The sequence below is a fragment of the Psammomys obesus genome, unplaced genomic scaffold, assembly GCF_907164565.1.
Source record: "Psammomys obesus unplaced genomic scaffold, mPsaObe1.curated_primary_1811, whole genome shotgun sequence".
In the NCBI taxonomy this organism is placed as follows: Eukaryota; Metazoa; Chordata; class Mammalia; order Rodentia; family Muridae; genus Psammomys; species Psammomys obesus.
This window is the reverse complement of record NW_026592403.1, coordinates 2,076,345-2,148,433: the sequence shown is the minus strand read 5'-3', so window position 1 is coordinate 2,148,433 and position 72,089 is coordinate 2,076,345. Positions and strand designations below refer to the sequence as shown.

The 72,089-nt window shown below is 42.8% G+C and overlaps 1 protein-coding gene and 1 pseudogene across 2 annotated transcripts in view; both read right to left on the bottom strand.

The window, feature by feature from the left end:
• The window catches only part of Pfkp (phosphofructokinase, platelet), a 66,096-nt gene extending 53,006 nt beyond the window's left edge, over positions 1 to 13,090 (bottom strand). For both annotated transcript variants that reach the window (XM_055613189.1, XM_055613188.1), the window contains exon 1: positions 12,900 to 13,090. In XM_055613189.1, the coding sequence (XP_055469164.1) occupies positions 12,900 to 13,005 (106 nt within the window). In that variant the 5' untranslated portion in view covers positions 13,006 to 13,090. The remainder of the gene's footprint in view (positions 1 to 12,899) is intronic.
• Positions 13,091 to 45,470: 32,380 nt separating this feature from the next.
• Positions 45,471 to 46,008, bottom strand: LOC129681305 (cyclin-dependent kinase 4-like; annotated as a pseudogene).
• Between the last annotated feature and the right edge of the window lie 26,081 nt (positions 46,009 to 72,089).

The following is a 72,089-nucleotide window of genomic DNA, read 5'->3' as shown; positions in this document are numbered from 1 at the left end:
TGTATAAGGCAACCACCACAGTGTGCCTGTATTCCCAAGAAGCAGAAGACAGGAGGATTGCTGGAACTTGGGGGCTAGCTATTCCCAAGTCAGTGTGCTCCAGATTCAGTAGCAAGCCTTGTCTCAAAAAATAAGGTGGAACAGCCAGGCGGAGTGGCACACACCTGTAACCACAGCACTCAGGGAAGCAGAGGCAGGAGGATCACTGTGAATTCAAGCCACTCTGGTCTACAAAGCAAGTCCAAGACGGCAAGGCTACACAAAGAAACCCTGTCTTGAAAAAAAACAAAACAAACAAACAAACAAAAAAAAAAACAAAACAAATAAAAATAGGAAAGAAATTAAGGAAGGCAGTAGACCTCTGGCCTCCACAGAAATGGGTGCAGGACCACGCAAATATGAGCACATATTTTCACTTCTGCAAATCACTTAGGAAAAACTTTATCATGTAAACTCACAGTCACACTTTTGTTTTCTGTTAAAATCATATTTTAGAAGCTGAAGATACAATTTGAGTAGTCCTCTTTGGTATAATAGCTTAAGAGACCCAGTATGGTTGGTTTTTAGCTCGCAATTACACAGAAGGCAAAAGCCATGAAAGCTCCCACCCCTTAGAACCCTTGGTGCTCAACTGCCGAGTCCTGCAGTCTCATCCATCCTTGTTCTTGGACTCAACAATATGTCTGAAGAGTCTTCTGCCAAGAGAAAGTTGTTTTGGCTGAGGCATACATACATGTGCCAAGCTCCTCCTCTGCAAAGGTACATGGGAAACCCAAGCTAGCATGGAGAAGGGGAGTCTCCTGGCCACACCCTGAGGACTCTCCTGCTATTTGATGATGGTGAGACAACTCTATGACATCTGCGGGACCATAAACATCGTCCCCACCCACACACACCCCCACATACCCTGCACCCCTTCAGCTTCTCCAGGCTCCCTGCTCCCTGGCACACAAAACTGCCTGCCCCTCAGTATTCACAGCTGTGGCCAATGATGCAGGCATCACCATGGGAAAGAAAGGAGGGCTAAGTGTTGGCTCTTACATTCTAGCTGCACGGATAAAAGTAGTACTTGATAGTTCCTGCAGAATGGCTGTCCTTCTGGGGCTTTCTGCTACAGCTGTAATTGCCTAATCGACCACTAGGTTCCTGAACTGTACAATCCCTGGAAAATAGGTGATACAGTGCCCCAGGGAATGACATCCTGGACCCCTTTACTCCTCTAAGATCTCATTCGAACTAGATTTTTTTCAGAGAAACATGATTACCCGGACAACCTTGGGGCCTTGAAAAAATATGTCCAAAAAAGGGGCCCAAAGGGAATGAGATTGCTGAAAACTAGAGGGAGAAGAAAATGGGAGCGGAGTGTGATAAGGAAGGGGACCCCAAATCCTGCTACACTTCAAGGAGGAACAGAAACAGCCGCTTCATGATGGCCTCCAACTCACCAGAAAAAAGGGTGGTTGCACTCCAGCAGCTGCCCCAGGCCCCAGGGAGGCTCCTGAGGGTGGGGCTATAAAGGCTGGAGTCCTCAGGGGCTTCTCTGTTAGAACGTTTCTCCCAGGTTTTCAGCTGTCTCCAGAACCCTTTAGAGGCACAGCCCTAAATCCTGGCCAGTTTCATTCACTTACAAATTAGTCTGGGAGGGATTCCCTCAACCACCTTTAAAGGCAGCTCCAGCCAGGACTGAAACCTCCAATGGAAGCCTGCTGAAGTCCTAGAAAGCTGGAGCTGACTAAAAGAGTCAAATGGGAAGCTGCGATTTACGCTTTCCCTGTGCTTTAACATAAAAGGCTTTGTTTCTGTACTTCACAGTCACAAAAGGCAAGTTTCAGAGAAGAGTGCCTACCAGGGCCCGATTTCTATCTAACTGTTAGGAGATTTTAGGGATTTTAGAGATTTAGATTCTGAAGGAATGCAGTCAGTAGAGCCGAAGGCTGCATCTAGGTGTGTTTCTCTTAGGTGGAAAGCAGAGTGAGAAGAACCCCGGGAAGGTTCTGGAAAGGTGGGCAGGGATCAAAGAGCAAAGAAACAAACCAATGTGTAGACATGAATCCTTACAGTTTGGGTTTTATAGTCACTTGGGTGAACATCTTGTGCTTAGTCATTCGGCTTAGGTCTGTCCTTGTCTTTGGCCACCTGATCATTTGGGACAAAGAGCAGATTCAAGAGTTTCCACTCACACTCAACCTACTGTTTTTTCTCAGAACAGTGACAGTATAGTGTTCATTCACTCATTTGTTTAGGTTTTATAGTCTGTCCGGGGAATCAAAACAACCTTCCTGAGTGGCTTTTGAGCAGGGGTGGGGGTGGGGGGAGAAATGCCATCTTCCTACTAAGCAATAATCTTAGTGTTTGGAAAGAAATATCTCAGCCCAGTCCTCCCAGGAGGTTTCAAACCATCTTGGAAGGAATGAAAATAATCTAAAGAGACACTGGTGTCCCTGCCTTTGTCTATCAGACTGTTGAAACAACGTCTCCACCCCACTCCCCCTCCCTGAATTGGAATTTCCCCTGGAATCTCATGCAGAAGGAAAAAGGCTGGAGCTCAGTGCTAGCCACAGTGGAGCCTTTTCTCAGAAAAGGGATGCACATAGTTTTGCTAAATTGTCAGAACACCTTGCAGGTAGCTGGGTGGTGGTGGCACATGTCTTTAATCCCAGCACTTGGGAAGCAGAGACAGGTAGATCTCTGTGAGTTCAAGACCATCCTGGTTTATAAAACAAGTTCCAGGACAGCCAGGGCAGTTATACAGAAAATTTCCTCTGTGGAAAAAGAGAATTCCTTGCAGGACAGACAGTGGTAAGTCACCGACAGGTATGACTGGATGACCACACTAGACCAGGACGGCTTAGTCATGCATACTTAAACCTAAGCCTGGAAGGTTTCAGGACCTGGAAGATAGACTTGGAGCAGAATGGGGAGGTCTGTGAACGCCTTTGTTTCTCTTCTCAGGTGTGACCAATCTAAATAATTCTAATTTTTCAGCTTTTCTCTATTAGTATGCTTACGTGACATATTGAGGACTGGTGACAGCCTACTCTAACAACTCCAGTAATGGGTACAAACTTCTTATAGAACTACAACTAAATAAACATGGAGACAACAATGGTGCAGTTAGCGGGAAGTGTGTGAATGGAAAGGAGGTGCTCTGGACAGGGCAGACAGTCTCAAACAGCTTCTCCCTAATGGACAGTGGAGGCAAAATAGAGGCAAACTCACTCCTCTCTTGAGGCCAGCTTCTTTCATTCAAAGGCCACACAAAGAAACCTCAGGCAAATCTTTACTTACAGGCTACAGTGAGGTAAGCTTCCCCCACGGCGAAGTCTTGCTTTGAAATCCTGCTCTGATAACACTTTAAAGTGTGAGTCATATGAGAGGTACTGTTTGAGATGAAAGGGCTAATTACCCTCATTTGTCCACTATACATGATCTCCAGGTACCTAGCTACAGTTCCGTGTCCCGTAAAGTAGTACGAATATTAAATGACAACTAATTAGGTTAATTAACGACAAGAAAAACATTCTGTCTAATAAAATCCTATTATAATTTGGGTTCATACTTTCGCTGTATTTGTGATCTGATCTACTTACTTAACTCTTTGAACAGCACATTTCTCTCCTGCAGTACCTACAGTGACTTCAATATTTTTTTCTTTATTATTATTATTATTATTATTATTATTATTAATTATGTGACTTCAATATCTAAAAATTTCTTTTGGAAAAAGAAAAGTCAGGTAGCTCAGGGAGGCTACTAATGTGTCAAATAAATGAATCTGAGGAGCTGGAGAGATGGTACAGTGGTTGAGAACAAGCACTACTTTTCTAGAAGACCTGAGTATGGTTCCCAGAACTCATGTATGGCCCACAACTACCTCCAGCTCTAGGGATCGTACACCCTCTTCTGGCCTCTGCCACAACCCACATCCATGTGGCATTCATCCACGCAGACACACATACACACACTTAAAACAGAAAGGCCTTTTTAAAAGACGAACATAAAACATGCCCTATATTACTCTTGCTACTATAGTTTACTCATTAAGCTCTGTCCCTAAATGGCATTGATATGGAAAGGGTGTGTATAGAGGGACAGAACCCAGGAAAAGCCTGGCTCCCTCATAGTTATCAAACTGCGAGCCACCCTGGCCCCAGGTCCAAGGGTCAACATCAGTTCAGATAAGTCTACAAGGATGTCTTCATTTGTCCAGCCATCACATGCAGCCCTCATAAATGTGGACTGAGAGTCTACTCTTCACCAGGGCTCACTGGGAGACATCACTGACGTAACAGGGGGAGAGCCTGACCCTCTGGAGCTTAGTATAGCCGGGAGAGAACAAAGAGCAGTAGCATAAGCACATCAGTCATGTGCACCAACAGGATCTGGGAATTCAGCTCAGTTGGTACGGGGCTATCTAGAGACTGGATTTGGCCAGCAACAGGAGTAAATATATCACTGAGGGGCTCAGAAGATGGTCTGTTGATACAACAGCTTGCAACTGCAAACCCTTTTTTCATGGGAGAAGGAACCCATGAAAAAAAAAAGGCAGAACACTGGAGCTTGTGGGCCAGTCTACCTGAAACAGTAAGCTCCAGGTTCATGTAAAATAAGAGTATCTTATAATTAACAGAGTGAAGAAGTTATTGGGAAAGATCTCTTATGTCCACTTCTGTCCTCCATAAGTTTCTATACAATCAAGAGAACCCATGCATGCACGCATACACAAACACACACACTTACTTAATGAATAAATAAACTAGGAGTAAACACATTTAGAACTACCACTGAAAAGGTGTAACTGCTAAGGAGAAAAATGACAACTAGAGTGGTACAGGAGACTGGGATCATGGAAGATTCAGGAAGTACTATAGTGGTTAACCAAGAGATTCCCTGAAGAATGGCATTTGAGAGAGAAACTGAGTGGAAGAAGCCAAGCACACAGCTGGAAAATACTCCAGGCCCCGAGGCCAGAGAGTTCAGAGTGTGATACGTCCCAGTATCCACAGCAAACACTGAGACCACTGTCACTGGATCTCCGCTTATACTCAGAGCTCCCAAACAAGCGTGCAGAGTTCTTTTTAAAAGGTTAATATTTTTCAATTTCATATATATATATATATATATATATATTTATTTATTTATTTATTTATATATAAAAGATCCTCCCCATTATACTGTCTTATCCTCTTCCCCTCTCACTAAGTCTTCCCAAGTCTTTCTATATTTATAGATGTGATCGTGCAGAGTCAGAGATCTCTGCACGAACATGGGCGGGTGGGTATTTGCTTGAAGAAGGTCAAAGGGTCAACTGAGGAATCTGATGGCCTCCTCTCCTGTACACTTATTACCTATAACTCCTCTGAGGGAGTTGGGGTCTTATGAGCAACATCTCCACCAATGATGGGATACCGATGGGCCTACCCTTGTGTGGGTCTTGTTCAGTTAGGCCCTGATGCTGTGAGTTCATGTACAACATCCATATCGTGACTGTCAGAGAGCAGTTTACAGCACTCCTTCTCAGCTTCCAGCTTTTTCTCTTTTTCCCTGAGGAACACATGCCCCATTTTAGGTAGAATCCTTTAAATGCAGGGGATAACACACCACGGTGGCTCTCTGGCCATACTGTCTATCAGGGTAGCCTGCTGCAAGTATCTTACCCAAATTTAAATGTGCTATAATGGTACTACATACAGATTCCAGTCTTAATGCGGAAAAGAAAACATCAATAACCAATGCAATAATATTGTAAATTACTGAATTACAGACATAAACACACACACACAATTTCACTTTACCTTTCTGTTACTTACATTAATGTGGCTTTTATACGTATAAAATACAGGCTACCAATTATTTTAATGGACAGAGATGCTCCTGAATCTACTCGTGATTATGTGATGCACTGTACATAGTTTGCCACGGTAACTGGTCCTTATCAAACACTGGTGAATGTTCTGTACCAGCAGCTGAAAGGACCTACTTCCTATGGATAACTTTTCACTGACTTCTTGTTTTTCTTTTTTCTCCCTACTTATTTGTTGCTCTCCTAAGCACCACTGAAAAGAGCATATTCTCATCAGCCTTCTTATACCTATCTTTTCTATATACTGTCTTTATTACTTCATCAGAAGAGCTCTGGTCTATCTTGTGCCCCCACCTATGCAACAATCCTTCTTTTCCTTCCTAGGCCCAATGTCCACAGTAGCATCTTGTCAGTCCCATGCCCCGCCCCACCTCTGTAAGCCTCCACCTGTGACCTGCTCCTGTGTCTGCTGAGTCACTAAACTCCAGTTCTCAGCCTCTCCATTTTACAAAATGACCTTTGTCAGAGGCAGCCAGTAACCTCCGCATGGCTTCCCAGTTCACACAAAGTAAATCCAAAGTCTAACCATGGCCTGTGCTAGCTAGGACCTCACCCAAGACCACTTCCTCCCATCCCCCCCAGAGGGCTCTGGTTCCCGGCCGTGGGTTACTTCCTGCTGGCCCATTCCAGGCACTGAAGGTTCTAATGGCCTCTGTAAAAAAGTACTTTACCCCCCCACCTCCTGATACAGAATCCTTCTTACCCTTTTGATCGATGTCATACATAGCAGTAATATCGAGAGGATTCCATGGTTCTCCCTAAAATTTCACACATTCCATAAACTGTACCTGGGTGGAATGGTCATAAAGAGCATAAACAATCTGAATGATAGTAATCTAGATTTGAAAAAAAATGTGAGACAGAAGGTCTGCTTGGGGCAATTATATACCCACCCTTTTCAATGGTTTCTAAGCAGAAACTGCTAACGGGGTCACACCTTTAGATAAAGGACACTATGTTATGGAATCCTCCCAGTCAAGATGCTGGTCAAGCTTAGAAAATAGTAACATAGGGCAGGCAACTGGGTCGATGTATAAGGGAAGCCTCCTAGGAGTCTGGGTTTGCAATCGCCCTACTGATTTCCGAATGTTGTCCTGTCTGTAACCCACCTGAGGATGGAGGCAATATTGGGGAACTCCCAAGTCTGCCTTTCCACATTTCCAGCTTTTCACACAGCCACCTTATCAGCATATGCATCTTCACGGCATCTTTCAGATGCTATAAACACCCTGAGGATGGACGAGGTAGCAAATGGGCCCTCTTGAGGCAGAAAATCCAGTCTTTCCTCTTTGACTGTATCCTGCTTTTCCCTAAAGATGTTAGATAATAAGGGGCTGGAGGCTAGAGGATGGAGGTGGGAAAGAAAATAGAGAAAGGCAGAGATGGGACATTCTAACCGCTTCACCTTGCAAATGAGAAAAAACCTGATGACATTCAGGTACCTTTGAAGACAAGGCCTATAAATAAGTCTGAGTCAAGGGAGACTGCTCTGCTCTAAAGTTTCATTCATCTAGACAAATACAATTACTGTAATTCCAAACAAAATACAAGGTGGCAGAGTCCAACAAATCTAGAGGTTGTGAGGAGGAATCCAGACTTGGAAACAACTAGATACAAGACCAGTCAAAATTGGTTGAAGAGTGTAACTCAAATAGTGACTCAGCTATTTGCTGAATACAGCCATCTGCTCTTCATCCCAGAGCACTGCTTAACATAATCATGTAGTGACTGTGGTAGTGAATGCCGTTTTGTATCTTGACATCTGTCTTCAACACGTGACAACCTTATGTTCTTCATATCTCTAATTCTGGTGGCTTTTGACAGCAATCAATAGATAAAACTTAAACAGTTCAGGTTCTCTTGAGCAAAAGCTTTTGAGTTCACTGTAACCAGAGGAAAACATGCCTAGGTTTTTATTTACTTACTTATTCTGAAAAAAAAATAATAATAAAACAAAATCTAGCTTCCAAGAATCATAGGAATACATATGTCACATAAAAATACCTACCCTTATAGAAAAGAATGCTCCCAAGCCTTGGGGAGCAACCCAACCTTAGACTACTTGCCTGGCATATGCAAAGTTCTGGGCTTGATCCCAGCATGAGAAAATCAACAAACACTATGCTGTCATACAAAGTCCCTACTCTGTAATGGACTTGCCCTATACTTCTGCTCAAATAATTATATTTTAACATGAAAAGATCCACTCAGAGAGCAGACAGGCAGAATTTTAGGATAGTCAGAACATGTGCTTGTATGCTTTGCACACACGCACACACACACACACACACACACACACACACACACACACACACCCAGAGCTGTGTGCAGTCACATGTCTATTGATCAGAAAGTCCTTTCACAGATACTAGTGTCTCCTACAAGCACGGTTATGAGTAATGAAGAGGCCTAACCAGGGCTCTCAGCTGGGTGTTCAATGAATGCAGATTTGCTTTGATATTCTCTGGGAAAGGTTTTCAGGACCCTGTCAGAAACCAGTTCAAGTTTGAAGTCTGAAGTCCATCTATTAAAATGACAGAAGTTGCTGCGTGTTAATGGTGGTGCACACCTTTAACCCCAGCACTGGAAGACAGAGGCAGAGGCAGGCAGATAGATCTCTGTGAGTTCAAGGCCACACTGGTTTACACAGCAAATACCAAGACAGCCAGGGACACACAAAGAAACCCTGTCTTGAAAAAACAAAACAAATGAGCAAAAATGACAAAGTTTTTATACAACCTTGCACATCCTCCCATACGCTTTAAAGCATCTCTGAATTATTCATCACAGCTAGTGCAGTGCAAATGGCATGCAAATGGTTACTATGCTGTATTCGTTAAGGGGTAATGATAGCGAAACAAGATCATGGATATTTTAGTACATGCTACATTCAGAAATATATACTCAACTCACGTCTGACGGCATTTGAAAATGTGAAATCTACACACATGGAGGGCAGAGTGCATGTATAACATGAGAGACCAGCTCGGCACCTGGGTCAAGTCTGTGGGCACCTTCCGATTCTAACTTCTAATTTCTTTAGATTTATTAGTGGTTGGTACCTATTGCTCAAAGGCTGAAGGAGTAATTTTGAATAGTGAGAATTTGGTTCACATAAGACAATACAAATTTACTCCCTGTCACTTCGCACTGGTGATGACAGGTCTGAGACAGTCAACAAATACCCCAGTGCTTGCTGCCTGCCATGCCGGATGCTGTGAGTACAGCTGTGCTCGGAGCTCTACTGTGACAGCACATTGTATCTGTATCTGTATCCAGTCTACAGCCATACGTTCTGGCCCTGACACTTAGTGAACTTTGGAAACCAGTTCATCTTAAGCTTCACTGGCTCATGGGGTAATTTGGCACCTAGACTATTTCAGCCTATAAGCAATCTTTAATGGGTGGTTATTTCCACAAGCCTGGAAAAGTTCATACAGAATCTAAGCAGGGCAGGTGTTTTGTAAATACTGTATTAATGTCTCCATGAACAATAAGACAATCGAGCTTAGCCAAAGCATGTGCCGTGGATTCTGAGTAACCTGAATGCCACCAGCCAGCAGACCTACAGGACACAATCTAATTTGCTTAGTTATTACATTTGTCTGTTTGTTTGTTTATCCGTGTTGGGGGTGCGTTATGAACACACCAAGTGCATGTGTGGAAGTCAGAGCACAATTTGGAGGAGTCAGTTTTCTCCTTCCACCATGTGAGACTCAGGGATTGAACTCAGGTGACCAGGCTTGGTAATAAACACATTTCCCCTCTGAGCCATCTCAGCAACCACAGTCTATCATTTTTTTCATGGGATGGAATATTGCCCGAAGGAGGGTACTTAGTCATAGTGAACCTGCCTATTTTGCAATGTGGAGTTTTATTCTAGACTACTGTGAAATTACTGGTGAATTTTCAGTTTTATTTTATAATGATACAACATATATTCCTTTGGAAAAAGAAAGCTTTCTGTTGCTTTTGTATTTAGTTAGGCTACATCATGGTTTTAGCCACTGCACTGTTGCTATTACTTTAAAATATATATATATATATATATATATATATATATATATATATATATATATATATATACACACACATACACACTCTGCCAACAAAGCTGCCCAAAGATCCTCTGAATGTATAATTTTAGGAAACCTGGGCTCCACTCACTTTGAGCAATAACTTAACTCAGACGCAGTCTTACAGAGAGAAATCCCATGAAAAACATAGCTCAGTTAAGAGAATTTGGGGATGAGATTTCATAAAGAAGCATTTAAAGCATGCTACCACCAGGTTTGAGCCCCATGGCCTTGCTAAGTTACTTATCTCCATCTCCAAAATGAAGAACTCTGTCGTGCAATTAAGCATAGAGATAAGAACTGTAAGGTTTTAGCATGTAAGATGTATAAAATATGTACTGTACTAGCTTTGGCCATTTCAGCATAAAATTATGCTATCATTCTGTCAGTATAAGATTGGAATTTGCCACCCACCCGAACCTCTGTCTATAATATAAACAAAGCCCGCTCTAAGGAAAAATCAGGTACTGATGAAGCCAAGATAAAATGGTGAAAGAATAACCATCCATCCCAGGATAAATAAACACCATCCATCTCAGGAATAGCATGGCTAAGTCCAGGCCCTCTGCGCATATGTTGAGAGAATTTAAAAAAAAAAAAAATGCACCCCTCAAACAGGCGCAATATAGTTTCATAACAAAATATGACTGTTCACACAACTTGTAAGAAACAACAGGCAGATCACCCACACATTTGGCTCTGTCTTGCGTCCCAAGGGAGAGCTCAGGTGTGACAAGACATTGTGGACAGCTTCTTTTTCCATGGACCTGATATATACGATGTTCAAATGTAATCGTGGCTCTCAAAGTATCTTTTTCCACTGAAGAGAGGCCAAGTGGATTTAAAATCAGAGTTCTCACCTGTGGTAGGTCCAAGATAAGTAGAAAAGAAAAGGAAGTTTCTCCCAAATCCGCTAGAATTTCACATGGTTGCACACAGGCTAAAAATTTCAGGAAGCATTTTTGGGCGGGGATACTAAAATGATAAGCCATCAATATTGGTAGTCTTAACTGACCCAGGATGTTAATTCTAAAATTAAACCATTATCGCCTAAGCTTGCAGCTCTAGTGGCCGTAAGCCTCTTCCTGTAGTGCTGGTTTCTTTTCTGGCTGCCCAGGATAAGACTCAAGAGTGCTTCCTACTTTGCTTTAGCAGGGTTCTGTGTAAGGATGCAAGTACTTTGGAGCCCTTCCATTGATGCGAAACCACGGGCGTTGAGGTGCAGATTCCTGGCTGCCTGAACACCAATAGATGGATATTTTCAGGCATTTATTTAACTCCGGTGCTGTTATCTCACTTTTCACTCGGCTGTTTTTCAAGCCTACGGTGTAGCACTGCTTTCTCTCTGGGAAACCAGCCCTACAGGAGGGAACATTTGTACAGAGGATCTCCTTACTAAAATACTAGTGCTGCAACCCTGCTTTCTCCGGAGGAAGGCGGGCCTAGTGCCAGCGATGCTGCCATTGGCGCCTTTAAGATAATAGGAGGGAAAGCACTGGAGACCCCTCACTGGGCGGCCCAAGCTTCCGGTGTTTGTGAGCCTGATGCTTGGCGCTTCAGATGCTGCTCTAATGTGAGCTGGTGAGGGAAACGTGGAGCACACCGGAGGCGACGGGCCCGGCATCACGTAGGCTCCCTCGCCGGGCGGGGCGGTGCCCTAAGCAGCTCCCCAACCTGCGGAGCTGGCGGCCGCCCTGCCCCGCTCAAGGGCGAAGGGAAGGTCATCCGTACGGTGGGCGGAAGGCAAGGACACGGGCGCCTACCCTAGGCCTCCCCTCTTGTGCTGGCTTTGAAAGAGGGGAAATAAAACATGACATTTGGACACATCTAGGGCAGAGGGAAGAACTGAAAGGCAAAAGCAAAATCTAGCTCAGACAATTGTCTGAAGTTGGCGGAACCTCAAGACTTGAAGGGCATATACGGTCTGGAAATGTAGATCTAGAATTATGAACTTGGAAAACCCACTGTTTGGGGACTCCAGCGCCCCACGTGTACCCAGGGCCAGAGGCGGGGGACGTGACACAGTCACCCCCATCGTTTTTACATGTTAGATATCCTCTTAGTTTATCAAATCCAAGCGTCCTGACATCGAGTCCCTTCAGCTCTGAAATCAGTCCCGTCACTGGGAGAAAAGGGAAGCCTGGAGCTGGTGCTCGAGTGAGTGCTTGTGACGTCCCGGAGTCTCTGCTTCCTGGTCTTTCCCGTCCCTAGGGAGGCTGGCAGGGAGGGCCTTAGTGACCCATTTTAGTTTTCAGTTTTGTCACAAGAAGAGGACAGGAGACCTTTTTAAAGATCTCCCTAGTGAAAACACAAGGCGCTGCCTGGCAGCCAACACCACACCCGGAGGAACCCCTGCGCGCCCCCAGCTGCGCATCCCCGCAATGCAGCAGCGGGGACGCCGCCTGCGCCGCGTGGGAAGCTGGACTGGGCAGGCGGCGCTGCGGGGACCCCGCTCTTCTCCTACGCTGCCCAGGGATTAGGGTGGGGCGGGTGCTGTCGCATCCGAATAGTCCCCCCGCACCTAATTTCAGGGAAGACCACCTGGCTCTATCATATGACTCAGACACTAGAGGACCCCATTGGCTAGCTCAGTTAATAAACCTGGGAATGGGAAAACTGATACGTCTTGCGAATGAAGGATACTACAACCATGCCCCTCATCCAGAGCACCTCACCCCGCAATGGGGCTGCACCCTCTGTGATCCCTCCTCAGGCACCTTAACGTTCCTAGCTTAGGGTTCTTCCTGCCCCTGGGCCACCGGGTCGCCTTGCCTCTCATTAGTCACTTTCACAATGCCATTTCCTCATCCTTTCTCACAGATCCATCTCACCCAACATTCCTCCTCAGCTCTCCCTCTGTTCCCACCCCGGTTACTCTCCACTGCAGCCCACCCCCCGCCGCCCGCCCTCCCTTGCCGCCCTGGCCTGGAAGACCGGCGAGAGAGCCGGTAAGCGCGCACCTTGGGCATCCCCGCCGCTGGTCAGGACACCGATGGATTTGCCCTCCCCAGAAATGTTCTCCAGGAACTTCGGTATGGAGGAGGAGGAGGAGTCTTCCTCGGTCATGGTGAGGAGATGTAGAGGTGCCGGACGGCTCCTGTGCTCAGCAAACAGTAAAGACGTGGCCCACGCGCGCTAGCCTTAGAACCGCTGCCCCGCCTGTACCCGCAGAAGCCGCCCACACCGCGCCCCAGCGCCAATGGGATGTGGCGGTGGGCGGGGCTAACGCAAGGGCGGGGCCTGTGGCTTTAGGACTCCAACCTGCTGCTGGATGAGCCCGGACGACAGGGAGGGATCGCGTGGTGCGTTAGTGATGCAGCACCGTGGTCACTCTGAGATGGAGTCGGGTGTGTAGTGCCATCTCAGCTTGGGGATGAAGGGATCATCGCCGGGTAGGGGAGCCCATAAGTGCATGGCAGTGCAGCTGTGGGGATGGTTCCGCAAGTGGGAGCAGAGCCAGCGGGCCCACCACGTGGGCTCCATGTCTCGTGGTGCGCCCATCACCCCACCTGCTCCAGCAGTTAGGGTGGCGGTTGAGGGAGCCCAGAGGTCTGTGCAGTAGCAGAGGCACGTGCAGGGCTTCCGGCCAGATTCTTTCCTGTCCTGGCAGTCAGAACAGTAGGGCGCGTCAGCGATTTTCTTCAAGGTCCAGGATCCACAGGATCCCCCAAGTTTCACCTCCACTCCTACCTAAGTCAAGGAGGAAAGATGTGTAGGTAGATCAAGTTATAGAGAAGGGATCAGGTGTGGACGGCTGTCGCAAGACGACACAACCCCGGCAAGCAGACCTGAGTTCTGGATAATCCAAAAGAAAGGCTCGACAGGTTCCAGTTTCCACCCAATGAAAGCTCTGCGCATGCTTTGTTCGCCAGAACCCTGAAGGTTCTAATAGAAACTACCAATGCTGAAATATGGATGTCAATCTGTGCTTGATTTAGTTGTTTTGGAGTTACACCTGGGCTGTCATGAAGCTTAATCTCCAAAGGCATGCAGGCCCCTTCAGCAGTCATCCAAGAATAAAGACCTCATAAGCAGCCAAACTGGAGGTCTCACAGAAGGGGTGGCAGCACTGAGCCTCCTTCCTGTGCCAATGAAGTCTGATTTCTGCCTTCCATACCGAGGAATTCCTAAACTCCCATGATCAACAGAAGATGTTGACCACCCTCAGGGCCCTTCTTCCATCTTTCAACTTCTGGGAAAGCAGCCAGGAAATAGATATTTTTAACAGGTTCTCTAGATTATTCTGGTGAGCACTGAATTGGAGAACAACTGGTCTAATGGCTTGATAATGGATTATTCCTGAGCATCATTCCAAAAAGGGAAGAGGAAGATACCACTGGGTGCCTTGAAAATGGTGTGAGATGCCCTTGCCCTTCCAAACGCAATGTGGATGTGCTGGTGGCAGGGAATGTCAAACTCCGAGCACCACTGTCTGCAGAGGTTTCTATAGCTCAAGGCCCACGATGAAGCTCCAGAATTCTTAAATCACACCTTTCTGGGGCAGACCATCACCTAAAAGAAGAAACACAGTAACTATCCTCAGAGCCAAATGTCCCTTCTGTTCTGAACAAACTGATACATTTTTTTTTTTTTTAATTCAGAGCCAGAGCACTGGTCCCATAAAGATGTTACAAATCTATAGCCTGCAAATTGTTGTTTATATGCTAATAGTTCTAACACAATGTGTTAGATGAATTATGGCAAAATATACACTGGAATAAAAAAATGCTGCTATAGTTAGGAAAAACATTTTTTTTTTTTTAAATCCACAGGTTAAAATAGCTGCTCTAGGTTTATGGTAAATTGACAGCTGGACCTAACATGACACTTATCCATAATCTCTACCTGTGTGGTGCAGAAGGTCCTCAGCAAGTAGGTTGATAACGATCACAGAAGTCAGAGATGCATCCTAAATTCTGAAATGCTGAGATGAAAAACAGTTCGCTTGGAAGGTTGGACAAAAACGGAAGGAGACCTTCTCTCAAGATATGAAGGACCAGCTGGGCTGCCCCTGACTCCTGACTACACCTCCTGGGACAGCTTTCTTCTCTTGCTCTAGTCCTCTCCATATTTTTGAAGTACTGTCTCCTCACACCTGCAGAAGCCATGCCTAAGCTCATCTCTCCCTACCCTGTGCACACAGCTCTCCTCAAGCTTCCTCATCTCCCTGCTGGTGTTCCCACTATTCCAAGTGTGCAAGCCAAAGCCTTGGGGGTCACCGTGAAGTCATGGCCTCTGAGACCATAAGGACACCCTCCTGGAGTGTTCTGGGCTGCTCATCACCTTACTATGCCACCTGGCACTATCTAATGATTACTGCCCCAGCCCATGCAGCAGCTTTCTTTCTGGTCCCTGTGTTCCGCCCTTCGTCTGCCTTCCTGCTGTCTCTCTTCGACACAGATGTCTACATGCATCTATTAAAATGTAATTTAGAGTTAAAAGCAATAGCTCAGTGTAAGGCATTTGCTTTGCAAACTTCAGGACCTGAATTCTATCTCCAGCACCCATGTAAAAAAGCTGGGTATAGTGACACAAGTTTGTACGTAATACCACCCCTGGCAGACTGAGATAGACCAGCTTTCTGGTCAGCCAGCCTAATTAAATGGGTGAGTTTTAAGCCAGAGGCCATCTCAAAACAAACAAAACGGAGAACATCCTAAGGGATGACACAACAGAGATAGCCTTCACACAAATGAACCTTAGCTGGCCTGGTTACTCTTTTCTAGGACCATCAACCCCTGTTCTTACCTGAGGTCCATGCAGACAATAGCTTCCCTGGCTTTGCACCTGCTCTTTCCTGTCTCAAAAGCACTCCTCCCACAGACTGCCTCCTTGCCTCAGGGTCTTAATCAAGGTCACCTTCATTGTGAAATCTCCCAAGATAGCCCTTTCAGAAACTGTGGCTTCTACACAGTTGCCTGTCTGTTTCCTTCAAAGAACCATTTAGCAAGTCATGTGTTCATTGCACCTGTTTACTTTGGATTTTGGCAGGTTTTCTCCACTGGGCTACACATGGTGTAAACAGAAAGGATTTTGTTATTCTGTACTGCTGCCCAGGACTCTCCTACAGGGCCCAGACAGCCCACGAGCACATTTGAATGAATGATAGAATGAATGAATGAACAAATGAGCACATTCATCTCTCACAGAAGGAAGGAGAAACGGTGCCCCACCTATAAGTGCTACAGTGGTCATGGCTGAGGAAAGATACTGGCACATATGGCAGCCGCATGTACAGTTGGCTCTATCTGTGCCTCAGACAACCACATTTAACAGGCAGTGTGGCTCTTTACGAATTATCAGAGATATTCCACACAGTCAGGGTTGCTTCTGGCTTTCCTTTTACACTGCTTTCCATCCTTGGAATCTTCCACTTCTATTTCCATGCCACCATATTCCCTTACTTGGAAATCCTTTGGGTTCAAAGAATTGAAGTAGGATGGAAAGAAGACAAAAAGGGCTGGATCCAGTAGAACACCAAAGCCGCCTCCTCTTCATCACCTCCTTTGAGTTACCCTGTGTGAGTCGGTTCAGATACATCAAACATGGGGAAACAACACAGGCGTTTTAAAACGCTATGGTTGCTAAGAAGAGCCATCTTGGCAATCAGTTCCGCCCCTGCCACCAGTGGACCAGACTTCCTAGGAACTAGACTGTGCCTCCTCCCTGTCTGGCCTGGTTCCTTTTCTTCCAACCATCTGGTAGACTTTGGACTCCTCTGTAGCTGAAGCCACACAGGCATACTCCCTGTCATCATGCCTTTCCTCCTCCTCATGTCCTTGTCCTCTTCCTTCAGATTTGGGGAAGTTTAGGAAGAAAGAAACCATGTGCTAGTCGAGAAATTTTTTTCTTCAACCAACACCTTCCCATCCCATTTCTTTTCAGATCCCTGCATCTTTAATTTGGTTGTTAAACTTTAAGGTGTGTGTTTGGATATTTCTCAAGAATTTGAAGCAGAACCACGATGATGCACTGAAACAATATCTAGAAACTGGAATGAAAGGAAAGCAAGATATATTATTTCTGCAAAACACTCTGTCATTGTTAATTTTAATTTCTCTAAGGCATTGAATCGGTGACGTGCACAAAAGGCTCTTTTGAAGAATAGCCTTTTCTTTCTATTTTTTTAATTAATTAATTTCTTTACTTTAAATTCTGACCACAGTTTCCCCTCTCCTCCCAGCCACCCTCCAGCATCTTCCTCTTCCTCTTCCTCCTCTTCCTCTTCCTCCCTTGCCACCTCCTCCTCTCTTTAGAAAAGGGGAGGCCTCCCATGGATATCAAGCAGCCTTGACATATCAAGTTGCAATAAGACTAGGTCAATCTTCTCTTACCGAGGTTGGACAAGAAAGCCCAGTTAGGGGATACCTCCAACCACAACTGGTGCAAGGGAAGGGGAAAACACTGCTGTGGTGAAAGAGACCTCAGGAGACTGTGAGTGTGATGTGAAACAGTCTTGGGAGACAGCTTCAGTGAGACAGCTCATTTAAGGGGGGGAGGAATAAAGGCTACATAAACCTTTGGGGGTTGCATGGAGGCTTTTGGGATGACTGTACATAATTGGCCTGAGCCAGGGTGCTGGGATGCCTCATTTGCATGAGGAAGAATTCCAGGTGCTGCTGGATATGACCTTATAGGTGAAAAAAATAAAAAGCCCTAGCATAATGCTGGCAACACTATTTTACAAGCAGTGCAGGGTCAGAGGCAGGGCAGGACAGGTGTCCAACAACAGGGTATCTGCGGTTGGGCGCCTGAAACAATTGGGACACCCAAGATAAGAACCGGGAGTCTTTCCCGCCTTCTCTGAACCGGCTACGTGACTTAGCTCACATCTGCTTTCCTGCCTTCCCGCTTCAAATACGTAACCTAACTATGGCTTTGTTCAAATCCCCCAATCAGATCCCCGTAACTATGCTTCTCGCTTCTGTAACCGTGCTTCTTGCTCCCGAGCCCTATAAAAACCTGTTACCCCAACCAAGAGGCGCGCAGGTCTTCCGAAAGGCTTTGTCGCCCCGGGTACCCGTGTATCGAAATAAACCTCTTGCGGCTTGCATCCGAAGGCTGGTCTCGCTGATTCTTGGGAAGCGGGGTCTCTCCGTCTAAAGAGGCTCTACCCAGAGTCTTTCAATAGGGAGAAATCAACTTTATCTACAAGGTGGTGCAGGGCTATGTGCACTGGGACAGAAAGGCCTGGAGCAAGGGGAAAGCAATCCTACCCCTGCTATCTCAGGACAATATTTATGGGTTTTGGACACACCCCGATCCTAGTCTTTCTCCTGTCTGGCTTCCTGGTCTCACAGCTCCCAGGCCCCACAAGGGGAAAGGGTCCCAAAGGCAGACAACAGAGTCAAGTTCCCACTAGAAGAGCCTTTCCTTACTCGTGGTACTTAGGTTGATTAACAGAGACCACCTTTTCTTCCGGCACCCAGTGAAATGAGAAAGCAGCAATAACTAAACTACGGCGTTAAAATGGATATAATGGATTTGCTCTCTCAGGAATATCTACTGGGCATTTCTGTAGTTCCTGTTATTACTTAGAAAATGAAGAGTGGGGGCTTTATTAGTAAGTTACATCTATTTCCCTGGTAACAAAAGAGATCATTTCATACCTTAATTAACTTAAGGCTTGAAAACAGAGGGGAAAATATTTGGGAAGAGGAAGATGGGACAGGAGGGGACAGGAAAAGGAATTGCTGGGGAGTGCCTGTCTAGCATGCAACAAGCCTTGAGTTCCATTCCCTATGTGAAAACAAGGTTATGGTGGTGCACTCAGGAGGTGGAGACAGGAGGATCAGAAGATGCAGGCCAACCTCAGCTACATAGTGAGTTTGAGGGCAGTTGAGCTTCCGTGAGACCTGCCTAGGGACATACGAGAATGACTGAGCTGGGAAGGTGGATCCATGGGTAAAAGTGTTAGCTGTGCATGCTTGACGAGCTAACTATGATTCGTGGGGCCCACACAAAAAGCTCAATGATGCAGCATGTGTCTGTAATTCTGGCACTCATGTACTAAGAAGGGAGAAGACACCTAAAGCTTGAGGGTCAGGCAAGCCTGGAGTACACAGCACAGTGGCAGAAACAAGAGATAACCTGTTTTAACAAGGGGAACTATGATATGTGAGAGGGAGCATACACACACACAGATACACATATCACTTAAGAAGGTACATCCATACGTATACACAAATAATATTTAATTAAGGAAATTCATAAAACCATGTGTTTTAATTTTATGAATGTGTGCCCAAGAATGTCACAATTAAACCCACTATTTTATACAATAAACACTTAAGAGGCAAGAAAAATGTGATTTTTGTGTTGTAGTAGGATTAAATGTGTCCTCTCCTTGGTTGTGAAATGCTGCAAATGAGCGTGTCTTGTGGCATTGCTTTGCTTACAAATATAAGCTTGTAACTACTAGCTCTTTCCCTTTGAACACAGAACTGTTGTACAAGGCTGATGTGAATGGAAATTAGTACAGTCATTATGGAAAATAGTCTGGAGGTTCCCCAAATAATAAAATAGAACTCCCATGTGATCCAGCGATCTCATTACTGGGTTCACTTCAGAAGGAAATGAGATCAGCACGTTAAAGAGACCTTCATCTCTTGCTCGTATCAGCAATAGTCATAACAGCCAAAACAAACGACAGCCCAGGTGTCCTTCAAAAGATTCATGAATGGAGAAAATGCCACAAAAACTGACACAGACACACACTAGTACATATACTCACACTCATACATACACACAGTGGAATGCTAGTCATCCCTAAAAATGAAGGAAATTCTGTCAATTGTGGCAACATTGTGAATCTTCTAAGTGAAATAAGAAACATTAGGTGATCGTATTTATACGAGAAAACTAAAACAAAACAAACAAAAAACCCACAGTGTAATTACTGGCATGGTAAACTAATAGAAGTAGAGAATAGAATGGTGGTATTGGAGATTGGCAGGAACTGGGGAGATGTGGAGCAAAGGCTTAGAAGATTCATTTAAGTAACAGGAATATGTTTTAGAGGCATTATCTGCCTCTAAAGACAGTGATTATTGTTATGGCTGAATCTGAAGTGTCGCCTACACACTGGTGTTTTGAACACCCAGCCTGCGGCTTGTAGCTCTGTTTTGAAGGTTGCGGAGCTTTCAGGGTATGGCATTTGGCTGGCAGAAGCAGATCCTTAGGGGAGACCTTTAAAGATAACAGCTCAACCCAGTTTCTGGTCTCATTCTCTGCAGCCTGTTAAACCATGGGCATCTACCACCCTGAAGCTGCTCTAGCAGACAGGGTGGACTGAAGCGTGAAACTCTGAACCAAAGCACTCCTTCCCTCTCCTAAGTTGCTCCTGTCTGATATTTTGTGACAGCAACGAAAAGGTCATTAAGCCACTGATGTATCATATGCCTGTCAATCACTGGGACAAGTGCCAGCTGTTCTCACGGCAGAGCAGTACTCGGGAGAGGATGGATCTGCAAATCACTTGATTCAATCACTTTACAAGCCTTGCACAGGACATCACAAAACTCATCCTGATTTATCCATTAAATTTCTTCCTATGTTTTAAATTAGCTTACAAAATAGTTTGTTTCCTTATGGCATTTTCATGCATGGTTTGTTTTGGCTGGTTCTCTTCCCCTTTCAGATTCTCCTTGAAAGTAGTTATTATATTTTATTCATAATCTTTATTATTAAAAAGTTTCTAGTAAATAAAAACATTATACACCAAAATTAACCAGACTCAGTCGGCATGGTAACAGAAGCCTTTAATCCCAGCACTGAGGGAGGCAGAGACAGGCAGATAGCTGTGAGTTGGAGGCCAGCCTGGTCTTCAAAGCGAGTCCAGGACAGCCAAAGCTAGACAGGGAAACTCTGTCTCAAAAAATAAAAGAGAGAGAAATTAACCAGACTCAAAGTCTATACAATTTAATGAATTCATATACTATGAGAATTAGCTATCAAAACAGAAACTGGGAAACCTCATGTTACATTTTTTTTTACTTTCTGTATCAAATGTTTTATGTATGTATCCATGAGCAAACTTTTTAATGAAGCTTTTATTGTAGAAAGCATTTTCAAAAACAGGTAAGCCAGGCTGGAGAGATGACTCAGAGGTTAAGAGCGAGCACTGGCTCTTAAGGTCCCGAGTTCAATTCCCAGCAACCCCATGATGGCTCATAACCACCTACAATGGGATCTGGTGCCCTGCTGGCTCACAGGCAGGCAGAATACTGTATAAATACTAAATAAATAAATCTTTAAAAATAATAATGAAGTGGTGTGTCACCGCCACCCTGTGAAAATTTTTTTTTTTAAAAAATCACATAAATTTTCTTAGTTTATTAATAGAAATAGCATTGTTCGTGGGGAGCTAACAGAAATATTCAAAACAGAAGCTGTGGTACAAGACCTCTCAGTCTACAGGAATGTTAAGTACCTGTTGGTGTTACATGTCGGTGGACCTGGGTTCAGTTGGTGTTTTTAGCATGTTTGAGTGTAAGCTTTCAGAGACTCTTTGAGAAAGCACAAACCTCTCCCTCTACCCGAAAGCCCCTATTCATTTGCCCACTGTTGTTGCAGAGGCTGGCAGGTAAGAAAGGAGAAATTAAGACTGGAAGGAGCCAAGGCCCAGCCACTGGTGAGGACAGAACTGAGGTCCTATGTCAGGGAGGACATCTCAGTTCTCTGTGAGGGCCAGGATGCTCTTGTAGCATCAGAGCTGGTGGTCTATGAGACAAGTGGTGGTGAGTTTTTGGTTCAGAGACAAAGCTGGCTGTCCAACAGTTTAAGAACCCAAGTTCTTGGTTCTGAGTCTGGGGGTCAGACCTAAAGGCTTGCTCTGTTTCATGCCCCTGTCTTCCCTTGAGTTGCATTATTTGGAAAGTGGCCACTTTGTAGCTCTAGTTGTTTCGAATGGCTTTAGCAGTTATCAGTTTGAATGCTCTTTGGGTACAGATAATCTTGATCCCCAACCTCAAACTTTCCCCCTGCCTTCTCTCTCAAGATGTCTAATACAACAAATGCCATTCCTTCAGCGCTATTCGCCCTCAGTGCTGGTTTGCTGCTACAATGGATCAAATGCATTTGCTCACTTTTGTCAACTAACATATTCTGAGGTCCCTCTGATTTGTCTTTCATCTGTCTACCTGCTGTAGCACCCATAATCTCTCTGGGAACTACTTCTCTCTCATAGGCTAAGGTCATGAGGAGATGGCCACGCCAACCTGGCCAATTTGGTAGGTAAATCATCCCCTCTTTCCTGGCCATGGATGGGGACTGCACATAGCACTGTGTACTGCTTTCCTGCCAATCACACTCAGAGCTGAGGGGAAAGACTGTTTCTGGGTTTATTTGCATACCAGAGAAAATTTGCATCATGTTACCAGAAAGATGAGGGAGAAAGGGAGGGAAGAAAGAAGAGAAAGAGGGGGAAAATAGATAATACACAAAGGAAGACCAAGTAAATATATAGCATTCCTTGAATTTTCTTACTACTCAAGTTTCCATACTATTTTTGTGTTTCTAATTATAGAAATATTTTTAAGTCATTAATTTTTATTCCATATAGTCTCACTCAAATGTCCCAAAATCTATCTTTTCAACTTCCACTTCTCTGGAATGTCTCCCTGACAGAACTTTATAAATAACTAAAAACAAAAAAGCTTGACAATCTACCAAATTCTACTGCTTTCTAAGCTTTTCAGCATTGCATAATGCTTCTTTTTTTTCTTTTTCTTTTTGTTGTTTGTTTGTGTTTTGAGACAGGGTTTCTCTGTGTAGCCTTGGCTGTCCTGGACTTGATTTGTAGACCAGGCTAGCCTCAAATTCATAGTGATCAGCCTGCCTCTGCCTCCCTGAGTGCTAGGACCACCACACCCAGCTGCATGATGCTTTCTTAATACCCTCCTCTTAAAAGCCTCCCTCTCCCTCTCACTCCATTCTCCCTATCTCTCCCTCTCTCTCTCTCCCTCCACCCTCTCTCTCTTTTACTTTCTCTCTCTCAAATGAAACAATTATTTGATACATTCTCTTTTTATTACTCTAGGATTATGATTCCCGCCTTCCAGCTTTCAGAGATTTCTGGAAGGAACTCCTTTTAGGAGACACACAGGGCACAGCCTTCATTTCTGTGCTCAGTGAGCCTCCTAAGCAGGCTCTTGCCCATAGCCTGCCCACTGGAGATGCAGTCCAGCTCAAAGCTCAGTAAGTGTCCTGGGAAAGCATTTAGAGTGTGAACACTCGCTGAAAGTATAGCAGCTGGTCAGCTTCATAATGGGTAAGAGGTTGGCTGTAAGAGCCCAGAATGAGAGCTGTGGGTGCAGCTTAGTCAGGGTAGAAAGTCTGGCTCTCATGCAGGAATTTCTGGGTTTGCTCTCCAGCACTGAATAAAACTGGGCGTAGTGTGCGCAACTATAACCCACCACTCAGTGTAGAAGATGAAGGCAGGAAGAGTACAAGCTAAGATCATCCTTAGCTACTTTACTTCAAGGCCAGCTGAGCTACAGGAGATCCCAAAACAAAACACCACACAGAGTGCTTGATTATTGCAGTTTAATTCCTCCCAGTCCTATAGCGTGAGATCCTCAACACTTGCTCTTCTATTTGTATGGTTCTTTCCAGTCCTTAATAAGTCACTTAGCTCTGCATGATCCCCCAGAAAACAGACTAATTGAAAAAGATGCCTGTCGTCATTTGGAATTGCTCACAGAAGGCTACAACAGAAATCCACCACTTGTCCACTTCCAAGTGCTGCTGACAATGTCTGCAGAAAGGGATTCGAACACTCTTGCCTGTGCTTGTAGGTCAACTCCAGGAACACACAGAAACTACCTCGAGCTAGTCTCAAATGAGACTTTTTTTTTTCTTCAACCAAAGTCTTCGGAATTCTTTTCCTGAGGAGGTAGTTTCTCCCTTCTGCAACCTCCTTGACACTTGCTGTCTGTCTGTTTCTAACTCATGTGCTTACATTCAGGCCTGCTGAAGCTGCTGTTCAAGGCCCAGTGTCCTCTTAGACTTTAGTAAGGTCGCCAAACTTCACATAGCCAGCATGAAGGACTAACTGATGGGTGATTCTTTAGTAACCAAGCAACAGAACTGAAAGATTCTGAGTCCTGGTGCCCCCCCCCCCACATACACCTACATTAAGTCATATATTAGAACATGAGAGTTCCCTGTGTTACCAGTATTTATCTTGTGCCAGTGGTTTTCAATAACTGAATCTTGATGGGACCTATTTCAAAGCCTTTTCTTTTACAAAGTTTGGATGTCATTAATTTTTGCTTAGTTCTTCATCATCACCATCATCGTCATCATCATCATCATCACCATCAACATCTTGTTAAGTGAAACGGAAGATAAGGCAACCTTGCAGCTGCAGAAAACGCTCATGCTTCTTTGAGACAAAGAATCCTGAGCAGTGGAGAATAGTCTTGAACACCAGATCTTTCCATCTCCACCTCCTAGGTGCTGGGCTTACAGGCATTTGCCACCACTAGTTTGTGTGGTGCTTCACACATACCAGATAAGCACCGTAGCAGCTGCCATGCATGCTTAGTCCATGGCTTCTTGTTTGTTTGTGCGTTTGTTTTTTCTTCCTTGGGAGAAGGAGAATTGGACTCTCCCAGAAATGAGTCCTTTTATGGGTTGTCCAAATCAGAGTAGTCAGTACTGAAACCACATGCGCACAGACAACAAGAATATAATTACCTTCTGATGGCAGTCAATTCATTTCATTTGCCCGTTTACCAATGGGCTGGCTCGTTTTCAGTGTTCAGTTTTGTACATTCTTGGTATGTTCCATGTATTGATCCTCTGTCAGGTATAGAGCTGGCAGGGTTTTCTCTTTCTCTAACCTGTGTTTTCCCTTGATTGTATCTTTGCTGTGCAGAAGCTTTTTAAGTGCCCTGCAATCCCAGTTGCCAGTCTCTGGCTTTGTTTCCGTATTTATGAGGTCGTTTCCCAGTGCCCTTGCCTAATACCATGTCTTCAAGTACCTTCCCTGCTCTCCTCTAGTAGTTCCTAAGGTCAGGACTAACATTAAGGTCTTTGAGACATTTGACTAAGGGCATAGAAAATGTGTGTTTCATTATGCCATTTTCATATCTGTGGGTGTGTGTTGTGAAGTATATATTTATTTGTTTAATACATAAATATATAGAGAAATAGATTTCCACACATATATAGTATGTACGTATATATCATTAAGCTCTTTTGGGGGTTCTGGGCATTGAACCAGGCCTCCTGCATGATAGCTGAAAAGGGAACTTTAGAAGGCTGATCTCACGTGCAGCATAAGGCTCATGTAAGGGCTGGTTCTAGGAATGAGACCCTGTGCTGCAGTTTAGTTTTGGTGCCGTGATGATTGGTGTTAACTGTCAACTTGGCAGGTGTGCAAGTGTGTGTATGTGTGTGAGAGAGTATGAGCAAATGTGAGTATGCTCATATGTGTGCATGTATGTATTTGGGCATGCGTACACATGCGTGTACATTTTGTTTATATGTGTGTACATACATATGAATGTGGACATGGTGTGACAGACTGTGTATTCATACATGCTTTCAGGCTTGTGTGTGCATGCATGTACATGTGTACATGTACATGAATATGTGTGTTTATGTGTATGTCTGTCCATGAGTGTCTGCTTGTGAGATGGGAGTGTGAGCAAATCGGCAGGTATGTGTGACTCTTTGCATGTAAGTTTCCATATAATTCTGTGTGCTTACATGTGTATGTACATAATTATGTGTCACTGACTACTGTTCGTATACACCTATTCTCATGTGATTGTGCACATATCTGCCTTTGAGTGAATGTGTTAATGTATATACGAGTATTTTCTGAGTTCACATGTGCATGTATATGATTGTGTACGTATGCATGCATGTGCATTTTGTGCAAAGGATTGAATTCGCACATGCCTGTGTGCATCTAAGTGTCACTGTATGTCACATCACTATGTGAATGTGCATATGTGCAACTGTTCAGACGCTTTGTTTTGTTGCTCAAATGTGTGTGTAGTGTGTGCATATGAATTTGCATGCATAATTTTGCATGCATATGTGTACAAATGCATTTTATCACATACATTTGAACATATGTGCAGTTTCGGATACATGAATCTATGTGCATTTATAAATGTGTACATGTGTGTAATTGTATGTATGTTTTTGTCCAGGTGATTGGGGTCCATGTGTGTGCTCATTTGTAAGCATGATTAAGCTTTGCTGTGCAATTGAGCACATTTATATATGTGTGTGTGCTTGTCTCCTTATATGAATGTGTTCATTAATATGTTTGTCTGACTGCCTGAATGAGTCTGTGAGTGTGTTTGAGCCGGTGATTATGCATGTGCTTGTGTGTGTGTCTACATGTGTATGTTGGTGTGTGCTCTGTGTGTGTGCGTGTACTCATGTGGATGTGTTTGTGTTAATGTGTGTGCCTTTGTGTGTGTGAATTTGTACATTCACATGTTTCTGCACAGGATACTGTAGATCTGTGTGTCTTGGCATGTATGTTCCTTTACTTTTGTGTGTGCAAGCTTTATGTGTGTTCATGTGGCCACAATATGTTTTCGTCTGTGCTTTGTGCTAGTATGCATGCATATTTGCTCATGGTTTTATACATGTGTGCACATGCATGTATGTGAGTACATACACACATATGTGTGATGGAGTTTGCATGTAGAGGGCTTGAGATGATGTGTGAGGATGTGTGCATCATCCCCTGCCTCTTTTCTCACACCCAACCTTCACTGGTTCACTGATACCCAATAAGGTGGACAGGAAACAGGATGAGGAAATGTAACAATTAGTACGGATGAGATAACAATTCTAGACAAAATTTGATTAGTTGCTTGGAAACACTAAGGTAATTTGAAGCACCACTAGATTTATGAACACTGTTAGAATTAATGAAATCCAGTAAGTGCCAATATTCAGAGTAATCGACAATTTTCATATGCCAGCAACAACCAGAAGGAACAAGAACAAGGCGGTGGCCTGCACAGTGGTCTTGGCAATGATGCCTGTGGATCACTCTCGCACAGATGTCCTTCTGCTGGTACCTGGCTGTCACATTCTCCTGTAACAGGAATCTCTGAGGCTCAGGCCCTCATTCCTTTCCCAGGGTCACAAACTCATTCCTGACCCAGGCAAGAACCTCCTCTCCCTTTGTATCATTTCCTCACATGACCCCAGAATCTGGCTCAGAAACATTCATTCTTCAAGTGCTCTTGCTGGAGAGCTGTTCTGATAAGGCCTTATTCTCTCCCCATTAGCCTGCCATGTCTGGCTAGGGGCTGCTGGGCTTGGCTTTCCTGGCTGAGGCTGCTTCTGCTTCGGCTTCAACACTTTGACTCAATTTGGAGAACATTTTTTTAAATGTTATTCTCAGATTTTAATTTTTTTTAAAGTCAGAAAACCTGAAAAGAATAAGGTAGATATATAAAATGAATCAAAAGCAAGTGGGAAGGTTAGAGGAGGAAATAGAATGTGGACATTTGCTCACAAAAGAGTGTCTGTAGCCATTTTGCATGTGTTTGAGCTTCCAGAAACCCTGACCTGAAAGAAAGAAAGAGAGAGAGAGAGAGAGAGAAGTAGGATGGAACAGAGGAAAGAGTGTAAATAAGATAATAAAGCTGTTAACGCCCCACTTTTTGGTTAATGGATTTATAGCTTTTTTTCTTCTGAGTATTGAACTTTGAACTAAGGAATGAAACAGCATATCTTCCCAGCAATGGGGCACAGTGCATGAGCCTGAAAACCCAAGACCAATGTGTACATGTCAGGGCCAGACTGTGATGTGTGGACTTAAAATAGGAGATTTTTCCTGCAAAAGTGTCCAGGGATGCAATGGGAACAGAGTAGGAAAAGGAAAAGAAGGAAGGAGAGAAAGAGGTCAGGTAGGGTCATGCAGAAGAAGAGAGAGAGAAGGGAAGGGGAAAGGGAGGAAGAAATATAGAGAGGAATCACCTGAGGAAACAGGGATGATCGTCTTGAGGGCTGAAGCCATTCCTTAGATGCTCATAGAGCCTGGGCTGCTCCTTTTATAGACTGGGAAATTCATCTGCCTGGTCTATTCCTTGCATTTGGAAAGTTACATTTACAGGAGAGCTTGTTTTCCTGCCTCTGTAGCCAAATGCTGGTGTCATTCTGGGAATGATTTCAATTTTCTGAGTGCTGGGCCCTCAAATCTCATTCTATGAAACCCGCTTCTGGAACTATTCCTCAGGATCCTAGTTCCAGATAATGTTTATGAATTCCTGAGATTCTCAATCAAAAGCAATTAATCGTCACTGGTTTTACTTGCTTATTTCTAGCTAGTCTCCTTAGCTCTTCAAATGTATCCACTTTGGAACTTGTGCCCTCCTTTAAATATCACATGGAATACCAGGAAGAGCTCGGGCAAACTTAGTTGTATCCCTTGCCCTCAAGAACTGGCCATCAACTTGGAGTGTGAGCTGTTTGCATTCGTAGCTTTCATTTTCCACTGGTCACTTCAGCCTTCCAGCCATGCACTAGTCTATATTTTCCTAGGAAACAGGGATGATTTTAAGATTTCAAACCACTGCCAAGGTCTTGACCCTCTTGGGATTACCTCTTGTATCTTTGATATAGTGTGTTTCTATGTAGCAGTCATTAGAGTCAGCTCAAGGCTAAATGTCCCTGGCATGAAGGAGCAGTAACAGCAGAGGTGACCCGGTAACATGTGAGTGTTTTTGGAGGGCTCCAAATGAGACCCTGGGGACTACAGCTGGTTTCCTGGAAATGGTGAACTAAGAGATGGATAAGAGTTCAAAATAAGGGCCTTATTCTTGGGAGCTTTAAGAAAGCATGATATGTATGTGAAGAACATATTTTACCAGGAATCAACCAGGTAAGGTTTGTGGAGAAAGAGGGAGAAGGTAAGGGAGGGAGAGAGGGAGAAGAAGAAAGAAATACACACACACACACACACACACACACACACACACACACACACACACACACGCGAGAGAGAGAGAGAGAGAGAGAGAGAGAGAGAGAGAGAGAGAGCGAGCTCAGCAGATGGAGAGAGAACAGGAGGAGGGAGCAGGCAGAGATCAAGTGACATTCTGGCTGGTTCCCCACCAGCAAGCACCAGTGAATCTCCAGCTAGGACAGCCCAGAGGCTCAAGTTTGAAGTCAGAGATGAAGATGTTCTGGTACGGGAGACAGGGCTTCTCTAGGTCAGGAATGACTTGCCAAGACAAGCTAGAGTTGGCAACCTGTGGATGGCTAGTGCAGACCCCAACTCTAATTCTTCAGGAAGGAGACTTTGCATGCCATTATCATACCTGTCCACTTCTGCTCTTCCAATCTCAAAGCTAACGTCACTCTTTTCAGAGAGTTCACACAATAAGTGTTCATCAGTGGAGACCTTGGTTCTTAACAGGACACTATCAAAGCCATCTTGGTATGATGGCTGGCAGGAATAGGCTAGTTTCTTCAGCTGCACTTCCCTTTGCCTGGACCCGTAGCTTAGTCATCCTGGTAGGGCCCTGGACTTCCTTGTATGGTCAGACAAGTAATGCTGGAGGGTGGTGATAGATGACCTGACCCTGGAGCTCCCTCAGTATCTATCTGTGTTGCTTTGGGCAGATTCCAAAGAGAAGACAGGCTAGGGAGGAAGGGAGAAAGGCTCTTAAAATAGCCCCAGGCTGCTTTCCTTTCCTTTAAAAAAAAATGAGCTAGAGCTAGAAGCTCCATGTGGCCTTGGAGGAGTTAGCCTGCCTGGTAGCACATCCTAGTTAGTATGCTGTGCACACACTCTGTTTCACAGCCTATGAGCAGTAGTTGTTGTTTGAGGAAGAAAAAAAGTAGAACACTCCATGTTTGAATATAGCACATTCAATAATTATTGCCAGGTGAAACACATTTTACTCCTGTGTGCATCAAATCAAATCATTCCTATGTATTATTATTATTAAAGATTTGGAGATTGAACCCAGGGCCTCTCACGGGTTAATGATTCATGTGTGTGTGTGTTCATATGTCTGCAGGTGAACATATATACCTGTGAATGCTTGTGCAGAGGCCAGAGGACATCCTCAGGTTTTGCTCTGCAGGAGCTGTTCGTTCACCTTGCTCTTTGCGACATTGTCTCTCACTGCTCAGAACTCAGCAATCAGTGAGGCTGCCTGGCCAACCAGCCTGGAGGATCACCTGTTACAGCCCGCCCAGCACTAAGATTATAGGCACCTGGATTTTTCTTTTTTTTCTGTGTCTCATTTTGTTTTCCTGTATTTAAAAGGACCTTAATATAGATTGGGAAGAAAAGACAAGACATATTCCTTTTTTGTTTGCCTTTGCATATATATATATATACTACAAACAAACAGACATATACTACATATAGTACATATATATATATATATATATATATATATATACATATATATATATACTTTGCATGTACATCTGCACATGAGGAGATGGCATCAGACAGGTGTGAGCTGCCATGTGGGTGCTGGGAATTTAAGTAGGACCTTTGGAAGAGCAGTGAGTACTCCTAACCAGTGAGCCATCTCTCCAGCCCTGTTTTGTTTGTGGTTTTGTTTTTGTTTTCTTTTGCTTGTTGAGACAGGGTTTCTCCACATAGCGTCAGTTGTACTGCAACTTTCTAAGCAGAGCAGGCTGGCCTTGGACTCAGAGATCTGCCTGCTACCATGTCCAAATACACACTGCAGAGAAACGGGCTGAGCCTCAATAGGAGGGGTGGGATATCATTTAAGGCTTAAAACTGTCTCTATAAAAAGCCAGAGGAGTCTCCACAGCTGTGCAAGAAGGCGGAGCTGTGTTTCCAGTAGGGTGGGGGTGGCAGCCACTCGCCTACTCACTCCTTATTTTCCCGCTGCAGATCAGAGTGCTGCAGGGGTTGGAAAGCAGATTCACTTTTGTGGGTTAAAAATCAGCATTTCGAGCTGCATTTGTGCTCCGGGCTCCTCTGTCTCTGGCACCGCCAATTGCACAGTTGAGTTCCTCTGAGGAAACACTATGGGGCAGAGATACGATGCCAGTCATCTTCTGGAGGCAGTTCAATAGGTAGTATCAAAGGTTTTGCCCAGCTGGTAGGTCTGTTTCCATAGTAGAAAGGCTTTCAGGAAAAAAAAACAAAAAACAAACAAAAAAAAAACAACAACAAAAAACAACAACAACAACAAAAAAACTCTGCAAATGATTACTGATAAGCATGATGTTAAAGACAATTAAAAGAGTTAATGTAACAAGCTTCCCCCAGTGTCCCAAAGTCCTCCAAGCCTCACTGGTTTTAGAGGACTACTTGAGAACTGAAGTGTCCAATATGTGCATCTGTGTGATGACTTATCTATTATAGGCCAATTTCTCCTCTGTTTAGGGTCATAGTAAACAAGGCAGCAGTGAAGAAACAACCCTCCTCCATCTTAGCCTTAAAAGCCATCTTACAGTAAAGAGAAACTAGGTTCATTCCTTTTTATGATGAAACCTTTTCTTTCTCAAGGACAGGGCTATGCCCCACCCGTAACTTTGTTTAAAATAAGGTTTAAACATTTAAAACTACAAATTATTCTGTATAGCCTATTCCAGGAATGGCAATCATGTCGTTTCAAAACCTTGTTCATACCCATCTTGTAACACTCCCTTTGCTTCAAAGAGTTACATGACCACCATGACTGACTACCTCTTTACACTGCTATGACGCCCTTGTTATGCCCACCTTGCAACCATATCTTTGTTTCAGGAGGGACTATCTGCTCCTATAAGCCCCCTACATTGGCCCCAAGCACCCCATTTGGAAACCCTTTACCCCAGAGCTATAATGGCTTTGTTTTCTTCACCTTTAATGCTGACCTCTCCTACTCTTTCCCCACCCTTTAAGGGAGAGCCATCCTGTGTACACAATTTTTTTAAAAACTTGTTTTAATTAATTGCTTTCTTTAATTGACCATAATGATTTGTGTTGCTGGTCTTTCTCCTCCTGTCTTTGGAATTAACACCTGCCACCTCCATTCCTTCTATAATTGGAATGAGGAGAAGGGCAGCCTGCCTGTACCACAGGTGCGGCAGCCCAAAGGGGTCTAAGAGGCAGGTCTCTTCCTATCCTGAAGACGGATACACTTGGGGAAGTATAGGCACAACCGTACAGCACACTGGATCATTCTGTGGATGTTCTGACGTCATATATGAGATGAGAGTGGTGGTACTGACAAGCCAGGTTTCATTAGGAACAAAAGAAGCTTCTGAGTTAAGAGTGACAAGAGGCAGAAGGGGGTGGGGGTGGGGCTTCGCACCAGAAATGTGGTAATTTACAGTGAGAAGACATGAGGCATTTTCAGTCGCCGTCTCCCAAGTAACAGTAGTTTCTGGAAACAAACAAGCAGATAGGCTGGAGGACTTAGCCCTTGGAAATTCTGCTCTTAAACCAACGTATTATGAAACCGTGACTTTTAAAGAAATCCAGCAGTTTTGTGCCAGCTCAGGCTGGGGATAAACTAGAAGGAGGAAGCATAATAAAAAGGTCAGGTGAAAACTGGGCACGATGGTGCACACCTATAATCTCAGAACTCCTGGAGGACAGCCAAGGCTACATAGAGAAACCCTGTTTTGGAAAAACTAAAACAAAACCAAACAAAGTGAGGCAGGGACCTCCTTAAGAGTGGAGTAAATTAAATAGCCTGAGGGGTTGGGAAATACCTGCCAGCAGCCTTAGGAGCCTGAGGGTGGGGAGGGAGAGCAGGTGTGGAAATCAGAGGTTTTCTCTAGTTGACCTACAGGACTAATACAGTGGAGGGGTCATCACAGCCTGCTTTGTATGGTAAACAGACCTATTATACACATCATGTCCAGTTAAACAGAATCTTATTCCCCAGGCAGATCCAACAACCCAAGATAAATGCAGGAGGCTTGTTTATTTGGGGGTACCCAGGATTACTAGCCACAGGGTTGGAGCAATCCCTCATAGTTCCCCTCCACACAGACAGAAAGGCAGTGCCATTTAGGCCCCCTGAATAAGAGGTCATGTTTACACCTATCCATTAGGGACAGAAGTATTTCTTCTCTAGGGACAGAAGTATTTCTTCTCTTTGTTGCATCATGAACTTTTACTGGGGATCTTTTTATCACCTTCCTGGATGGACTGTGACTTACCAAAAGGATGCCTCTATAAAAAAATGCTTGGAATCTCCATTTTTCAGCACTGCAGGGGTGGGGTCACTGGAGCCAGAGAATTGAGCCTAGCTTCAGAATTTGGGGTGTAATGATCTTTCTTAATTAAATACTGACCAGGATGGACTTTGGTCAGAATCACTCTCTGGAATTCCCGGTGAGTGGTGACTGATGGGGTAAGATTTAAATCATATGACGATTACAACAGATCTTTTATGTGAAAGAGGTTTATTAGGTGGATATGGAGAGAGAGAGAGGGGAGAGCAGGATATGATGGGGAGAAAGAGGAAGGGGGGAAGAGAGAGAGAGGGCACCCTGATAAAGAAAGGGGAGAGGGCCAAGAGAGGCCAAGAGAAGGGGAGCAAGAGAGAAGGGACCAAAAGAGGAAAGACCAAGAGAGGGCAAGAAAGACCAAGAGAGGGACCACATGGCCTGCTGGTCCTTTTAAGGGGGAAGGTAACCACGGCTTCCAGGTGTGGCCACCTGGCCAGCGACATGATAACATCATAAGTTGCTAGGCAAACCGGGAGCAGATTTAGTTCCAAAATCCTAACAGTGACAAGACACATATTGCAGGGGCCTTTTAGGATAAAACCATAAGGCCACAATATTTTCCCATGTGACTATATTATTTTTTAAGAACTTCAACTCCCAACATTCCAGGAAGTTACTCCGAACATTCCAGGGACTTACAGGTTAACTCTGGGTCTTACAGATAGTGGGAAGGTTTACGTTTTATGAGATCAGTTTTAAACATGGGTTCATTTTGTCCTTTAATCCAGTTAGTCTTTGCTAGGATTTTTTCCAGTGTGGAAGGAGGCAAGAGTAAAATAAATAGACATTCTGGCCATATTAAGTGAGGATATATAACCAAACAAGAGTCCTGTGTGGGTGAGAGTCTTAACTTGAAGGGACCTAGTGTTAGTATTTAGGCACCTGCTTCTGGGTTGCCTAGCAACCATGATGTCATCATGTGTCACCTGCCAGGTGGCCACACCTGGAAGGCATGGTTACCTTGCTCCTTAAAGCAACCAACTCTCCACATTGTGTCTCTCTTGCCTTCTCTTGCCCTCTCCCCTTCTTCTGTCAGGGCACCTGCTCTCTTTTTCCCCCATCATGTCCTGCGCTCCTTTCTCTCTCTCTCTCTCTTCATCTCCATCTAATAAACCTCTTTCATATAAAATCTGTTTTTGCAGCTGATCATTATTCATTAGTTGGTCCTAATACCTAGTCCAGATGAGATGGTCCATTTCCTGTTCTGGTTTGGAAAAGGCTTGACATGGGAATGATGGACCCAGGTGTGGATCCTGCCAGCCTTGACTACAGCCTTGACTATCAGGATGATGGTGTTAGCCTCATTCCTGGCATGTGCCAGTTTTTCTGTATGAAACTTCTTAATATGTGCTTAGTTCCCAGGTTGGATTGAATGGTCTGGATGGGCATCTTTAACAATACAATAGACTGGAGAGATTGGAGATACTTTAAAAAAGTCTTACTAATAATCTGCTCAACAACAGGGATGGCCTTTTATACATAATCTCATAGGGAGTGAATCCTGCTTTGTAAGGGGTAGTACATCTTGTCCGTGCAAGGGCCAGGAGTAAAAGATAGGACCAATTTTCAACAGCTTCCAATCTTCGAGGGTGGATTAATTGCCCAGTTTGTGGGTTTGACCTGTCCAGCGCTCTGCAGTCAGTAGGTGCAGTGGGCCTTCCAGGCTACATTTAAGGCCTGACTGACCATTTGAGCTATGGACAAAGGAAAGACAGGTCTATTATTTGATCCAATTGACAGCCCAAACACCGAGGGACAATCTCATGTAAAAGAGCAGATCTTGTCAGAGCAGAGAAGTCTCGCTCCAGCTAGCTAAGGCTTCTACCCATTCAGAGAAGGTGTCTGCAAACACTAACATTTGCTAATACCCAGTGTGAGGTGGTTTAAGTTTTGGGACTTCCTATTTCTCCCTGGGGGCCAGCCTCACTCAGAGGAACAGTAGGGTTTCCTTTTGTTCCTTGCTTTGGAGCATGTGTGCAGGAGAGACATTAAGGGGCAGCCTGGACAGCCATCTCTCAGACACGCAAAATCTGGTACCTGGACTATAATGCAGTCAGTCTGAAGGCATCCAGCTAGGTAGTCACGTACACTTGATGCACCAAAGGCATGCAAAGGTCTGAATGAGTCTGGTAAGATCCACCATCCGGCTGGATCCTGTTTTGGCATCCTGTGAGCAGCCCTTTTCCTCTTCTTCCTGGGAGTTGATGGTTTGGGGAGGGAGCTGTGGTTCAGAAAAAGCAATGGGCAAGACAGAAAGGGGTTCCACAGGCGTCACTGTTAGTTTGTCAGACTTCCCGATCTGCCTCCAATTTCCCTGGGTTTCCAGTGTCAAACTACCAAGTTTGACACACCCTGCAATGAAAAGCAGCCATCTTCTTGGGAAGCCAGATCACTTCAAGGAGAGCAGGAATTTCCTCTTTGTTTTGACATTTTTTTTCTTCAGCAGTTAATAGGCCCCTGTCTTCATACATCATGGCAGGACAGGAATGGTAACACAAACATGCCTGCTGTCTATGTACTGTTCACTCCTTTGTTCTTTCCCCAGTTTAGGGCTTGAGTGAGAGCAATCAGCTCTGCCTTTTGTATCAATGTGCCCTGTGATGAGGCTTGTGTCAATACAGCAGCCCATTGAGTGGTTACTGCTGTTCCAGCTATCTTGATTATTGATGACCAGGCTGAGTCCATTGGTAAACAGACCAGAGGAGTGTCCTGGAGGTTGGGTGACTGGCCTGAGACATGTCTTCACGGTGATGGAGACGAACCTCAGGGTAATGAACAGGCAACAATGTTACAGGGTTGAGACTGTACAGCTGCAAAAGTAAGACAGGGCTAATCAAGAACTAGAAGGTGATGTTAACTGATGTGAGTATTTGATGCACATCTGGATGCACCAGTCATTTGGCCTTTTTGGGAGGATTTCCACAGCATGGAGAACTGTTAATGTCAGATTCTTCCCAGGGTGAGCTTGTCAGTATCATTTACTAACATAGTGGTTGTGGCTATGGCATGCAAACAGGATGGCCAACTGGAGGCCACCAGGCCCAAACTCATGGACAGATATGCTACAAGATCCAGTATAGTTCTAGGGTCTAGAGTCAACAAATGCCCTTTACAATGCCCAAGTCTTGTGGATGGAAAGGTGAAATGGCTTAGTGACATCTAGTAGCTAAATCTGAGTCTTGGGTTAAAGTCTGCCCTAGTTATCATAAAGCTTGTTTTTTTGTTTTGTTTTGTTTTGTTTTTCAGTCCACTTTAGAGACTGGTCTTGCACAGTGGGCTGGGCTGCTTCATCAAACTCAGAAATACAGAGCCTATACTATTACAGTGCCCCCAGGAATGGCAGCACTACCTTGACTACCAAGGTAGTTTTCCTGCCATGACTAAGCTTGTGTCTCAGAGACTTCTGTCTGGCAGAACTGAGCTTTTTTCATGTGGTATTATTTTCAGACATAATATCACAAAGTCTGGAGCAGCTGGAATAAGTCTTTCATGTCTTTCAAACAGGTGATGGTATCAGCTGCTGCCGATAAAAGGTGGTTTACATACTGGATCATAGTTAAATTAGGGTGTGACACACTGAATCCTGCTAAGTTTTTTTTTGTACTGCCTCCCCAAAGAGTTTTTGAACCCTTGGATAGTCATGTCCAGTGTAGATGGTTAGCCTCATTGGATAATGGATCAATCCGTTAGAAGTCAAATATGGACTGGCTCACTGCCACCAGAGGAATGCAGAAGGAATCATCCTTCAGCTTCAGAACTGCAAAGACCTGGAGGTCTGGTGAAAGGAGACTGAGCAAAGTGTACAGATTTGAAACAGTAGGATGAATGATTTCAGTCTATTTTCTTACCTTCTGGAGATCCTTTATTGGATGATAAGCTGAGGTTCCTGGTTTATAGACACACAGGAAATACATATTCCAAGCTGACCTACATGGGGAAAGGATGCTAGCATCTAACAGCTTCTTGATATGGGGTGCAATCCCCAGTCTAGCATTTGGTTCATGTGATATTGCTGGACCTTTATCAGTGTGGCTGTAACTAAGAGACTTACCATAACTGGTGAGTGGTGTGCTGCCAAGCACAGAGGGCTTTTCTCAGCCTATACCTTAGTAAACTGTCATTTCAATTCTCGAGCAGGGTTCCTAGGTCTGGAATTGTTTCTGTTGGGTCTGGAAGAGCTAGAAGATAGTCTTCTGACAGAGGGTAGTCAAGCCAAGTTGGTAGGTAGGTGCAGAATAAAAAGGATGGTGGTGCCTAATTTTTGAAGAATATTTCTACCTAGAAGAAGTAAAGGCAATCGGGAACACCACAAAGGTAGTGGAGCTTTCTCCACCTCTCCACCTTTTTTATTTTTATTTTTTGTGACTCTCTTCCTTGGACAGTAGAGTAGGGGACTTAGACTGAGTTGACTGGAAAGCAGGCAACATAATCCTTGCCTATCTGCAGATGGCTTAATCAGTCAATCAGCAGCCAAGGCAGCTTGCCTCTGCCTTTCAGTGTCTTGGTTACTATAAACTTTGGGGACCATTTTGATGTGCTGAGGAATATTTTCCTGCAAAGCCCTCTAGCTTTCTTTTCTTCTTTTTTTGTGTATTTCTGGATCTTATTGAGTGACAAAAGCCAGTTTTAATGCCCTAGCATTTTCCAGACACAGTGCATCAAAAGGGGTATAAATTCTGAAAGCATGTAGAAACCATGCTAGGACTGCCTCATGACACTCTTCTGGGCTCTGAAGAACTTCAATAACTTAGACAAATTAGTGGGTTTTCAAGGTTCACCTGATTCTAGTCAGAAAGTATTGGTGAAAAGTGCCTGGGACTTGTAAAGATACTGGGATCCCACTAGGGGCGATTCAATGCAAAGGCTGTTTTAAAAGACAGTAGCTTCTCAGCATCCATACCAGTGGCTGAGGCCAAAAAGTCTTTCTTGCCTCTGCTGTTAATCCTGAAATTCTCGTGAGAAAAGCTAGTTCTGCAATTTTGAGCCAAATTTGAAGCAAGGTTTAATTAAGTTTTAACAAGAAAAGTGAACCCATGTCCATCCCTGGGTTCTCAGAGAGTGACAATGAGACATGTGTTATGGGGACATTTTAAGGACAAAACTATATGGCCACCATATTTCCTTTGTGGCCTTGTTGTTTTTCAAGAAGTACAACTTGCAGCATTCCAGAAAGTTCCCTTGCCCTTGGGTAGGTGGGGCTCACAGATTAATTTTGGCTCTTACATTTCCCTCTTGAATTGTATCCTGAGTTAAATCTTTGACTCTGTGACCTATATATATTGGGATCTAATAACGATCAGCTTCATGGTACTCAGATAGGAATTATCATCTAGTTGAGGCATCAGTGATACAAGAGCCAACAGTAATTAGCAGAATCAGAAGGGCCTGTGATGGCTGACATCAGAGTTACCATCTAGGAGGAGCCTGGAAATGGATGGATACCACTTATAGTCATTTCATCTCAGGTCCTCTTTTTGTGTTTTTGTTTGTTTTGTTTTGTATAGATAGATTATAATCTCAAATTGTATAGAAAAAATATTTTTCTTTAAAGCCATATAATACCTTTTTGCTCTGTATAAAATAGGCCAAGTACCCTATCCTACTGTAGAACAATTTCAGTTAATGAATGAACATGTTGATAAATCTGGACCCATTTTCCTGGTATCCAATTAGGCAATATAGGTAGCTATTTTGTCTCCTATGACAAAACTTTTTCTTTTGACGTAGCATTTCAGCCTGTTAGGGGATAAGGGATGTCATATTCTCTTCTCTAACTACTTCCAGCTGAAACTAGGACATCATTGTCAGGGCCCAGGAAGGCTGACAGGCAAGTCAAAGGTTGGGCAGTTGGACATTTGTTAGAAGCATCTGATTAGCTGATGCAGCTGAAGAGACTGGGAGAAATCACATAGGCTGGACTGGTTTACATCGGCTCAGCAGTGATCCCTCGGCAGTGTCTGTTAGCCAAGCAGAAATCTGCTGAGACAATATAGACTAGGGACAGAAGTTAATTAGGAACTTAAAGACAAATCTTACACTTGGAACTTTCAGGCCCATATTCCTAATAACTGGGGAACCACAGGAGTCTCAAGACCAGGATAGCAGTGATGCTATTCTTAGGAATAGACAGGTGGAGAACCTTAGGCTGTACTTATCTGGAGTCCATTTGACCTTTGACGAGTGGATCCAAGTCCTATGATTTCTTTGACTCCCTGAAGTTTACATGCATTTTTAGCTTACAAAAAGAGGTAAAGGTATTAAATGTATTAACATTAATCTGTACTGAAATCCACCTTGTAAAAATAGCTTGAATCCTAGGGGAAAAAAAACTATAGTTTTGGGTTAAAAGCATGAGTGTATTTTCCTCTGTTCTGAGAGCCAGATACATATTTTTAGCTCAGTGAGATGTATCTTTAAGTCTAATTTAGAAGACAACCAAAGGAAATAAAAATTTTTGAGTTTGTGACTGAATACTAAGAACTTCATTGATCAATGTTAAAACTCAGAACCTTTGAAATCTTTTTGCAGAAGGGGGGAGAAATCTAAACGTTTTTCATTTTTATATATCTTACATCATTTTATTCTACCATCAGAACTTACTTAAGTTTTCATATCTTCAGACCTTTATATATCTTAGAGCACTTTTTTGGATCATCAGAGTTTTCATGGACTTGGAACCTTTTTCTTTCCATCTAATTATTTACCAGAGACACAAGTAGTTATTATTGAGAAAAAGTCATTGCAAAGCATGTTGTTTGTTTTTTTTTTTTTTTTTAGTGAAAAATTACACCAAACCCCTGCTTTTCCTTTAGTATGAGTCTTGGTAGCAAGGCAAATCTGTCTGCCTTTTCTTAACAAGAGACCTAGTAGTTTTAGAAGAACTAACAAGGTGGCTGCAGGTTAGGGGAGGGAGCTGCTTACCTGCTGCTACCAACCTGGCAAACTATTTAGCCTAGTTAAGGCCATCAGAAATCTGAAAAGGTTAATTACAGCAGGAAGTATAATGCAAATGGCCTATGGCTCAATTAACATGATAGAGACAGTCCTTTACCTCGACGATCATCCCAGGCTTCTGGAGTCTCCAGGGCTTCATTTTGGGGGCAGAGGTATCAGGGCAGCATCATTCCTTCACCCCCAGGCCCAGGAGAGAGGCTTTCCCACGGAGGAGGAACATGGGGGAACTGACTTTATTTTATCTAGGCAAAGTGGGACAATCAGCTCTCCATTGTCCTGATTATCCAGTTTGGGCTGAGTTCTGGCAGCAGGCAAGACAGTGGGACAGTCCTGCCCAGTGGTTAGCATTACTACAATCCAGGTGGAGTCATGACTAAGAGCTGGTCTGCCTGTCATAGTAAGCGTTGTCTTGGTAAGCTCTGTCATGGTAAGCTTAAAACTCTTAAATGCCATATTCAGCAGATCTCTGAAAAGATATATTAAGCATCTGAGCTAAACAACTCTTGTTTTTTTTTTTTGTTTTTGTTTTTTTTTTTGTTTGTTTGTTTGTTTTTTTTTTAGTTACTTGCTTTAGGCTATACCTTGAAAACAGGAGGCCAAATAAAGCTTTTTCCACTAATTACATCAGTATTTACCATAACTACAAGAATAGTTCTGAACATTTTAAAGCTTATTCACCTTTAATAGTTTATAATAAAAAATTAACAATTTCCAAATTGAAGCTCTTTTCACGAATACAGTCCATTGGGAGATTGGCAACGTTATTCTCCTGGTCCACACATAGTGCACCATTATAGAATATAACAGTCTCTTGTATGATAGTTCACCAAAATAGCTACAGCTTAACAACATTAGCAAAGACAAGGAGGTTAGACACACATTCTTAAATCATTCTTTGGTATTTAATGTTTTGTGCTCATAGCTATGGCCCTAATTTTGAGCATTTTATATATCTATTTGTCAAGATCAAATATTAATAAAAACATTATAATAAAATATCTTACAAATTTAAAATGTCCCTTAGCCTTATAAACTTAAATACTTTTAAAACCTGTTTCTTTAAAATGATTTTTTCTCATTTTCTGTAAAACTCCAAAATTTTCCTGTAAAAAAGTTTAAAATCTCTCAACTGTGTGCTCCTGAAATATCAAAATAGAGTACTTTTTTTTTTTGAGAATGGGTTTCATTCTCAAATGATATGGTAACAGAGCTCTCTGACTGTCCTGAACTTAATTTATAGACCAGGCTGGCCTCTGCTTCCAGAGTGCTGGGATTAAAGGGTGTGCTCCACCATGCCTGGCTTTTCATTTTAAATTTCAAGAAGATATAGGGTACAACCATAATCTCCACAGGGCAAATAATCTGCTCAAAGCTCCAACAGGGCAAGCAGTTCAATGTCTCTACAGCTAATATCACCTGGATGACTCTTATGTTACAAAGTTTGGCAACTAGTAGCATACATTGGTGAATACATACCGGTGCAACTTTAATAGCTCATTAAACAAGCATTGTTCTCAAATCCCATCTTTCATAAACCTTGTGTTCAAGACAGGACAGGAATTGTCATACAAGAATCAACCCCAATTCAAAGTATCTTGGAGTCCTGTTATTGTCTCCTTGGTTGGCCATACCATGTAGTTGCCCTTAATCAAGATGGTGAAGCCATAGGACATCTTTCCTCTGAAACCCTGGAAAAGATGACTGTCAGCCACATGGCTGCCTAAGGATGGCGGCGGGCCATGTGTTGCTTATATCCCCTATTGGGATTATGCCGCATGGTTCCTTTAAGATTATCTATGCATAGAATTTTAACTATCAACCCTGTGTTGTAAGTTAACTTTTCTGTTACAGATATTACGGGTTTTTAACCATACCTAATGAATTTACAAGCAATAATTTAGCTGTTTTGCTTTGTTCTCTTCTCTCCCTGTCTCATCTCTTGATTCCAGACATAGAGACTTTAAAAGCATTCCTGGGACTGGGAAAAGGAGAACCATAACCTAATTTCAGAGCCAGTTTTTCAATAAAGTAGAACAGCATTAAACAATTGTAGTATTATCTGTACCCAAATGATGTTAGAATCCCTATTACCTTAGATCCAGCGGCCCGAAAGCCCAGAGATAGATTCTGAGTCTGGATGGCTGGTAGCAGCAGAAACAGTACAGTAAACTCACACATTCAAGAAACAAACATGCAGTGGCCACATTCAGGTATTCAAAGCAGACAAACAAAACTTTTCTTGCCTTTTCCAGTGCTGAAATTTTAGGGGTGGGGGTGCCTTGGTAGCTGCTACTGCTGGGCTACCACAGTGAGTAGCTGTAGGGCATGACACTGGAGTTAGAGATCCACAAGAGACAAACCAGTTCCACAATTTTGAGTCAAATTTAGGTAAGCTTTAACTAAGTACTAATCAGAAAAATAGACTCTGGTCAGGTCTACCCCTGGGTTCCCAGAGAGTGGTGATGAGAGACGTGTTATAGCAGCTTTCTAAGGATAAATCCATAAGGTCACCATATTTCCCATGTGTCTTTGTTATTTTCCAAGAACTACAACTCCCAGCATTCCAGGAATTTATTAATTTATCCTTGGGCAGATGGGGCTTACAGACTAATTTTAGCCCTTACACTGCCCCAAGACATTTGCTTTGCTCTGAAATAAGCAGGTCAGAAGGAATTGCTGTCAGTCATCCCCAGACAGGTGAAGGGTGTGAAGGAGACAGATTTCACTCAGGGCAGCTACAGCTTGGGGCTTATCAGGAAATAAAGGGTGGGTGTCCAGGTCTTCCAATTATACAGATTTGAAGTATAAAGCAGAACATATCAGAAAATGGTGGGCCTTCATTATGTCACTGCCCTTTGTACCGGGGGGGGGGGGGAAGTGATACCTCTGTCAATGGAAAGACTGAGGGTGGGGCCCGAGTCGGTCAGAACTCGGTGGACTCTCCAGTGGGAAGTCAAGGGCAGCAAAGGAAGTACAGGAGGTTGGGGAGACCAGATATCTCCATCAGGATAGCCATGGGAGGAGGGGGCGTCACAGGGTGTTTAGTTCCAGAAGGAGAAGTAGTGAGGTGAATAGGGTGCAGAGGTGGACAGAGCGGGTTGGATCGGATTGAGGGTCCTGAGGTTGGGAGGAAGAGGATGAATCTGCAGTAGGTAAGTTGTAGGCAGGGGAAGGGAGCTCAATAGAGGGTCCTCAGCCTCTGAAGGGGTCAAGACAGACAGTGGGAGGCCAGTGACAGGGAGCTTTTTAGAGAATAATCTCTAGAAGTACAACACTTAAGCCAAAGGGTTTTGTTTTGAACGAGGGTAAACCGTTGATCACTGTAAAGGAACTGATCAGAATGCCTTGGGATCCCTGTGACCTTGGGCCAAATTGCCTTTACAATAGTTGGGTCTAGGGAACCAGTTGGTGGCTATCTCACTTCATAAAAGGGCCAGCCAATCTCTCACAGAAAGTGCACTGCCTTCCTTTGAGCACATATTCCCATAATACTCTCCAAACAAACCCTCAGGAGAAATTTTTGAGCATACACTAAATAAGTCAGAGTTGGTGATTCCCACATTAATAGAACATTTAGATGTCTCAAAGACGTAGAAGATTAACATTACCAAACCAGCAGCACTGGCAATGAAGAGAAAAGAGAAGATGGACTCCATGAAAGAAATGCCACATCTCCCCTGTTGTGGGAGTTAGTGAGAATCCAAGGCTGGGGGTGAGGTGGGGGTTAGAGGAATGACTCCAGTTGCGATGACTGGAAATTTCCCATCTTGTATAGGAAAGGAGATGTTTTTGCAAACAAAAAGATGAATCTAACAACAGAGGATGCCACTCAGTAATCAGACAAAAACAAAGACAACACTTCAGAGTAAACAATGGCATACAGAGGGTTCCATCTTGTAGGAAAAAAAAAGAGGGGGGAGAGAAATCTCAGTCAATTAGCCAATAAAAGTCAACTCTGGTTTGGACTAAATGAAACAAAATGAACACCAGGGACAAAATCATAAAATCAAATAAAGGGCTGGAGAGATAGTTCAGTGTTTAAGAGCACTGGCGCTCTTCTAGAAGACCTGGGTTCAAGTCCCAGTACCCACATGGCAGCTTACAACTGTCTGTAACTCTAGTTACAAGGCATCTGACACCCTTACACCAATGTACATAAACTAAAATAAAATAAAATAACTCCCCGAGCCAAACTTTCTCTTTATTCATTTAATCATTCATTCAAACAAAACTGAAACCATATCTGTTATGAGTGGCAGAATCAGGATACTGTATCCTTCACTATTGGTGTCCTAACTTAGTGTGGAGGACTATGGAAGAATTTCCCGTCAGAATTTTTTTCTTCTCAACCAGGAAGTGGGCTCACCCCCAAAAGGATCTCTCTAATCTCAAGGAGACTTCCTTGGGCCTCTCCTTCTTGGGCCTAACCAGAATCAGAACTGAATTTCATATAGAGACTTATCTTCTAGGGGTGTCAAAGTTGGGGGTGGAAAACTGAGAAGTGACCGGCCAGGCACAAAATAAACTCAGGACAGTATGACATTACCTTAATCATGTCACAAAGAGATGCTCAGTTCTATTTTCTTGTTTGGAAAAATGGCTGCACTTCTAGACCTCTCTGGGCTAACTGAAATGAAGAGCACCCAGAACATTTGTTAGGGAGTACCTAACAGGAAAACCAGAAGTTAGTCCCATGGATGGCAATGATCTTGCTGGGCCTCCAGATGAAATGATTCTATGCTAGATAGTTACTGACAACCATGCTGATTAAGCCAATTAAAAATGTTGAGTCCTTTATTAGTGAACAGAACAGGGCTTGCACCTATGGAAAGTCTCTTGGTGCCCAACCTCAGGAGTACAGAGTTTTAAAAGACAAAACCATAATTATATTAGTGCTTGAGGTATGTGTTTGTTGGCTACATTAATGAGGGATTTAGAATTGCCTACTAACATATACTGTCCTTGCTTCTTTGTTTCTCTTTTTAAGTTTTTTTTTTTTTTTTAGAGACCAGGGTTTCTGTCTGTAGCCTTGGCTGTATTAGACTCGTTTTGTATATGGCCTCGAACTCACATAGATCTGCATGCCTGTCTCCCTCGCCACCCCCATGCTGGGACTACAGGCGTGCACAACTGTGCCTGGCAATATCTACTTTCTTTTGATATCTTCCAGGTACTACAAAATAGGTTTGAAACATGTTCAAGGTCATGGACAGTCCCAGAAGCGGTACCAAGTTTAAAGTTGGGGGTGGAAAACTGAGAAATGACCAGCCAGGCACAAAATAAACTCAGGACAAGATGTCGTTACCTTAGTCATTTCACAAAGAGATGCTAAACACTGCACATGTCCATCGGAGTCTCACGGAAGAATTTCAGGAGCATAGTATCACAGTGTGGGACATCTGGAAGTTATAGATTCTGACTAGGTCTAAGTCAGACAGCTTAACTGTCCCACTGCTTGTCACCAGTCACCAGAATGTTCTCCAGCTTTAAGGTCTTGGTAAGCAATTCAATTACTATGAAGGAAGTTCAGGCCTCTTAGAAACTGATGCATCAGATCATGGATGGCCTCAACTGGTAAGCTTGTGGGAATGCCTTGTCCATATAAGTCTTTAGGTCCTGGTGTCTAGGCTCAAGTACCAGGGTCAGCTCAATCTCTTGGTCCTTTTAGGAAGTAGCACAAACACTCATCACTAGCCCAACAACTTTGGTATACTCAAAGGATTCCCATCTCCCCAGTAAGGGTGCTTTACTAACAGTGCTGATTGGAAAGGCCCCTTCTTTTCTTCCACTGTGGACTTTGACACTCTGGAGGGTCACAAAGTGGCCACTATGGAGATCATGGGCCTTATACACTGTCCCACAGGCACTGACACCAATATCGATGTGAGCCAGTCGAGAGGTAGACATTGTTGGATCAGGTGATACTGGAGTTACTCTCATGCCTGGCCAAGAGCTGGGTGGGGGAAATATCAGAGCCTGGGAAAGTGGATTCCTGCAGTGCCATGCACTGGGGTTAGGACCAGGGCACTTGGTGTTGGGAGGAACCTGGGGCTCAAACTCAGGTCTTTGTGTGTGTGAGGTACTTTATCAACAGTCATTCTTTCATCTCTCTCCATTTTGATATTATGGAAACTACTGTAACTCTAGTCGCCTTCTCTTTGCTTTACTCCCTAGCCAGATGAGTTAGGATTTGGAAAACACGAACACGGCAATGTCAAACAGATGTCTTGCACGAGTGTCATTGTGCCTGCTATACTGAGAAGGCAAAACCCTGGCCTAACTAATTTGGGCTTTATTAAGTTTTGCAGCGTCTCTCTGATAAGCTGCAAGCCTTTGGGACATTTCAGAGCCCCTGAATTTTTCACCACTGGATGTCTCCCACGGTGCCTCAGAGGTGACAAGGCTAGAGTTTTTCACTGTGTCTATGCACGCTATACAGCATTAACTTATTGTTTAGATTTAGTCCAAAAATATTAAAACCCACCCTTTTGAATTTTGCTTTCTCTTTACTGCCTTCTTTTACTGCAACTTAGAGCATGTTTTGTGGTCTGAAGTCAGCAGTCCCAGGTTGGTGTTGAGCAGAACGTAACTCCAGGCCTTCTTCAAACACGCTTCCGTGAGCAATTCTCATGTGTAGTAACACTTGAGAAGCACTCCGTCTTTCTGTATGGCTGGTGCTTTGTCTTTAGGTAAGTGCACTCAGTGACTGTCTAAAGCCTGTCTTTTTCCTAACAGGCTCAGAAGCGTCTGGCACTAGTATTCTTCCATACGACCACACGATGGCCCCAGACTCCTGCTGAATGTGAAACAGGCATGACGCTTCAAGCAGCTCCTTAAAAACACGGCTGTGTCTCTGATCAAAAGATCCGAAGAGCGTGAATGAGGAGCAGATGTAGATAATTCTCCCCCCGAAACATGATTTCCGACACCTGCATGTGTTTATAGCTCTCGGTAAGCAATTTGACATTTATTTCAATACAATGTGTTTTTCCACATACAGGATGAGCTGAAAAGAAGTTGTAACTAACTTATTACCATAACAAATTGTCACCTAAACTGGGGAGGCCGCTCAGTGGCAGAGTGCCTGTGTTCAATAGCCAACACAGAAAAACAAGAAAATCAAAACAAAAATGTATTTTTTTTTTGGGTTGTTGACTCTTTTTTAATATTTTTATATTATTACAGTTTATTTACTTTGTATCCCAGCTGTAGCCCCCTCTTTCATTCCCTCCCAATCCCACCCTCCCTCCCTCATCTCCTCCCTGCCCCACTCTAAGTCCACTGATAGGGGAGGTCCTCCTTCCCTTCCATCTGACCCTAGCTTATCAGGTCTCATCAGGACTGGCTGCAATGTCCTGCTCTGTGGTCTAGCAAGGCTGCTCCTCCTTCAGGGTGTGTATGTGTGTGTGTGGGGGAAGGTCAAAGATCCAGCCACTGAGTTCATGTCAGAGACAGTTCCTGCTCCCCACTTGGATACTGAGCTGCCATGGGCTACAATGGGCTGCTATGGGCAGAGGTTCTAAAAAGCAACAAATCAAGTAATCCAATTTAAAAAATGGGGTACGGAGCTAAACAGAGAATTCTCTGTAGAGGAATACAGGATGGCAGAGAAACACTTAAAGAAATGCTCAATGTCCTCAGCCATTAGGGAGATGCAAATCAAAAAGACCCTGAGATTTCACCTTACACCCATCAGAATGGCTAAGATCAAAAAAGTGACAAAAACATGCTGGAGAGGTTGTGGAGAAAGGGAACCCTCCTCCATTGCTGGTGGGAATGTAAACTTGTACAACCATGTTGGAAATCAATCTGGTGCTTCTCAGATAATTAGGAGTAGTTCTTCCTCAAGATCCAGCTATACCACTCCTAGGCATATATCCAAAATATGCTCAAGTATACAACAAGGACATTTGCTCAACCATGTATGTAGTAGCTTTATTTGTAATAGCCAGAACCTGGAAACAACCCAGATGTCCCTCAATGGAGGAATGGATACAGAAATTGTGGTACTTTTACACAACAGAATACTACTCAACAAAAATGTATTTTATTTTGTATTATTTGTTTAATTTTTTTGAGTCAGGGTCTCGTGTAGCCCGGGCTTACCCTCAAGCTTGCTATGTATCCCTGCGTTTACTGCTTCAGCTTCCCCAGTGTAGGGATTACAATGCATATGCTACCACAATAGGTGCCTTCAATGTTGGAGATGCATGAAGGGCTTCATGAATTCCAGGCAAGCACTCTACTGAGGAGCAACATTCCCAGTTCCTGGACTCAGCATTTTAGAGTAAATCTATTTTTGAAATCTAAAAAGTAGTCCTGCATGTTTTGAAGCCCAAAATAAGACAGTTTACTTTTTTTGTTCTTAGTATTCTTTATCCCACCCCCATCTCTGTGTATAGCTTTATGGAGGTATCAAAATGCATAATAAAATGGCTTAGGTTTATAACTTACCAACTGAACTCTGATATAATCACACAAAATGAGATTTAAACCACAATAAGAGACAAACTTATTGTCTGAAAGTGTTTCCTGGGCACCTGTGTTGTTTCTCAGCAGAAAAGTCTGCCTCCTGCCTGCATTGATTTGTTTGCATTTTCTAGAATCTTGTAATGAAGAACAACATGCTGTGCACTTTTTTTTTCTGTTAGTAGCTTTTCTTACTCAGCATTAAGGTTCTAAGATTTACCCCTTTAGAATATACCAGTAGCCCATACCTTCTAACCACTGAACTGATATATCATAATGAGTTTATTCATTTGTTGATAGACACTTAGGTGTTCTTCACTGTTAGTTGTAAATAAAGCTGTAATGAATGCCTGTTTGCACAATTTTGTATAGGATGATGGTATGATTTCTTTTGAAGAAATACCCATGAGGGGAATGGTAGGGCTATAAAGAATATGTTTAATTTTCAGAGGAAGGTAAAAAAGACTAAAAAAAAAATACTTGTACTACTGTACATTTCTGAAAAAAATTTATGAGAATTCAATTGGTGACACACATTTACTAACTGGCCTCAAACTGTACCTCTTTCCTTACGGTGATGTTGGCAACAGCTGGGAAGAAGGGGCATCAATAGAGGAATTGTCTCCATCAGATTAGCCTGTGGGGCATTTTCTTATCGTTCATTAATGTAGGAGGGCCCAGCCCACTGTGGCCATTACCATACCTAGGCAGGGAGGTCTAGACAGTATGAGGAAGGTAGCTGAAAGTGAGCATGAGAACAGCCAGGAAACAGCATTTGTTGGTGATTTCTGTTGTAAGCTCCTGACTTGAGCTCCCATCTTGGTTCTTGATGATGAACAACAACCTGAGAGAGGTAATAAAGGCTTTCCTTCACAAATTGTTTTTGGTCACAGAGTTTAATACAGCAATAGAAAGTAAACCAGGACATGGACTCATGATATTCAGCTTTCCGTGTACTTATTTGTTATTTGTGAAGATGGGTATGGTGCCAGATATGTGTGATCCCAACCCCCGACACACTGAGGCAGGAAGATCTGGAGTACAAAAGTAACATGAATTACTTAGAGAGGCCCTGTCTCTGAAACAAACAAACCAAACCAAACCTAACCAAACCAAACCAAAACCCAAACAAACAAAATCAAGGAAGTAAGCAAATAGATATTTATTTGGCACCTGCCTCTCACTTTTAGTGAAAGTATGAAAGTGTATTCACATAATTGTCCTGGAGCTCACCCTCTAGGTAAGGTAGGCTGCCCAGAGAGCCCCAGAAATTTGCCTGTCTCTGTCTCTTTCAGTGTTGGGATTATAACCAACCTTCCTTCCTTCCTTCCTTCCTTCCTTCCTTCCTTCCTTCCTTCCTTCCTCCCTCCCTCCCTCCCTCCCTCTCTTCCTTCCTTCTTTCTTTCTTTGGTTTTTTGAGATAGGGTTTCTCTGTGTAGTCCTGGCTGTCCTAGATTCACTTTGTAGACCAAGCTGGCCTCGAACTCACAGAGATCCACCTGCCTCTGCCTCCCGAAGTACTGGGATTACAGGCATGCGCCACCACGTCCGGCTCAATGCCCAGATTTCAGGTGGGTTTTGGGGATTAAACTCAGGTCTTCACATTTATGAATAGCTGAGCCACTTCTCCCACGTTGAGCCATTTTTTTCTGCTTGTTTTAATATTTTTGCATTTTAGTACCTGTATTTAGTGATAAAGTTATTTTTACAAGCATGTACACACACACAAACACACACATTTATAGTCTAGGTATGTAGTAAGCTATATGATATGTTTGTTTAACTATACACCATGATGACAGTATAATGAAGAAATTAATTAGCAAATCATTTCTGTGAAGGTTTCTCTGTCATTGGCAAATGGTTGGATATTCATACAAAACACTTTCCATCTGTAGAAGTAACATATACAACCTTGACTGCTTTATTACACTGAATGCATTGCTTCATTATAAATGGAAACATTTTTCTCCAGAATATCAAACTTCTAATTTGCTGAAAACTAACGACAGTTCTGAAGTGGATCATTATCTGGCACAGATGGTGCTGTACCGTTGAAGGAAGTGTGGTCATCTATCATGGTGTAGGTTGATGCTGTCTTTTATAATGCTAGCAATAATGTTACTGAATGGTCCCATTATACATCTGGCCAGCCAATATATAAAGATAATCATGAACTCTTAGATGTTTTATAATCATGATTAACCCACATGACATTGAGTTTGGGGTGATTAAATATCGATGTTCATGAGGACTATTGGTATAAATGTATGTGCATGAAGGTGTGTGTGTGTGTGTGTGTGTGTGTGTGTGTGTGTGTGTGTGTGTGAAGGGGGGGAGGAGGGAGGAAAGGGGGAGGGAGAAAGAAAGAGAGAAGGCTAATGTCACAAAAACATGTATGTCATAGACCTTATCAAATCCAGATGCATTCCATTTTTAGTTTCTCTTCTAAGTAGGAAGTGACTTTTTGTAAGAATGAGCCTTATATCCTGCCTTCTTTTTCAAAGGCAGGGTTTGAAAACAAACCCCCCAAGGGAACACACAAGCAGAATTCATATAAACAAGACTACAATTTCCTAAAACATACAGAAGAGGACCACAGTTCACCATAAACATTCAAACACAGAGATTTTACTTGAACAAGTTTCTAAGAACAGTATAAGCTGAGGAACAAAAACCTTGAGAAGAGAAACAGGCACTTCAGAGCAGATATGGATTCATCTGGAACACACACACACACACACACACACACATACACACACACAAAGTTGCACAGTATTGAACAGCTAGGGAGTAATATCAGAACCAGGTGTCACTCATAATTTATTGAGGAGTGAGTACACAGAATTCACATTTAGTCAATGCTTTCATGGCTTCAAAAATCTACTGAGTATTTAGTCATTGTTCCACTGAAATTTCTGTTTCTTTGTTTTCTTGAAGCTCCACTTAATGACTTGCTTTCTTTGTGTTAACTTAGCATTACCTCATGCTGATTAATCTGATATCAAAGAATATAGTGCCAGCTTAAAAGTTCCTTTAACATGAAAGAAGTGGGAAACAGTAAGATCTGGAGAGGACAGGAACTCCACAAGGAGAGCAACAGAACCAAAAAAATCTGAGCACAGGGGTCTTTCCTGAGACTGATACTCCAACCAAGGACCATGAGTGGAGATAACCTAAGACCCCTGCACAGATGTAGCCCATGGCAGATCAGTATCCAAGTGGGTTCCACAGTAATAGGAACAGGGACTGCCTCTGACATGAACTGATTGGCCTGCTCTTTAATTACCTCCCCCTGAGGGGGGAGCAGCATTACCAGGCCACAGAGGAAGACAATGCAGCCACTTCTGATGAAACCTAATTGCCTAGGATCAGAAGGAAGGAAAATAAGACCTCCCCTATCAGTGGACTTGGGGAGGGGCATGTGTGTAGAAGGGGGAGGAAGGGAGGAATTGGGACGGGAGGAGGGAGGGGTTCGGACGGGAGGGGGAGGGAACCACAGCGGGGATACAAAGTGAATAAAGTGTAATTAATAAGGAATTTTTAAAAAAGTTCATTTAACAATCAAGCTCTTAAGTAAGATGTCCAAGTTAGTTCCAGATGCCAGCTTGATAATCTAGAGTCACTGAAGGAGTGCTGCCAGAGAGATTGTCCAGATCAGATTGGCCAGTGGCCCTGTCTATGAGGAATTGTCTGCCTTGTGACTGATGTGGGAGGGTTCAGCCCACTGTGGGCAGCAAATCACTAAATAGATGGTTTTTGGCTACTTGAGACAGCTAGCTGAGTGAGCCAGTAAGCAGTATCCCTCCATGGTTTACTGCTCCAGGTTCCTGCCTTCAGTTCCTGCTTTGACTGCCCTCAGTGATGGATCGTGACTTGGAAGAGTAAGATAAGTGAGCCCATTCTTAACTAAGTTGCTCTGGTTGAAGCATTTTAACACAACAGAAAAGCAAAATAGAACAGAAGATAATTTCTGATCAATGGTGTGGTAGTATGTCATACTATTATTTTCATAATCATTATTAGGCCAAAGTGTTCCTCTTGATGTAATGAATACAGTGTTTGCTTTGGAGAGATAGGAACTAATTATTACTCTAAGCCCTTTGAGCAAACTCCTTAAGAACACACAGGAATTGCGATGAATATCTTTTGGTGCCAAGTACTCCCTCTGGCTATGAAGCCTCTGTGTTTGTAAACAACTTAGCCCATTAATTACTAAGGGAGAGGCAAAGGAAAGACATTTGAAGATTTATTGGAAGACTCACCTGATTAAAAATTTTAATAGAAAAGCCTTAAGTCTTATAAAAAGCTACTAAAGGCATGGCCTTTAGTACTAAAGACTGTCCTTCAGTGGTACTGATAAGAACGCTGGGAAAATTTCTTTTTATTAATTGTGAGTCATTTTATTTCTTTTTTTTATTCTTTAAAAAGAGAAGTTAAGAACATCAATATTTAGTGCTTTAATGCTCACGTTATCAGTGGTAGCTAATAATGTATTAGCTACTTGTATTTATACTTGTATATGTGGGTGATATCACTTGGAGCCTCTGCTCGACCCTGCACAAGTTAAGAAACCTTGTCTGCCCTTTTTCCCTGAAAACCCTCCTGCACTAAAAAAACACAAACAAAAGAATGACACCAAAAATTCAGTTCTGTATTTCTGGCAGCTGATGCAACTCAACGTTTTGATACGATCAGCTCCACCCAACTGTCCATCCAGGTGCCCAGGTTCTGACAATACTTCTGACCAGCTCCTGGCTCACAGCCATCACATCTTGTCTGGGAACTAAAAAACCTCCTGGCCTTAGCTCAGGCACATGACTTCATTCTTTGGGACTGGTAAACCGGCCAGAGAGTTGAACCAATTAAACCTGAATGTATTAACTTTTAATATGGTCTGAACTCTGGACTTGGTATGAAAAAAAAAATACATCCTTCAAGTCTATTTTCACAGGTGATCCACAGATACAGTAAACAACATGAGCTTTATATACTAAGGATGAAGTCAAGTTTATGAGCATCATTTTTGATTCTGTGTTATCTGTGTTTACAAACTGTGTTCACTAAATACTATACGATCCCTGAAGGGAACATTTCAGAATAATTTCATTCAGTTTGGTGACCTTATATAAAGAAGCCTTGTATTGCTGTTGTGTAGATATTCCTCCAAGATAAAACATTCCCTCTGCAGGGAAGCTCATTAAGACTCTGGATATTCTAAGAAAAGCTCCTGAAAACTCAGGAGGCAAACAACTCAATAGCTTCAGGAAGTCCCTGAAACTCAACTGATTTACAGAGCCCTCATTCCCAAAATATAAATATAAATAAGCAATAAGTGCTTCTGAGAGACACTCTCAGACAGGCTGAGCTGCCGAGAAGAGGATTAGGTTAGCTGGGCTTCCCCAAAAGAACAGAAATCAGCCAAGTTGCCTAGAAAAGACTCAGACCAACTGAGATACATGGAGAAGACACTCTCCAACCAGTTGAGCTTCCTGAAAATTGTACAAATTTCCAGCTTTTGTGAGCTGTAAGGCACTTCACATTTTTTTTCTTTAAAGACAGGGTCACATGTAGCCCAGGCTAGCTATAAATTTACTATGTAGTTGATGACCTTGAGCTTCTGATCTTACCTCTTATGTGCTGTAATTCTAAGAGTGAAACACTATGCCGAGTCGATCAGGGCTGGAGACCAAAGCCAGGGTTCCATGCATGCAAGGTAAGCATGCTACCAGCTGAGCTATGGTTCCAGCTTTTGCCAAGTGTTTTTAATTCATAAAACATCCCTAATAGCCTTCTAGGGCCTTCTGCATGCTTGGCAAGTGCTCTACCACTGAGCCACACCGCCAGCCAGCCTTCTTGGTTGTTTTTTTCTTTTTTTCCCCTCTTTTTCTGCCTTTGCATTTTATTTTGTTTTGTTTTTTGAGAGAAAGCCTTGATGATAACAGTATCTCAGGCTGGCCTGGAAATCACTGTGTAGCCAGACTGGTCTCTGATTTGGGATCCTGTTGCCTCAGCTTCCTGAGTTCTAGGAATACAAGTATGAGTCACCGCACCTGACCAGCAGGATGTCCTTCTTTAGTGAGTTTTATTTTTGTGTTTTCATTTTTTTTCAAAAGTACCTGTTTCATGTTTTTTTTTTTTTTTTTTTTTTTTTTTTTTTTTTTTTTTTTTTTTTTATTTTTTTTTTTTTTTTTTTTTTTTTTTTTTTTTTTTTTTTTTTTTTTTAGTATGGGACAGATTTAAAAAGCCTTAATTATACTTACAGGGTCACAATATATTCCATTATATATCGCGCTTTGGTAGATTGTATAGTCAATGAAGAAACATTTTAAATGTGTATCTCTATATTTTCTAACCTGCACTTGAGTCTGAATTTGTGACTTTTTTCCAGGGAACCTCCTAAACTGTATGTTTACAGATTGTACATCAACATCAAAGCAGAAATACTGTGTTTGTGTGTGCATTACAAATGTTTTGCCCAGAGAAGAGGGAAATGTAGATCACAGGACAAAAATATTTGGGAAAAGTGTTTGTAGGGAAACTGGAAAGAAAATGTAGCATGATGGTTTGGAAGGAAAAGAAGTGTCAGGGAAAAGCCACCATTCAGCTTTCTCAGAGCCAAGGGGGAATTGGCAATGAAATCCAGCACTCCAGGGAAGAAAAGTGCAACACAGCCTTGCTGATTATAACTTGCCGGGAGGGAGAGATGTGCTGAGAGCACAGTGATTCCAGAAAGATAGGAGTCTTGGCAAGTACAGTCTCACGTAACGGCTTCTGCGCCTACAAGTGAATGTTGTGTTTGTAAGGTGAAGTCTTGCATGTCCCCCGGGAAGTCACCTAAGCTCTCCCATGCCTCCATTTTTTTTTTTTTTTCACTTGTCACATTTGGAAAATTGCCTCAGTCTCCTCAGTGGCTTGCTGGAGAAGCTCCCTGCATTTTTCTGGGTGCTTTTAGCAGGCACCTTGCTTTAAGAGTGGGTGTCTGTGCTCTTGGTCCTGTAAACAAGATGTCTCTGATTGTCATCATACTTGGCCGTGACTTAGTTGGACAGTACTGCTAGACTACCATTATGACTGGGCCTAGTGAATGGACAGAATGATAGTTCACACAATGACTTAAACTAGAGGACTCTGGAATTTGTAGTTCACTACATGTTTTTGCTGATAGCATATGTCATGGAACTAACATGTGTTGGGAACAAAGCCCTGGGACCCTTCCTAAGGGCCTGACCTGCCGGATAAGCACCGGACACCAGCAGGCTATAGTTTCTTAAGACCCATTGTTCCCAAAACTGTTTGCTTTGGGACACATTCGTGACCACCGATGTTATCTTCGGGCCTTGTAACTCTTTAACCCACCTTCTTAGCCTTGGGGACTTCCCACCAAGGGTCTTGGTATTTTTCCACTACTACTACCCTTTTCTCGCCCCTCTCCCCTGCCCTGCCAGAACCATGTTTTAAAAGAAACACCAAAGTTCAATAAAGCTGACACTTGACCGGCAACCGTCTGCTTGTGTCCTTTCTCTCTCTCCCCCATCTTTTTCAGGATTGACCCCCTTCGCCCCCACGAATAACTGAGTCCCGTGGGGCGGGACAAACATGCAACATTACATCCAGATTTTTTGTTACCATTTAGGTAGAAAGAAAATAGGGGCCAGTGAGAAGGCTCAGCTGATAAAGCTGCTTTCTGCTAAGCCTGATCACTTGAACTTGATTCCTGGAATCCATAGGGTGAAAGGAGAGAACCAACTCCTACAATTTGTCTTGTCTCTTTCACATTCATGCTGTTGCACACACATGTATATGTACATGTTACACACACACACACACACACACACACACACAAACACACAATAAGTGTTAAAAAAATCAACGTGCTGTATCTGAGTCCTCATTTTAGCCTCATGCCTTTATGGTCTGCAACTGTGTTAAGAGACCTTTTTTGTGCTTGTGATTGTGTTTATAGTTTCAGTGTGAGGTGGGGTCAGTAGGAGAATCAGCCAACAGATAGACGCCCGACTCATGGCCAATCCATGATCGGGGTTTGTGTACTTCAGCTAGTACACTGGGTAGAATGAGTGGAAAAGGGGGAGGTTGTCCACCTATTGCAGGGATCGTGCAAAGTGAATCTATGAGGTTCCAGGAAGTCAGAGAATCATGAGTCATTCTCCACCGGACCAAAGAAATGCACATGCAGTAGCACAGCCAGTGCTCTTCCCATGGGAGAATGATATTTCCAAGGCAAACCCTTGACAACTCAGGGGAAAACTAAGTCTGGTGGTCCTGACCTCGAGATGAAAAGAGAACAGGTGCCAACCAGAGTGTGGAGGTTGCCTGTGAAAGAACAACCCTGGAAATGGACCAAAAAGGCCAGAGTACATGGCTGCCCCCTTACCCCCCTCTGCTGGGGGCAGGGAGTTGGATATAATCTGAGAATTTCATCAAGTTTGTTATGACTGTGATAAATCTAATAATCATTCTCATGTCAAAGAAAATGTAAGCAGAGAAAAGCACTCAGACATGGATGTGTGAACCAAGTTGTGCTTTGTGTTCATCCTTATGTCAGGAACCGGAACATGGCCACTGTGTTGGAGAAGCCACGTCCACCTGCTGCCCATGCTCAGAGCGTCATTCTTTCCTTCTGTGAGTGTCTGTCCTGACTCATGGAGAAATAGTTATAACATCTAAATGGAAGTTCTGAGAAAAAGTTCTTTAGGCTTGTCTTCCTCGTCTTACTATCTTTAAAAGTTTTAAAGCATAATTATGACTTTTCTCTCCTTTTTCTCTCTGTAACTCCTCCCATGTCCCCAGCTCTGTTTGGTTATTATATATGTATATATGTGTTTATGACTATTTAAAAACAAACTTCTGAGTCCACTTAGTATTGATGGTATTTATACAATTTCAGAGCAGACCACTTGGCAGTATACAACCAATAAGGCATCTCCTCGCTGGGGAGAGATGAGCACTCTCTACCTCAAAACAGTTGTTGGTTCTGAACTCGGGCCCCCTGCATGCCTGTCAAGTACTGGACTACTGACCCACGTTGCCAGCCGCATGGATATTCTTTGTAACTTTGGGTGCATCTTTAAGTCTCTTCTAATCTATAGCCCCCTCTCTATTCCTTTCTTTTCTTTAAAAATTCTATTTTTTTCTCTTTGAGACAAGGTCTCATTCTGTAGCCTATTCTAGTCTCAAATGCGTGGCAGTCCACCTGCCTCAGCTTCCTAAGTCTGGAGTTGAGGCCAGATCCAGGCCTGACTAAATTATAGAGCCTCTCACAGTCTGAATCATAATGATATCCTCATGGTGAAGTGTGACATACTTTCTCATAAGCTTTGTTTCTGAGAATGGGCAGAGGATCTGGAAACTGGGCTGGATGTATCATTAAGTCACTTAAATGGGCTACAGGTGACATTTTCCTTCTCCAGAAACTATGTAAGACCTGAGTGTCTCATTTTCTGATGTTGGCAGCTGTTGGTTTTCAGTTCCTACTCCTGGATCAATTAATTTACTGGGGCATATAAAATAATGCTATTTTAACTTTGTAATTCAGTTATTTCACCAATGGAAGTATTTAATGAGGTAGTGGCTTCCTGTTCCAGTACCTATTTGATTACACACTGGTACCTCTGATAAGATTAAGTTGTTCATTCATTTCATGTACTAAATAGTTTGCCCCATGGGAAATTAATTTTGTATTTTTTTTTAACTTGGATGTTAAATGTCTCACAAATGCGTGGTTACTGGGTGATGCAGGCAGTGAGAAGTGGTGACATTTTCAGGAGGTGGGTGGGGCTTAGTGGGACAAGTCAAGGGGTATGCCTTTGAAAGCACCCTAGACTCTTCCCTTTTTCCTTTCTCCTTCCTGGTTACTATGACATAACCACAAGAAGTTTTTTCCTGTCACACACTTGGCATTTAATCAGTGCTGATAACTGACCCTGCTCCCAAACACAAGGCACGAATAATGCTTTTCAATTTATAATTTGGCTTGTTAAGTTGTTTTGCTGCAGTCATGGAAAGATAACTAATACATCTATCACCTAAAGAGTACCTGTTAGTTTATAATTAATATCCGTTTGAACTCATAGCCATATTGATGGATCTCACTGAATTACCCTTTCTGAAGTTCAAGTTGTCGCACTGCTGTCCAGTGTCATAATGTTCACATTGAATTTGAGTCACTCTGATTTATACCTGCTAAACTGGTTGATTCCTCAGATTCATGACTGACAGTGTGCTTTGGCTCGCTGTGTCCATGCCCTGTCCCTGATCAGTTCATTTCTCCAAAGTTCTCACTCCAGGTTCTGTCTTTTATTATTATTCTTTGTTGCATGTCCTCATGCCTGCATCCAGATGTGGAGATGCCGGGGGCTGGCTTAAACTTGCTTTCTCTCTTCTACATTGCATGCATGATGGTTACTGGACTGCAGCATTAAGATGGCCACCAGCATGATGATCAAGGGAAGAACAGCATCCTGGTTCTACCATGGTCACATTTGTCACATACCTGTGGCTGGATTTGTTGCACATCTTTCTTGTTTAGAGAGAAATCAGTGAGGGCCCCACGTCTCCAATGCTCTTCACCGAATCTCCTGTTGTTATCAAAGCGCTTTGGGTGAAGCTCAAAATTATATCTGCTTATTGCAATTTGGCTGAAAGGAATAGAAAACCCAATAATAGACAGCTGGAGGCTGACAGTCCAGGACTGCAGCGACTGGCTGCCTTTTCTCTACATTATGCACCATATTCATGCTCTATTCACCTAACCACTTCACAGCCACAAAATGATTGCTGTAGATCCACCCATCACATCTACGTTCTTGCCAACAAGGAAAAAGGCAAAATGCAGCAAACTGTGGGTAGAAGTTCCTTTTTAAATGTATTTTGTTTTGGGCATTACAATTACATCAATTCTTCATCTTCCTTCCCCTCCAAGCCTTCCCACAGGCCCCTCCTTTCTCTTTCTCTTTTTCAAATTTGGGGCTTCATTTTTCACTAATTGCTGTTACATTCCTATATGTATATTTGTTTATGCTCCTAACTATAACCTGCTCACTCTGTGTGTAACCTGCGTGTGTGTTATCAGGCTGGCCACCTGGCACGGGGTGTGTTCTTTCCTGGGGAAGACAGCTTCTCCCACTTTCAGGATTTCTCAGTTCCTGCCGAAGCTCCTTTTAAAGGAAACTTCTGTTACGCTGCTGTTCCCACTTTTGCTCCACTGCCTCAAGTCTCATTGTAACCTGACCCGTAACAGAAAGCTGGACAATGTAGTGCTTCTCCAGGGAAGCCAAATGTTCTGATAGAAGTAATGGGTTCTTTTTATAAGGGTTCAGAGATAAGCAAGTGTATGAAAATAGCCAGAAACCACAGCCAGAGAGCTAAAAACCTTTGGCTGAGATAGAGTAAATGCCAGCAAGAGAATAGAGTGATGGCTCTTTTAGTGAAAGGGGCTAGAGACTCAAGCCACTGTTTTAAGTTTGTTTTTTTTTTTTTTTGTTTTGTTTTGTTTTGTTTTGTTTTTGTCTCTCTTTTGTGATAATTGCAGCTAGGAACTATTTGGGGCCTTCAAGATAAAGGATGTTTTTTGAGCAATGCTCCATCACAAAGAAGAAAGCAAAGCAACAGGTGGGGAAGACCTCAGGGGCCTGGAATTTCAGAAAGCAGCATCTGGCAAGGGCCAAGGCTTCTTGTGTCTGACCTTTGCTGCTGGAGGTCTTGATAGAGACACCAGTTTCGTCTATGGGAGGCGCCACGTCCGTAACCTTGTCACCTCCATACATTTGGCTGTTTTCCAGCTTGTGATTTCTAGAGGACATAGGTATTGAGACAGTGTTAGTATTCAAGTTTTTGTTTGTTTGTTTGTTTGTTTTTACTGTAGTGGGTTTGAATGTGGTTACCACTGAGGAATCTCAATGGGTTTGCTGCTGGTCCTGTCTACACGGATGCTTGCTCAAGTGCCCTCCTCACCAGAAGCACCTGGGCCACTTGTTCAAACCCACGTATAAGGTCACCACCAGCATTTTCTTTAATAGATTGGAGCTGGTCCAGAAGTCACAACTCTGTCCTGTTGTTTGCCCTTTGGAAGACACCTTGAAAATAACCACTCTGTGTAATGTTTTCATTCTGATTTTATCTGGAACAAAAGAAAACATTGCTTATCTGCTTACGATTCTCCATTCAAATCCTAAGGCTCAAGCTCAGTGTCTAGATCTGTTCATGCTACTCTGCTTCTTATGCACATACACGCACTCAGCCCTCACACACAGGAGTAGACACAAACAAACACGCACGTAAATAAATGTGAGCAACTTTGAGCTTAAGTATACTCAGTATCTGGAACCTACATGATAAAAGGCAATACCTGCTTAATGAAAAAAAAAAACGCACTTGCAACTTAATTAGAAATTTTACACAGTTCAGAGAAGTGAGCATCATACAACAGGCTTCATTTTAGAAGTATATATGGTTCCCATGTTTTTTCAGTTGTTATTCTGGCGCCTCTGCAGATGCTGATGTACACAGCCCCTGAACTATCAAATCTGATTTGATTTCTGTCTGACAAGAGAAAAAGTCTCATAGACGCACAAGCAGTCCACTGAAGTCTCTGCTACCTGAGTAACAATTGTCTTGAGCTGGGACTTGAATATCGATGTCTTTAAAATCTGTTCCTCCATAATCATAAGCTGAAATGGTCCCAAAGCCATGGAGCTAGAATATGAGACCTTTAGGAGCCAATGTGACCATGAGTGTAAACTTCATGGATAAAACTGGTGCTCTTTACAGGAACTCCACAAGGAGAGCAACAGAACCAAAAAATCTGAGCACAGGGTCTTTCCTGAGACTGATACTCCAACCAAGGCCTATGCATGGAGATAACCTAAGACCCCTGCACAGATGTAGCCCATGGCAGTTCAGTATCCAAGTGGGTTCCATTGTAATAGGAACAGGGACTGCCTCTGACATGAACTGATTGGCCTGCTCTTTAATTACCTCCCCCTGAGGGGGAAGCAGCATTGCCAGGCCACAGAAGAAGACAATGTAGCCACTCCTGATGAGACCTAATTGACTAGGATCAGAAGGAAGGAGAAGTAGACCTCCCCTATCATTGGACTTGGGGAGGGGCATGCACGCAGAGGGTGGAGGAAGGGAGGGATTGGGACGGGAGGAGGGAGGGAACTACAGAGGGATACAAAGTGAATAAAGTGTAATTAATAAAGAATTTTTTAAAAAGTTAAAAAAAAAAAAACTGGTGCTCTTAACAAAGAGGCTTGGAGAGCCTTGCTTCTTCTACATTAGGATACAGTAAAAAAAATAAATAAATAAATAAATAACTTTTTCAAGCCAGCAAGTTGTTAAGACCCCACTATTCAGTGACCCTACTGATATTTTGATTTTGACTTTCCAAACTCTAGAACCATGAGAAATCATTGTCTTTATTTGTAAGCCACCTTGTTAATATATTCATCATAATTATAGTTAGATTTGTGTATCATCCAGAAGCCTGTAAAGGAACAGGGCTGTTAGAATGAACACACACACACTTCATATATATGTATATAAAAGGAGTTTGGCTTGGTCAGACTCTGAGTACTGGTGGTCCTACAATGGGTATTTTATGACAGAAAGGCTGCAAATCCAGTACTTGTTCAGCATATGAGGCTGGATACCTGGAGTCCTGGAAATTTCCTGCAGAGCTACTGATTGTCGATTTACTTTGGAAACCCAAAGAAGTTGGTTCCAGGGTCTCAGCAATGCCTCAGCAACAGGATGGATGAACTTTCAAGAGGGAGGGCAAGCAGACAAAAACCAAAATCTTGTTTCTTCCATGTTCTTTTACGTGGGCAGCCACCAGAAGGTGCGGCCCACATTTCGGCTGAGTCTTCCTGCTTTAGGTAATCTGACTTGGAACACTCTCACAAGAGTGCCCAACTGCTTGGGTTTCGGATGATTCCTGATGTAGTCACGTTGACAACCAAGATTAGACATCTCAATCCTGTAAAGAAAAATAAAACCAGCATTATTTATTCTCCATTACTTTGGATTATCCACCTTGCCTGCCTTACTTCTGCATGCTTCCTTTCACCTCTTCAGAGGGTCATGCAGAGGCCCTGTGCTTGAATTCAGTCACTGCTTTTTGCAGAATTTACTAAACAGAAATGGTACGGTAGCGATAGAGAGCCATAGCAGGATACACCTCATATGGAGCCCCGAGGGGAGTTAATGAGCGACAGAGGCAAGGGTTGAAGACAGAATGTGAATTTGTTATAGCCAGTGATAGCCCTGGCAAAGCCAGGGGTATGTGGCTCAGAATGTATCTCCATATGTACATATCTACATGTACATAACTTACAGTTAAAACCTGGTTGATTTGATCCATGTCCATCTATAAAAAGCCTTGAAATAACACAAACCCTGTCTTCCACAGCAGACATATTATATTTAATTTTTAGGTGTGTGTGTGTGCCTGTGTGTAATGGGTGTTCACATGAGTTCAATTGCTGCAGAAATAAAAGCAGGGTATCAGATGCCCTGGATCTTGAGTTACTGGTATTTGTGAGCTGTCTTGTGTGGGTGCCGAGGAACCAATACAGGCTCTCTGAAGGAGCAGCAGACACTATTGTTAAGCCATTTTTCCAGCCACCTGTGGTAGACATATACAAATAGAAGAAACAGTGACTCCTTAAAATCATTTTCTTTTAAGTCACTTCATTAGTAAGTGCCACAAAGGAGACCATGATTTGCTATACTGAATTTCTTCTTTGTCTTGAGTGTTGATTTATTAATTACTTAGCTCAGATTTTGTTTTCTTTAAATTACCTTATTACCTCCTTAAGGCCACTAGAGGGAGGCCAATGCTAGTCAATCGGCAATAGCTATCTCCCTTAGATTATTCCTTCTGGTTCTTAGCAGGATGGGCACAGGCCCTCTCTTTGACCTTTGAATCCCCAAGCTGTGCTTAGTGCGAAGGGTTAATAACGAAAAATGCAAATGATGAATTATAGATGAGCTGGCTTTTCACATCCTGTGGGATTGCTGGAGGCTGATACATGACAGCAACACAGATGCTGCTGGACAAATAGCAGTTTATTTCGCCATAAGTGAGCTATACAAATGTGACCTTTTGTGTTTGGTGCAAAGGCCTCAGAATTATGATTTCAGTTAAAATAATTTTTAGCCAATGGCCACTGGCATATTGCTACTCATGCTTTGCCAGGCTTTTGGGGGAGAATGGCAGAATAGCAGAACTTTCTGGCTTCTTGCATTGAAACACACACAGTTATCCTCACTATAGAAGAACTGAACTACCTAAGACCTTTCTATCACTTCCCACTACCTATCTTCAGCCAGACTAAGGCAGACTGTTATTCTTCTATGACTCAAATCATTCACCTTCTTACCCTTCACTGAGCCAATTTCTCTAAACACAGCACACTTTCTGCCTGCACGGTACTGTAGAGGCAGTCTGCAACAGGGATTCATGGTCATTGTCATCAATTGATAGCCACTTAACAGTTCTCACTAATTGGCAGACACCAGGATGGTGTGCCTGGCTGCTTGTAAGGCACTTAGCACAAATTTCACCCAACCTCACAAAACTGCTTGATTCTTATTCTGAATTCTTTTTTTTTGCAGATGAGAAGTCCAGGGGAAGTTGAATGTAATATTTTCTATCACACAGAACTTAAATAAAACATGACATCTACTAACCTGGGGATTGCTGGTAAGCTAGCCTAGCCAAATTAGACACCAAAGCCAAAACCATGTATAGATTGGTGAGATGGCTTGCTAGTGGGTGATGGTGCTTGCTATTCAAGATTGGTGACTGGAGTTCAAGTCCCAGATCCCACATAAAGGTGACAAAGTTGTACTCTGACTGCCATATGTACATCACAGAATACATCATCCTTTTGGAAATAATAAATAAAATTAAATCAAACATTATAAAAGCAAGGTGCTTAGGTGCCTGAGGAATGACAGCAAAAGTTGAACTCCGGCCTCTGTATGTGCACACACACACACACACACACACACACACACACACACACACCACACACATAAACACACGAGCATGTGTGCTTGTACAGGTATACATGCTCAGATACACAAAGTAATGACATAATCATTATGTATCTGTATGTTGCTTCTGCCTGTGTAATTTTTATGGATTATTAAGCTGTTTATTGTCATTATTTAAAAACTTCCTTTGGTACTAGTCTGTGAGTTGAGGTTATTTGTCTGGATTCTTCATGCACCAGATACTCAGGGATGAATATTTCTTTCCTCACAGTTCTTACTTATCTTTCCTCAGAAAGCCTTCTCTTCTCTACCAGTGACAATCCATGTGGAAACCTCAGGACTAGCTTCAGTTCACCCATGCAGATCATGTGTATCACGGTTCAAGCCCCAGTGCAAGCTGATCCAGAACAAACAGGGCTGTTGGAGGTATCTGCCTGCCACTGAGCAATGAGCTTTTCCCACTAATGGCATTGGGGTTTTGTTCTATGTATCCTAAAGACATGCTTGATGCCTCAATAATGCATACTACCCCAGTGCAGGCTTATAATCAGAGCTGTCTTACAAAAGCTTCCTCTGCTTCTATCTGAGCCATCGCCACAGCAGAAATGGTAAACTATTGACAGGAAGGGGCCTCTATTTTGCACCTCCTTGCTACTGGATAATATACATCTTTTTCTTTTGCTAGAAAGAAGGCAGATTCCTTCTCCCTAGAAGCAGAAATGTGTGGTGGATTTTCCACAAGTCTCCCAGTATAGTGAGAAGGATCTGTGCCAACAGTCAGGGGATATGAGATCTAGAGTAGCCTCATTTATTTGTGGTGTCACTGTGGGCCTTTTTCTTATTGAGTGCCTCTGTACCTTCATCTATAAAATGCCAACAATAATGGCTGCTCTATTTTATCTCAGAGTTGTGATATTATCTGAAGTAGCATACGATAAAGCACTCTGGAAAGGACGATGGGTATATCCCAGGAGGTGTGCAAGCCACATTGGAATCTCACTGTGGCTTCTTGGAGACAGATAATTCTTCTCACCTTAAGGATGGGTAAGCATCCCTGTAGAAAGCTACCAGGGCAGCACTTGGAAGAGAGAAACAGACCCAGGTCCCTTTGACTGACGGAGTGACTGAGGTTCCTAGTTACCGATATGCTTTGTTCATTTACCAGTGACAGATACAGGTGAGTTCCACAAGACTGAGAGAAAAACAAATGACTTTTGTGAACAAGGTGAATATGGTGAAATTTTTTCCCATATACATTTTATATTTTTTCTAGAATTTCATGTATGAGCACTCATTTTCACCCCCCCAGGACTCCCCTGTCTGTCCCCTCAATTCTCTCTCAAATTTATAATTTCTTCTTTAACTGTCATTGTTTACACACACACACACACACACACACACACACACACACACACACACACACCCTGCTAAGTCTCCTTAGTGTTGCTTCTATATACAAGTGTGCATATGTGCTTAGGGTTGACAACTCTGGACTAGATAACCCCTCAGGAGACTTCCTCCTAGAGCAGACTGATTCCCCCTCTCTTAGCAGTCATTAATTTCCTATGGCTCTTCACCTAGGGGGGAGGCCTTTGGGAATTTCCTCCATCCACTGACATACCATCTTGTTTTGCAATTGTGCAGGATTTATTTAGGTGACTATATTGTTGAGATTTCATGGATGTAACTTCCCATCATGTATACAAGACATACTGGTTTTACAATCTTTCTGCCTTCCTATTCTATGACCTTTCCTGAGCCTTAGGCAGTTGTTGTGTTGCAGATGTTTTGACCAGGGCTGGGCATCCCACAGGTCAGCTTTTCTCTATGTTTTGACTAGTTGCAAATTTCCATAATGATCTCTGAACATGCAAAAAGATGCTTCTTTGATGAGAGGTGGGGTTTACATGTATCTGTAAGTATAAAAATAATAAGCATTTAGAATGCTGTTGGGGATTATACTGGTTTAGGAAAGTGGCAGGAGAAGGTTTTCCTTTAGGCTCCATGACCTCACATCATACCATTTTCTATTTCCTCACTTACTCATATGAACACAGTCATATCCTTGTATATATTCACCAACAAAGAGGCATTCTAAAACATTTGGCTGCACTTACATGTTGGCAGCTGACCAACAGACTTGTCTAATGATACATTGTTAGACTAGTTAATACACTTGAGGAAGGTAAGAGAATGCTTACCCTTGTTCCTGTTCATTACTGCCTTGAGCAATTTGGGCGTGTTATGGAGCCCTGTAGATCATCAATATACAGTAGTTTTCTCATTGCAAGAATCAGGAAGGCTCTCAGGCACTGGAACAAACACAGTGAGTGGGTGATTATGCTGTTACATTGATTATTATATAGTGTGCAATTAGAGCATCCAAGGCCAAAGAATGTCCAGTGCATGCATCAGACACTTCAGTGTGTCCTACAGAAGGAGTGCATCCTTCAGAGTCCATTAATCTTCTAGGTTTTTTTTTTTTAAGTTTGGTGAAGTGGACTGAATATGAATGAGGAGTTTGCAGTATAAGAAAATCAGGAATAATGAGAGATTCAAAGGAAGAAAGAATGTAGATTTTTTAGAAGCTAATGCAAGAAAGAGTAAAAGTTCCACCAGTCACAAAGCTGTGGATATAGCAACAGCTTCAGTATGTAATTTTTTCATTATTTAAATTTTCATTTACTTATTTAATTTTATTTTTTACAATTTATTCATTTTATATCTAGATTGTAGGTGCTCCCCCATCTCCTCCAGATCCCACCCTCCCTCCTTCCCCCTATACCTTTCCCCTAGTCCACTGAAAAGGGGACACCTCCTCTCGTGACATTTGACCCTAGCTTATCAAGTGTCATCAGGATTTTTCTCTGTGTTTTGACAGCTGCACCACCAGGGCTAAATGATCAAAGAGCAGACAACTGAGATCATGTCAAGGGCAGTCCCTGCTCCCTTTACTTGGGAGCCCATATGGAGACTGAGCTACCTATGGGCTACATCTGAGCAGGGGTCTAGGTCCTCTCCATGCATGGTCCTTGGTTGGCACATCAGTCTCTGCAAAGCACCCTGGGCCTAGATTTTTTTTTGGCTTTGTTGGTCTCCTTGTAGAGCTCCTGTCCTCTCTGGTCCTTCTATCTACCACTTCTTCTTTAAGACTCCCTGCACTCTGCTCAAAGTTTGGCTGTGATTTTCTGCATCTGCTTCAATCCCCTGTTGGGTGGAGCCTTTCAGTGGACATCTATGGTAAGGTCCTGTCCTGTTTCCTCTCTTGCACTGCTTCTGGTCTATCCTGTTTACCATTTCGAATGAGAATTAAGCATCTTACCTAGGGTCCTCCTTGTATTTTAGCTTCCTTAGGCTTGTAGATTTTAATATAGTTATCCTATATTATATGGCTAATATTTGTATGTGCCACAATTTCTGTATTCATTTTTCTGTTGAGGGATACTAGGTTATTTCTACTAGGTTATATCACTTGCTTGGTTAGAGTTACACCAAGATTATGGCTATTACAAATAAAGCTATTATAAAAACAGTTGAGCAAATGTCTTTGTTGAATGGTGGAACATCTTTCGGGTATATGCCCAGGAGTGATACAGCTGGATCTTGAGGTAGCGCTATTTCCAATTTTTTGAGAAAGCACCAGATTGATTTCCAATGTGGTTGTACAGGTGTGCAGGTGTACAGGTTGTACAGGTTGTACAGTTGTACAGCAGTGGAGGAGGGTTCCCCATTTCTCCACATCCTCTACAGCATGTGTTGTCACTTGAGTTTTGGATCTTAGTCATTCTGATGGGTATAATACGGAATCTCAGAGTCGATTTGGTTTGCATTTCCCTGATGACTAAGGATGTTGAGCATTTCTTTAAGAGTTTCTCCACCGACCTGGAAAGGATCATCCTGAGTGAGCTGTCCCAGAAGCAGAAAGACACACACGGTATATACTCACTCATAGAGACTTATAGGATAAATCTAAAATCTGTCCATCTAAAGAAACTAATCAAGAGAGAGGACTCTGACTAAAACGCTCAATCCCCATCCCGAAAGGCAAAGAGGATGGACATCAGAAGAAGAAGAAAGCAGGAAACAACCTAGGGACCTGACACAGAGGGCCTCTGAAAGGATCTGCTCTACAGATTATCAAAGACGCTGAGACTTTATGACCAACTGTTGGGCAGGGTGCATGGAATCTTATATAAGAAGTGGGAAATAGTAGGTTATGGAGAGGACAGGAACCCCACAAGGAGAGCAACAGAACTAGAAGATTTGAACACAGGGATCTTCCCAGAGACCCATATTCTAACCAAGTACCAGACATGGAGATAACCTAGAACCCCTGCACAGATGTAGTCCATGGCAGTTTAGTGTCCAAGTGGGTTCCATAGTAATGGGAAGAGGGACTGCCTCTGACACAGTCTGATAGGCCTGCTCTTTGATCACCTCCCCCTGAGGGGAGAGCAGTCTTACCAGGCCACAGAAGATGACAATGCAGCCACTCCTGATGTGATCTGAAAGACTAAGATCAGATGGAAGGAGAGGAGGACCTCCCCTATCAGTGGACTTGGGGAGGGGCATGCATGAAAAAGGGGAAGGGAGGGTGGGACCAGGAGGGGAGGAGGGAGGGGCTTATGGGGGGATACAAAGTGAATAAAGTGTAAAATAATAATAATAATAATAATAATAATAATAATAATAATAATAAAGAAAAAAGAAAAACAAAGAGTTTCTCCACCATTCAATTGTGCAGGACTTGTTTAGATGAGTATATTGTTGAGATTTCATGGATGTAACTTCCCATTATATATACAAGACATATTGGTTTTACAATCTTTCTGCCTTCCTATTCTACGACCTCAATAGTCCTCTGTTGAGAATTCTGGTTTGCTTTGTACCCCATTTTTAAAATTGGATTATTTGGTTTGTTGCTGTTTAATTTCTTGAGTTCTTTATATATTGTGGATGTTATCCCTCTGTTGGATGTAAGATTGGTGAATGTCTTTTCCCAGTCTGGTTTTGTTTTGTTAACTTTTTTATTTTTTTTGCTTTACAGAAGTTTTTCAGTTTCATGAGGTCACATTTATTAATTGTTGATTTTAGAGCCTGTCTTTGGAGCCAATGAGTTCAAGGCTTCTCCCTTCTTTTTCTTCCAACAGATTTAATGTGTCTGGTTTTATGTTGAGGTCTCTCATCCACTTGGACTTTAATTTTGTGCAGGGTGATAGATATGGGTCTATTTGAATTTTTCTACATATGGACATCAAGTTAGACCAGCACCATTTGTTGAAGATGCTATCTTTTTTTTTTTTTCCATTGTATGGTTTTGGCTTCTTTGTAAAAAATCAGGTGTCCATAGGTGTGTGGGGTTATTTCTGCGCCTTCAGTTTGATTTCATTGATCCACCAGTCAGTTTCTATGCCAGTACCATGCAGTTTTTATTACTGTTGCTCTATAGTACAGCTTGATATCAGGATGGTGATACCTCCAGAAGATCTTTTACTGTACAGGACTGCCTATTCTGGTTTTTTTTTTTTGTTTTGTTTTGTTTTGTTTTGTTTTACTACATGAAGTTGAGAATTGCTCTTTCAAGGTCTATGAAGAATTATGTTGGTATTTTGATGGGAATTGTATTGAACCTGTAGATTGCTTTTGGTTGGATGGCCATTTTCATTATGTTAATCCTATTGATCCATAAGCATGTGAGATCTTTCCATCTTCTGATATCTTTTTAAATTTCTTTCTTCAGAGACTTGAAGTATTTTTCGTATAAGTCTTTCACTTGCTTGGTTAGAGTTACACCAAGATACTTTTTGTTTTTCTGTGAAGGGTGTTATTTTCCTAATTTCTCTTAGCCATTTGTCTTTTGTATACAGGAGGCTACTTTTTTTTTTGAGTTAATTTTGTGTCCAGCTGCTTTGCTGAAGGTGTTTATCAGCTGTAGGAGTTCTCTAGTAGAATTTTTTGGGTCGCTCATGTAGACTATCATATCATCTGCAAATAGTGATACTTTGACTTCTTCCTTTATGATTTGTATCCACTTGATCTCCCTTAGCTGTGTTATTGCTTCAGCTAGGACTTCAAGTACTATATTGAAGAGATATGGAGAGAGTGAGCAGCCTTGCATTGTCCCCAATTTCCACAGAACTTAAAAGTTTCTCTCCATTTAGTTTGATGTTGGCTATAGACTTACTGTATATTGCCTTTAGTATGTTTAGGTATGTGCCTTGTATCCCTGATCTCTCCAAGACTTTAAATATGAATGGGTGTTGAATTTTGTCAAATGCTTTTTCGGCATCTAAGTAGATGATCATGTGTGTGTGTGTTTTTTTTCTTTCAGTTTTTTTTTTAATATGGTGGATTACATTGATGGATTTTTGTATATTGAACCAACCCTGCATGCCTGGGATGAAGCCTACTTGGTTGGAGTGGATGATATCTTTAATGTGTTCTTTGATTTGGTTTGTGAGCAGTTTATTGAGCATTTTTGCATCAATGTTCATAAGCGAGATTGGTCTGAAGTTCTCTTTCTTTGTTGGGTCTTTGTGCGGTTTCGGTGTAAAACCTTATAGAATGAGTTTGTTAATGTTCCTTCTGTCTCTATTTTATGGAATCATTTAAAAAGTGTTGATATTAGCTTTTCTTTGAAGACCTGTTAGAATTCTGAGCTGAAACCATCTGGCCCTGGGCAGTTTTTGGATGGTAGACTTTTGATGACTGCTTCTATTTCCTTAGGAGATATAGAACTATATAATTCATTTCCTTGTCTTTATTCAGCTTTGGTAAGTGGAATCTAGTAAGATTCCACTTCATTTAGATTTTCAAATTTTTTGGCATATAGGTTTTTGAAGTAAGACATAATGATTATTTGGATTTCCTCTTGTCTGTTATTATGTTCCCCTTTCATTTCTGATTTTGTTGATTTGGATAGTGTCTCTCAGCCTTTTGGTTAGTTTGGGTAAGGGTTTGTTCATCTTGTTCATTTTCTCAAAGAACCAAGTCTTGGTTTTGTTGATTCTTTGAATTGTTTTCTTTGTTTCTATTTCATTGATTTCAGCCCTGAGTTTGTTTATTTTCAGCTGTCTACTCCTCTTGAGTGTGCCTGCTTGTTCCCCACCCCCAAGGGTTTTCAGGTGTGCCATTAAGATGGTTGCATGAGATGTTTTGAATTTCTTTATGAATGCACTTAGTGCTTATGGGACACTACTTTCATTGTGTCCCATAAGTTTGGGTATGTTGAGCTTTCATTTTCATTGAATTCTAAGAAGTCTTTAATATTTCTTTCCTGACCCAGCTATTGTTCAGTAGAGAGTTGTTCAGTTTCCATATGTGTGTAGGCTTTTTGCTGTTTCTGTTGTTGTTGAGGTCTAGCATTATTCCATGGTGGTCTGGGATTTCATCTTACACCTCTCAGAATGGCTAAGATAAAAACTCAAGGGACAGCTCATGCTGGTAAGAACGTGGAGTAATGGGAACAGTCCTTCACTGCTGGTGGGAGTGCAAAC